Genomic DNA, 62,912 nt, shown 5'->3' with positions numbered 1-62,912 from the left:
GACCAGTGTATTTTGTTCTTGTCCTCAGTGTACAACGGACTGATTCAGTTATGAAATATACACCCACAGATTTGCATTTTTTTATTCTTTTGCCATAGAGGTTATGGAACAAGGTGGAGTAAGCTCTCTGTGGTGAACATCAAGTCCCTGGGAAGTAACAGAGATGCAAATCTTTTGTACAGGTGCAAGGAAAGAAGGAAGGAGATAGTCCTTGTGGATTATCTATAACAGCGATAGATTTCCTTGTATAAATTAGAGATAAATAATCCTGTGTAAATGTGCATAAAAGAAAGGAGGGAAGGAGAAAATCTTTATGGATGATCTAACAGAGATACAGACTTCAGTGCATATGTAGAAGGAAGGAAGGAAATAATCTATGTAGTTTTATCTATTACACATACAGATTTCTATGTACAGATTAGTTCTGACTTAAATTCTTGCCTGGTTGTTTTCTTTTTTTCTTAAATTTGATTTGTGTTTGAATCTAGTGTCTCTATAGAGATTCCCAGGTGGCTCAGTGGTGATGGTTCTGCCTACCAATACAGAAGACGTGGGTTTGATCCCTGGGTCAGGACAATCCCCTGGAGGAGGAAATGACAACCCACTCCAGTATCCGTGCCTGGAGAACCCATGAACAGAGAAGGCTGGCAGGCTATATAGTCCATGAGGTCACAAAGGGCCAGACATGACTGAGCACGCATGCAGTAAAAAAATCAATACCTCAGAGTCTCTCTTTGTGCCTTAAATTACTGCCCCTGTATCTCTTTGTTTCCTAATATTGCCTAAAAGGGACATCGATGAAGGGAAGGTTTCAATGAAGGGCACCTTGCCAGGCTGTGTCGAACCCATCCCTGTCCAGCCCTGGGAATCAGGCCTACTCTGGTTCCAGTGATCAGGTGGCATGCATGTCAGGGAGGGCGGAGAGAACACACAGACGTTACTTTTCTCCCCGCTCTGTTCTTTTATCTCATGCCGATGCCCCGCTGAAGTATAGTAAATTTTCAGATTTTGCATGTCCTCAGAGGACAACAGACTGATTCAGTTATTATATATAAATAAAGCGTATTTGTACCTTTGGTTCTTTTGCCGTAGACGTGATTGAACAAAGTGGAGTCAAGTTCTCCGTGCTGAACACCAGTTCCTGTGGAGTAACTGGTAGAGATCCAGTGTTTCTGAATCGTGGAAGGAGCAAAGGATGGTCTTTGTGGATTACGGATTAGAGACAGAGTTCTATGTATTTGTTAGTGATGAATATCTCTGTGTCTATTTGTGTGGAAGGAGGAAGGAAGGAAGGAAAGAAGGCAGGAGATAATCCTTGTGGATTCAGTTCAGTCGCTCAGTTGTGTCCAATTCTTTGCGACCCCAGGGACTGCAGCACGCCAGGCTTCCCTGCCCTTCACCAACTGCCGGAGCTTGTTCAAACTCGTGTCCATCGAGTTGGACACAGATACAGAGTTCTATGTATATATTAGGACCAACTCCTAATCCATCCGTGGCCATTCCCCCACCGTTGTTTTTTTTTTTTTAATTCTTGTTTTGTGTGACAGGGAGTTGGTGATGGACAGGGAAGACTGGCGTGCTGCAGTCCATGGGGTTGCAAAGAGTCGACATGACTGAGCGACTGAACTGAACTGAACTTTGTGTTTTAATCTAAGAGCCTCATTTTGTGGTTTTAATTACTTCCCATGCATCTGTTTAAAATAACACCTAGAAGGGACATCATCTGCTTTTTCTTCCTCTGTTGCTTAGTTCACATTTTGTATAATCCTCCAAGGTCCAATCTTTCGGGAACCAGTGTCATAATTTCATAAATTCAGTGGTGGTTTTTCTTGTCTGAGTAATAGGCTATTGTATATATGTACCACATTTCTTGAACACTTAGACCTCTTGGTGAACATTTTCTTGGGTCTGTGTTCTGGTTTTTGGAAGTAGCAGTGCAGTGAGCATTGGGGTGCATGTGTCCTTTACAGTGATGGTTTTTTGTAGCAGTAGCCCAGGTGTCAGTATTAAAAACCTAGGCTTGGGTCTCTGGAAATATTTTGTTCTGTCCAGGGGAGGCTGTTCTTTCAGGGGCTTTTGCCATTGTGCGTTCCCCCAGCACTTTCAGGGGTGTTGGATCATCTCCCAGTTCTCCCTCCCCTGTTACACTTTGCAGGAGTCTGGATGGCCATTCTGTCAGATGGAATGTGATTTCTTGTCGATTTGATGGGTATTCCTCCTGTAACATTTAGTGATGCTGAGCATCTTGTCCTGTGACTGGGGTTGTTTGTCTGATTACTTTTTTTTTCCTTAAAGGGTGTGGGGAAAATTTATCTTAACAATCGGCTTCCTGAAAGTCTGTTGTGTTTGGAATCGATTTCCGCAGTACTCACCTAGGTCTTTTTCTGAGGGCAGCTGCCATTAACAGCCCCACAGGCCTTGTGACTTGGAGGTGCCAGTAAGCACAGGCGCTAAAGTTGTAGTTACAGAAAATGTCCACAAGGCGGCAGCACTTCTTCATTCCCATCTCTGCTTCCACCTGGAACCAGAGCCTTAGGGAAAGATGGCTTCCTGGGCTGTGAATTAGTGTAGAATGTGCCTGAGCAAACACTCAAGGCCTTGTGTCTCACTACTTCTTCCCCCCGAAGCTTCACCTCTCCCCTCCAGAATCACGCGTACCTGGGACACCCCTCCCTGCTGAGGCGCCTAGGAGGCTGCACTCTCAGGAAGGAAGCTTCAGTTGGGGACCCCAGCCCCACGGATCTGGGTATTTGGTGACTTTACCCTGGTCCACGTGGCCAGACGGTCGTGTCACCGTGGATCGGGCTTCCAGAGAAAATTGGTGAAGGTTTAAAAGGGGTCTCAATACAGGGCACCTTGCCAGGCTGTTTCTACCCCTCCCCAGTCCAGCCTTGGGACTCAAACCTGCTCTGGTTCCAGGGATCAGATAGCATCCCAGGTCAGGGAGGTCAGAGGTTAATACACTAGGCATGGCATTTGTTTCCTTTTATTTCTCTTTAATCTCATGCCGATGCTATGTTGATGTATGGGCCAGTGAGTTTTGTGCTTGTCCTCAGTATACAGTGGTCTGATTCAGTCCTTTTTTTCTTTCAACACAGAGGTTATTGAACAAAGCAGAGTGACGTTCTTTATGGTGAACATCAAGTCCACAGGAAGGAGAAAATCCTTGTGAATGATCTAATACAGATACAGATTTCAGTGCATATTTAGAAGGAAGAAAGGAAATAATCTATGTGGTTTATTTATTATACATACACATTTCTATGTATAGATTAGTACCAACTTTTAATTTATAGCCTTTTTTTTTCTTAAATTTGATTTGTGTTTGAATCTCAGAGTCTCTAGTGATTCCCAGGTGGCTCAGTAGTAAAGAAACTGCCTAACAATGCAGGAGACATGGGTTAAACCCCTGGGTCAGAAAGACGACCTGGAGGAGGAAATGGCAACCCTCTCCAGTACATGCCTGGAAAATCCCACGGACAGAGGGCCCTGTCCGACTACAGTCCACGGAGTCACAAAGGGTCGGACACGACTGAGCACACATACAGTAAAAAAACCACCTCAGGGTATTTGTGTCTTAAATTACTGCCCATGTATCTCTTTGTTTTTTAATTTTTCCTAAAAGGGACATGGATGAAGGTCTCAGTGAAGGGCACCTTGCCAGGCTGTGTCGAACCCACCCCAGTCCAGCCCTGGGAATCAAGCCTTTTCAGAGTTCAGTGATCAGATGGCATCGCAGGTTAAGGTGGTTGGAGAGAATAAACTAGGCCTTATTTTTTTCCATTTCTTTTCTTTAAGCTCATGCCAATGCTACGCTGAAGTACAGTTAATTTGCAGATTTTGCTTGTCCTCAGGATACAATGGACTGGTTCAGTTAATATTTGTACATGAAGCATATTTTTACCCTTTGACTCTTTTGCTTTAGAGGTGACTGCACAGGTGGGGGGAAGTTCTCGGTGCTGAATGTCAGGTTCCTGTGGAGTAACTATTAGAGATGCTGAATTTTTGTGTTCACGGAAGGAACAAAGGCAGGAGATGGTCCTTGTGGATTACAGATTACAGCAACAGATTTCAACGTGTTTGTTAGAGGTAAATATTTCTGTGTCTATTTGCATGGAAGGAAGGAAGAGGGAAGGAAGGAGATAATCCTTGTGGATACAGAGTTCTGTGTATGCATTAGGATGGAGTTCTAATCCACTCCTGGCCCTTTGCAGCCTCTTTGTAGTTACAGAAAATGTCCACAAGGGAGAAGCACTTCTTCGTGCCATCTCTGGTTCCAACATAACCAGAGTCTTAAAGTCACCTTCCTGGGCTGTGAATTACTGTGAAACGTGCCTTATCAAACACACAAGCGCTTGTTTCTCATTCTTTCTTTCTTTCCCCTGAAACTCAATGAAATATGTTTGCACGGACGGAAGAAAGAAAGGAAGGAAGGAAAGAAGGCGGAAGATAAACCTTTCAGATTACATAAAACAGATTACAACGATTCCTAAAGATCCTTGGTCATTTCCCCTTTTTAATAAAAAAAATTCCTTGTTTGTGTTTGACTCTCAGAGTCCCTATTTTTACTTTTGATTACTTCCAGTGCATCTCTTTTTTATATATTGACTAGAAGGGACAGCATCTGCTCTTTCCTCCTTTGTTACTGATTTCACTAAGGGTGTGATCCTCCGAGGTCCAATCTTGTGGGGTTGAGTCTCATGATTTTTAATTTCAGTGGCAGTGTTTCATGCCTCAGTATGCATTTGTATATTTTTTAATGAGTTAATCTGTTAATGAATGCTCTCTTGAGACTATGTCTTGGCAACTGGAAGTAGCACTGAAGTGAGCGTTGGGTGCATGTGTCAGTTTCAGAAATAGTTTTTCATAGAATTGGCCCAGGTGTGAATCTGAAAATCTCAGGTTTACCCCTCTTGAAATTTTCTTTCAGACATATGAAGACTGCCCTTTCAAGGGGTTATGGCCAATGTCCATTCCTGCAGAATACATAGGGGCCTTGCATAGTCTCTCGGCTATCTCCCCCATTTACTGATTGCAGGCAGTCAGGATGACCGTTCTGTCAGATTGGATTTGATTTTTTCTGTTCACTTTCATTGCCATTCCTCTTATAATAATTAGGGATACTAAGCCTCTTGTCCTGTGGCCATTTGGGTGTTTCCAATGTCGTATTTCCTTTTTTTTTTCCCCTTAAAGTGTGTGAATAAGTTGACCTGTTACAGTTGGCTTCTTGAAAGACAGTTGAGTTTGAAATTTATTTTGACACCCTGCCATTTGACCTTTTCTGATGACAGCATTCATTAACAACACCTCAGGCCTTGTGAATTGCAGGTGCTAGTAAGCGCCAGTGGGCTTCCCTGAAGCTGAGTCAGTAAAGAATCCATCTGCAATGCAGGAGACCAAGGTTCAACTCCTGTGTCCAGAAGATCCTCTAGAGAAGGGATAGGCTACCCACACTAGTATTCTTGGACTTCCCTTGTGGCTCAGCTGGTAAATAATCCACTTGCAATGTGGGAGATCTGGGTTCGACTGGGTTCGATCCCTGGGTTGAGAAGATTCCGTGGAGAAGGGAAAGGCTACCCGCTCCAGTATTCTGGAGAATTTCATGGACTACAGTGCATGGGATCACAAAGAGTCAGACAGCACTGCGTGACTTTTACTTTTACTTTTCCACTTTCTGTAAGCACCAATAGTCAGGTTGTAGTTACAGGAAATGTCCACAGGGCGGCAGCACTTCAAGCACGACTCTGGTGCGAACTGCAACCAGAGCCTTAGAGACAGCCCTGGGCTGTGAATTCCAGTGGAATGTGCCTGAGCCAACATCCAAGGGTTGGATTCTCACCACTTCCTCCCCCTAAAGCATCACCACTCCCCTCCAGACTCCGGGTAACCTGGGGACTGCTCTGTGCTGAGGTTCCTTGTAGACTGCCTTCTGAGGAAGGAGGCTTCAGCTGGGGACCCTTGCAGCATGGGACCTGGGTTCTTGGTGTCTTGCCCCGGGCATTTGATGCCAGAGGGTCAGACCACCATGGTTTGTGGACACTACAGGGTCTCAGGATGGCCAGGGCACAGCAGTCAGTCCATGTTTCAGAGGGGTCTCAGTGAAGGGTACCCTGCTGGCCTGTGTCGACCCCAACCCATTCCAGCTGTGGGCCACAAGCCTACTTTGATTCCAGGGATGGGATAGCATCCCAGTGAGGGAGGTCGGAGGGAGTAAACCAGGCATTACTTTCGTTCCTTTTCTGTCTTTAATCTCTCGCTGATGCTGTGTTGAAGTGTATTTGATTTGCACTTCCGGGCTTGTCCTCCGTGCAACAGGCTGATTCAGTTATGACAATACCCAGAGCATGTCTGTGCTCTTCATTCTTTTCACGTAGAAGTTACTGAACAAGGTGGAGTCGGTTCGCTGCGCTGAACCTCACGTTCCTGTGGATTAGCTCTTAAAGATGCAGAATGTATACTTGCAAGGAGCAAAGGGAGGAGCTACTCCTTGTGGATTACCTCTTACAGGGACAGACTTCTATGTACATGTTAGAGATAAATAGTTCTGTGTATGTTTGCATGCAAGGAAGGAAGACAGGAAGGCAGGCAGGAGGTGAGTCTTGTGGATTCCATAACACAAATACATAGCTCTTGTATATATTAGGACCACCCCTAATCTATCCCTGGCCGTTTCACCCCCATCTCTCCCTCACTTTGTTTTTTTTTCCCCTAATTCTTGATTTCTACCTGAATCTCAGTCTCTGTTTTATGGTTTTAATTACTTCCCATGTATCTGTTTTTTAAATATGGCCCAGGAGGAACATCATCTGGGCTTTCTTCATCTGTGTCTCACCTCACTTCGTGTACAATCCTTCAGGGTCCCTTCTCGTGGGGCCCAGTGTCATAATTTCATCATTTCAGTGGTGGTTGTTCATGTCTGAGGAATAGCCCATTGAATATATGTACCACATTTCTCTAAGATTCAGTATGTTGAGGGGTATTTTTTTGGTTCTGTGTCATGACTAGCAGAAGCAGCACTGCCGTGAACGTTGGGATACATGTGTCATTTTGAATGATAGTGTTTCATGATATAGCCCAGGTACAAATGTGAAAGTCCTAGATTAGCTCTCTTGGAATTTCCTTTCTGGCCTGTGAAGGCACCCCTTCCTAGGGTTTGTGACCAGTGTCCATTCCTGCAGAACACATAGGGGACTTGCATAGTCTCCCGGTTGTCTCCCCCATTTACTGTTTGCAGGCAGTCAGGATGACCATTCTGTCAGATTGGATTTGATTTTCTCTGTTTGTTTTCATTGCGTTCCTCTTGTCATAATCAGGGATGCTGAGCATCTCATCCTGTGGCCGTTTGGGTGTTTCTTATATAGTTTTTTCTTTCTTTTCCCTAAAGTGTGTGAATAAAGTTGACCTGCTGCAGTTGGCTTCTTAAAAGTCTGTTGTGTTTGAAATTTATTTCGGCAAACCTCGCCACTTGATCTTTCCTGATGTCATTTGTCCCTAACAGCACCTCAGGCCTTGTGAATTGGAGGTGCTCCTAAGCACCAGCGGTCAAGTTGTAGTTATAGGTAATGTCCACAAGGAGGCGGCACTTCTTCACGCCCAGCTCTGTTCCCGACGGCAACCAGAGCCTTAGGGAAAGTCATCTTCCTGGGCTGTGAATTCCAGTGGAATGAGCAACCCCCCAAGGGCTTATGTCGCACTACCTCTTCCTCCTAAAGCTCCACCCCTCCCCTCTGGACTTCAGGGACCTGCAGCACTGCTCCATGCTGTGGTTCCTAGGAGGCTGCTCTCTCAGGAAGGAGGCTTCAGCTGGGTACCCCAGCAAGGGGGACCTAGATACCTGGTGACTTTAACCTGGTCCCCGAAGCCAGAAGGTCGGGCCACCATCATTGGGTTGCTCTAGGGATTCAGGCCCCAGCTAGAGCCCACCAGATGGTACAGGTTGAAGAGACAGCTCAGTGAAGGGCACCATCCAGGCGGTGTCCAGCCCAGCCCAGCCCAGCCCTGTCTCTCAAGCCCACTCAGTTTCCAGGGGTGGGACATAGCCCAAGTTATGGAGGTGGCGGAGCACAAACCAGCAATCCCTTTTGTCTCCTGGGATGCTGTGCTGGCGTGCTGGCAAATTCCAGTTTTGTGCCTTGCTGTCAGTGTACCCGAGCCAGTTGTGACATATACGGACAGCGTATCTGTCCTTTGCTTTCAATTCTTTGTCATAGAGGATACTACAGAAAGTCAAGTGAAGTTCACCGTGGTGATCATCAGGTCCTTGAGGAGCACCTATTAGAGATCCAGATTTTCTGCACATGTGGAAGAAGGAAGGCGATAACGTCCTCTCCATTTCTTTCGGCTCCCTCTGTATTTGAAATCTCTGAGTCTCTTTTTGTCTTGTGAATTAGTTCCTTGTATCTCCTTGTTTATTTTGCCTAGAATGGGCATCGTATGCTATTGTCTTCCTCTTCCTGGCTGACTTCACTTAGTGTTTGATCCTCCAAGGTCAATTTCAGTGGCGGTGTTTGTTGGGTGAGGCATGGTCCATTAGGACAGGTCCCACAGGTACCACTTCTTCAAGGTTTGGTCTGTTGGTGGGCATCTTGCTGGTTCTGTGTCTTGGCTGTTGTAAGTAATGCTGCAATGAAGGTTGGGGTGCATGTGCCTTTTCGAAAGATGGTTTTCTCTGGATGTCCACCCAGGTGTGGGAACATCAGATCCTAGGGCTAGCTATCTGAAGGCACTACCTCTACCCCACCCTAGTCCTTCTTTCCTTATTTACTGTTTATCTTTCTTTCCCAGGTGTGCGTATCAATCCTTACCAAATTTTAGTGGCTCTGTTTGGTATAATTTAAGTGTAGGTCAGTTATCTGATATGTGTTTTGAAAATAGTCTCTTGCAGTTTCTGGTTCATTTTTCTGATTTTTCTTAAAAGATATAGAGTAGAAGATTTTAATTTTATAAGTAATTTTATAATTTTAATTTTCTGAGAAAGGTTTTAATTTTCTGAGGAAGGTTTTAGTTGTATGAAAGTGAGTAAGTGAATGTTATTGATAGTATAAAAGTTATTTTATGAGTTATTAAATTTATGAAAGTTATTAACTTTATGGAAGTTTTAATTTCAGTGAAATTTTCCATTTTATGGCAGTTACTAATTTTATGGAATTTATGAATTTTATTGAATAAATATCTATGTGGAGATAATTATGTAGGATGTTTTTAATTCTCTGTTGTTGTTGTTCAGAGGCTAACTCATGTCCGATTCTTTGTGACCCCAAGGACTGCAACAAGCCAGGCCTCCCTGTCCTTCACTATCTCCTGGAATTTGCTCAAACTCATGTCCATTGAATCACTGATGCCATCCAACCATCTCATCCTCTCTTGCCCCCTTCTACTCCTGCTCTCAGTCTTTCCCAGCATCAGAGTCTTTTCCAGTGAGTTGGCTCTTTGTATCAGGTGGCCAAAGTGTTGGAGCTTCACCTTAGCATCAGTCCTTCCAGTGAATATTCAGGGTTGATTTCCTTTAGGATTGACTGGTTGGATCTCCTTGCTGTCCAAGGGACTCTCAAGAGTCTTCACCAGAACCACAGTTTGAAAGCATTAATTCTTTGGCTCTCAGCCTTCTTTATGCTCCACCTCTCATATCCATACATGACTACTGGAAAAACCATAGCTTTGACTCTATGGACCTTTGTTGGCAATGTGATCTCTCTGCTTTTTAATACACTGTGAAGCTTTGCCACAGCTTTTCTCCCAAGGAGGAAGCATTGCATGTCCAGCTCTAACTGTTGCTTCTTCACCTGTACACAGGTTTCTCAGGAGTCAGGTAAGGTGGTCTGGTATTCACACCTCTTTAAGAATTTTCCACTTTGTTGTGATCTACACAATCAAAGGCTTTAATTCTTTAAAAGTTTTTAATTTTATGTAACTTTCAAATTGCATGATATAAAAATATATATAAATATAAATGTATATATATAAAAATATATCCCGAGAAAGCCATCATTCAAAAAACATGTGCACCCCCACTTTCACTGCGGCACTACTTACAGTCCCAAGAAAATGTTTACCGATAGATTAAAGCTTGTAGAAAATTGGTTCATATATACAAATGCTATTGTTGTCGTTCAATCTCTCAGTCATGACCAACTGTTTGCAACCCTTTGCACTTCAGCATGTCCTATTCCCTGTCCTTCACCTTTTCCCAGACTTTGCTCAACCTTATGTCCATTGAGTTGATGATGCCATCTAACCATCTCATCCTCTGTCATCCCCTTCTTCTCCTTCCTTCATTCTTTCCATGCATCAGGGTCTTTTTCAATGAGTCTGCTCTTCACATAAGGGGGCTAAAGTGCCATTACTCAGCCATGAAAAGCCACCACTTAAAATATGAAATAATGCCATTGGTTGGTGTTAGGATGTACCTTGGAGGATCAAACACTAAATGAAGTCAGGCAGAGAGAGGAAGACAAAAGAATATTATATCCCTACAGGCAACATTTTAGAAATATACAAAGGAACTAATTTAAAGCACAAAAAGAGACTCTGAGAAATCAAACACACACAAAGAATTAAAAAGTAAAGAGCCAAGGATAAATTATGAGGTAGGGAGGATTCACATAGACACAGATATCTGTATCTGTAATAGATAGTCCATAAGGATTATATCCTTCCTTCCTTTCATATGTACACAGAAATCTGTATCTCTAACTGATACACAGAAGTCTGTATCTCTAATAGATACTCAAGATGGCCCTGCTGTTCATCACAGGATACTCTGTTTGACCTTCTGCCATAATCTCTTCAGTAAAATAATCCAAAAAAGAAATTCACTTATGTCATAAATCAGTCAGACGGCTGTACTGACAACCAGCACAGAAGTGAAAATCACTCTAGTCCAACATAGCGCCGGCATCAGGTTAGAGAGAAGGAAAGAAAATCAGTGCCTAGTCTACTCCCTCCCATCTCCCTGACTTGGGCTGCGCTCCCATTCCGAGAGCCTCCGCGGGCTTATGTCTTATGTCTGGACTGCGGTGGGCAGCCGAGTCAGGAAAACCAAAAGTTTAACAGAGATGGGCAACCCTGTGATTTCGGCTTCACTAGGTACAACAGCAAGATGTGAAAGCAAGCTAACTGTAGAAGCACAGATGAATGGATACAAGATGGGGTACATGGACATGACGGAATATTTCTCAACCATAAAGAGATAGGAAATAATGTCAAGTCTAGATCCAGAAAAGAAAGTCGTGATGATCACTTCAGGAGAAGAAAGGGAGGCAGGGAGAGACAAGTATCATAGGATATCACTTCTAGGTATAATCTAAAAAGTGAAATGAAGTGAAGTTGCTCAGTCATGTCCGACTCTTTGCGATCCCATGGACTGTAGCCTACCAGGCTCCTCTGTCCATGGAATTCTCCAGCCAAGAATACTGGAGTGAGTTGCCATTTCCTTCTCCAGGGGATCTTCCCAACCCAGGGATCGAACCCAGGTCTCCTGCATTGCAGGCAGACACTTTACCACCTGAGCTATCAGGGAAGCCCCAGGGTGTAATCTAAAGATGGATACAAATGAACTTACATACAAATGAACCCAGAGACAGATTCACAGACTTAGAAAAGAAACTTCTGGTCATCAAGGTATAAAGATGTGGGGCACGGAGAAATGAGTTGCTTCAGCATAGTTGCCATTTCCTTCTTCAGAGGATCATCCCCACCCAGGGATCGAACCAGGATCTCCCACATTGCAAGCAGATGCTTTTACCATCTGAGCCATGAGGGAGGCTCCTACAGGCACACTAAGCTCAGTTCAGTCGCTCAGTCGTGTCTGACTCTTTGCGACCCCATGAATCGCAGCATGCCAGGCCTCCCTGTCCATCACAAACTCCCGGAGTTTACTCAAACTCATGCCCATTGAGCCATCCAGCCATCTCATCCTCTGTTGTCCCCTTCTCCTCCTGCCCCCAATCCCTCCCAGCATCAGGGTCTTTTCCAATGAGTCAACTCTTTGCATGAGGTGGCCAAAGTATTGGAGTTTCAGCCTCAGCATCAGCCCTTCCAATGAACATCCAGGACTAATCTCCTTTAGGATGGACTGGTTGGATCTCCTTGCAGTCCAAGGGACTCTCAAGAGTCTTCTCCAACACCATAGTTCAAAAGCATCGATTTTTCGGCGCTCAGCTTTCTTCACAGTCCAACTCTCACATCCATACCTGACCACTGGAAAACCATAGCCTTGACTAGACATACCTTTGTTGGCAAAGTAATGTCTCTGCTTTTTAATATGCTATCTAAGTTGGTCATAACTTTCCTTCCAAGGAGTAAGCATCTTTTAATTTCATGGCTGCAGTCACCATCTGCACTGATTTTTGGAGCCCAAAAAAATAAAGTCTGACACTGTTTCCACTGTCTCCCCATCTATTTGCCATGAAGTGATGGAACCAGATGCCATGATCTTAGTTTTCTGAATGTTAAGCTTTAAGCCAACTTTTTCACTCTCCTCTTTCACTTTCATCAAGAGGCTTTTTAGTTCCTCTTCACTTTCTGCCATAAGGGTGGTGTCATCTGCATATCTGAGGTTATTGATATTTCTCCCGGCAACCTTGATTCCAGCTTGTGCTTCTTCCCGCCCAGCGTTTCTCATGATGTACTCTGCATATAAGTTAAATAATCAGGGTGACAATATACAGCCTTGATGTACTCCTTTTCCTATTTGGAACCAGTCTGTTGTTCCATGTCCAGTTCTATTACTTCCTGACCTGCATACAGGTTTCTCAAGAGGCAGGTCAGGTGGTCTGGTATTCCCATCTCTTTCAGAATTTTCCACAGTTTATTGTGATCCACACAGTCAAAGGATTTGGCATCATCAAGAAAGCAGAAATAGATGTTTTTCTGGAACTCTCTTGCTTTTTCGATGATCCAGCAGATGTTGGCAATTTGATCTCTGGTTCCTCTGCCTTTTCTAAAACCAGCTTGAACATCTGGAAGTTCTCGGTTCATGTACTGCTGAAGCCTGGCTTGGAGAATTTTGAGCATTCCTTTACTAGCATGTGAGATGAGTGCAATTGTGCGGTAGTTTGAGCATTCTTTGGGATTGCCTTTCTTAGGGATTGGAATGAAAACTGACCTTTTTCAGTCCTGTGGCCACTGCTGAGTTTTTCCAAATTTGCTGGCATATTGAGTGCAGCACTTTCACAGCATCATCTTAGGATTTGAAAAGCTCAACTGGAATTCCATCACCTCCACTAGCTTTGTTCGTAGTGATGCTTCCTAAGGCCCACTTGACTTCACATTCCAGGATGTCTGGCTCTAGGTGAGTGATCACACCATGATTATCTGGGTCATGAAGATCTTTTTGTACAGTTCTTCTGTGTATTCTTGCCACCTCTTCTTAATATCTTCTGCTTCTGTTAGGTCCATACCATTTCTGTCCTTTATTGAGCCCATTTTTGCATGAAATGTTCCCTTGGTATCTCTAATTTTCTTGAAGAGATCTCTCGTCTTTCCCATTCTGTTGTTTTCCTCTATTTCTTTGCATTGATCGCTAAGGAAGGCTTTCTTATCTCTCCTGGCTATTCTTTGGAACTCTGCATTCAAATGGGAATATCTTTCCTTTTCTCCTTGCTTTTCACTTCTCTTCATTTCACAGCTATTTGTAAGGCCTCCTCAGACAACCATTTTGCCTTTTTGCATTTCTTTTCCATGGGGATGGTCTTGATCCCTGTCTCCTGTACAATGTCACGAACCTCCATCCATGATTCATCAGGCACTCTGTCTATCAGATCTAGTCCCTTAAATCTATTTCTCACTTCCACTGTATAGTCATAAGGGATTTGATTTAGGTCATACCTGAATGGTCTAGTGGTTATCCCTACTTTCTTCATTTTAAGTCTGAATTTGGCAATAAGGAGTTCATGATCTGAGCCACAGTCAGCTCCTGGTCTTGTTTGTGCTGACTGTATAGAGCTTCTCCATCTTTGGCTGCAAAGAATATAATCAATCTGATTTCAGTGTTGACCATCTGGTGATGTCCATGTGTAGAGTCTTCTCTTGTGTTGTTGGAAGAAGGTGTTTGCTATGACCAGTGCATTCTCTTGGCAAAACTCTATTACCCTTTGCCCTGCTTCATTCCATACACCAAGGCCAAATTTGCCAGTTACTCCAGGTGTTTCTTGACTTCCTACTTTTGCATTTTGCATAGGCACACTACTATTGATAAAATAAGTGACCAGGACCCACTGTGTAACACAAGGAAACTTACTCCAAGCTCTGTATTAACCTATAAAGAAAAAAAAAAAAACCCAACAAATCATACATCTATGTAGAAGTGAAACAATTTCCTATAGAAGGGAAAGGAAAAATCAAAACATCCACAAGATTGTAATTCACCTGTACACTCCAGTTCAAATGACGGGATGAAAGAGAAAAAATGAAAAAGAAACTCCTACTCTATTCCCCTCAGGACAAGCTGACCTGGGCTGATGACATGTCCCTGGAGCCAGACCGGTGTGGTTCTCAAGGCTGGAGTGTCCTGGGGCTGCGGGAGCTGAGAGCGGAGGGCAGGCGGCGAGTCTCCGCAGTGGACCTGGAGTGCCTGTGCCCTCTGAAGAGCCTCAGTCTTCAGATACAGGCAGGAGAAATGAAGAGACTGGAATTAACACATACACATTAGCATGTGTCAAATAGATGATGAAAAGTACCTACTGAATAGCATAGGGAAGTTTATTGAACACACTGTAATCAAATAATGCGGAAAAGCAAAAAAGAATAAACACCTGTGTGTAACTGAATCTAGTTCTGTATGCTTGAAACAAAGACAACAGCAGAAATCCACTCGATTCCAACAGAAAATAACAAGGAAGTTACAGCAAAGCAAAGAAGCCTGAGGCATGAAGAAGTACCATCGCCTTGAGGCCCTTTTTCAGTAACTACACCATGAAGAGCTCTGCTGCTGCGCATTCAATATTCACAAGGCTGCAGGGGCTGTCAGAAGAAAACACGTGCTCTCGAGAAATGTCTTAGGGCTGGTCATCGAGAAAGGATCCAAAATAAGGCAGGAGTTAGAGGAGAAGCCAATTTCAGGATGCAAGTTTAACTCACACCCTTTAAAAAAAATCACATGAAAAGATGTCAACATTGCTAAACATTAGAGAAATACAAATCTAACCTATAGCAAGGTATCACACCACGCAGGTAAGAATGGCCATTGGACAGTGAAACTAGAGAGCAGCCTCTGTTTGCTGCAGATGAGAAAGCCTACACTCAGCAACCAAGCCCCAGTGCAACCAAAGACAAATGAATTTAAAAAATTATTTTAAAAATAATAAATGCTGGAGAGGGTATGGAGACAAGGAAACCCTCCTGCACTGTTGGTTGCAATCCACATATGAACATCCAGTAGGGAGAACAGTATGGAGGTTCATTTAAAAAATACCATAGTAATACTTTAGGACTCAGTAATCTCACACCTGGGCATAAACCTGGAGAAAATTAAAAATTTAAAAGACACAGGAACCCAAGCAATCTCAGCCCCATAAGGTACAATAGACAAGTCTGGGAAGCAAGCTAACTGTGGAAATCACAGCTGAATGGATACATGATAGGATACATGTACACAATGCAGTGTTTCTCAACCATAGAGAAATAGGAAATAATGTCAAGTCCAGCTTCAGAAGCTCGAGATGATCATTCCAAGTGAAGTAAGGGAGACAGGGACAGACAAGTGTCATATGATATCACTTCTAGGTGTGATTGAAAAATGCATACAAATGAACCTCCTTACAAAGGAGAAACAGCTTCACAGACTTAGAAAAAGAAACTTAGAGTTACCAAAAAAGAAATGTGGAGGGTGTGCAGGGAGTAAATAGCTGCTTCAGAACAATAATACACCTTGTATACACCTTATATACACCTTATACACCTTATATACACCTTATACACCTTAAAACAGGTGCAGTTGTTGTTGTTTAGTTGCTCAGTCCTGTCTGACTGTGTGCAACCCCATCGACTGTAGCCCGCCAGGCTTCTCTGTCCATGAGATTTCCCAGGCAAGCCTATTGGAGTGAGTTACCGTTTCCTACTCCAGGGGATCCTCCCAACCCAGGGGTTGAACCCATGTCTCCTGCAAGTCTCCTGCATTGCAGGCAGATTCTTTACCATTGAGCCAGCAGGGAAGCCATTAAACAGATGCTGAAGTGCTCCTAATGGTCACAAGTCCAACAGGGCTTTAAATGACACCTGCCCTCAAGAAATGTCCTGGGATAAATCATCGGAAAAGAATTCCAAACAGGGCCAAGTTTCAGGAAGCCAGTTTCAAGAGGCAAACTGTACTCACAAGGTATAAAATAATGAAAGCACATGGAAAGCTACCCCACATCAGTAATTATTAAATCAGTGCCAATCAAAACTACAACTGGTATCACCTCACACTGGTCACAATGGCCATCATCAAAAAGATCTACAGAGAATAAATACCGCAGAGGATGTACAGAAAGTGGAATCCTCCTACAATCTTGGTGGGAATGCAAATGGTGAAGCCACTGTGGAAAACAGCATGGAGGTTTCTTGAAACACTAACCATAGAGGTAACATATGATCCAGCAATCCCGTTCCTCTGCTTAGGTCCAGAGAAAAATCACCTTTCAAAATGACACATGTATCTTGATTTTCAGGACAGCACTATTTACAATCGTCAAGACACAGAACCCACCAAATGTCCACTGACAGAAAAATGAAGACCCCGGGGCACATCTACATGCTAGAATACTACGCAGCCATAGAACAGAACTGAACAGTCACACTGGCAGCAGCTCGGATGAACCAGGAAATTACCATTCTATGCGAGGTAAGGCAGAGAGAGACAGACAAATACCCTAAGATATCACGCACAGGTGGAATCTATAAATTCATACCAATGAACTAATGTACAAAACAGAAACAGACTCACAGCCTGATAAAGCCAAATTATGATTACATTATCAAAAGAGAGTTTGAAGGGAGGGATGAATTAAGAGTTTGGGATGAAAATATACATACTAATATATATCAAGTCGATAATGGAAAAGGGTCTACTGGATAGAACAGGGAACTCTCTTGAACAAACTGTAATAACCTACATGAGGAAAAAACAGAAGAATAGATATATGTCTATGTATAACTGAGTCAAATACATGCACACCTAAAACTAAACATCAGAAATCAAACTTTACTCCAATATAAAATAACAATTCAATTATAAATTAAATTACCTGGGCTTGGTCTAGGGGAAGCCAGACTGTGGTGACCCCTATGAATTGGATCTGTGATGTGCTGTGATATTAATATGGCCCATGAGAAGCTGCCTGACCTCATGTGAATGCGACAAGATGAAGAGAAGAAAAAGGACCACAGGTTAATCAGGGCAACACCCTCAATTCAGAGGCTGGGAATCTCAGAGCGGACGAGACACACAGCAGGTAAAGAGCAGACAGGGGGTCTCCGGGTACAGGTTCCTGACCCACGTGCATGGGTGAGACCCACACAATCCCCAGGACTGAACCGGGGACACACGTCCACTGTCTCCAAGGTGACACCACCTCCCCAGGCCCTGCACCTGGGGCCCCGCGACCCTTGGTTAGGACACCAGGTCTCTGCTGGTTGGACCCCTAAGGCGGAAATGAGGGGGTTCTTGTACCCTCCTGGGATGGTAGAAAGAAGTGCAGGGTCGGTCTCCTCTCCCCACATTGTCCCAGAGAGTCCTCCTCTTTCCCTTTGATTCTGAGTGATATTAACTGTTTCTATAGCTGTCATGATCATGTTGAACGCACTACCTTGGTTCTGGCAGGCTTGGCCCTTTCTTGTCCCGCTGAGGAGCTGAGAAAACATGCCAGACGCAGGGCTGGAAGACGAGGGGCAGGTTTGGTCTCTGCTGAGTAGGGGTGGTCAGCTGGAAGGAGATAGCAGCAGCAACCTCACCTGATCCCATTGGCTTTTTCCTGATCCACGTGCCCTGCAGTCAATCCACCGGGTGCCTGCCCCCCTTCTCCCCACGCTCATGCTGGAATAATTACCAGGTAGTCCATAGAAGCTGTCCCCAGGTGCCCCAGGGAGGGGGAACCTCTCAGGGGTAAAGAGGCAAACAGGTAACAGGCCTGTGTAAAGTGAATATCGTAAAGTAATAAATCCTAAACACAAGTGAAGCTCTCGTATGTTCTTCCCCCTTTCTTATCTTCGTGTGTGGGGTCTCCCTGCACACAATCCTGACCATGCAGAGGGTGTGAGACTCACACCGTCCCCAGACCCCCACCTGAGGTCACACATCCCCTCGGTCAGGACACCATGGCTGTGGTCAGCGGGCCCCCAGTGTGTAAGCCAGCCAGTCCCCTGGGGCCTCCCGGGCCCCTAGAAAGAAGTGAAGGGTCCTCTCCTCTCCCACAGTGGTCCCTGAGAAGTCAGGCCCCTCCTGTTTTCACTTTGGTTCTGTGTGATTTTTTGCTGGTTTGAAAGCTTGTGCTGGAGGTGAACACACTACCTTGGTTCTGGCAGGCTCTGTCTGTCTTGTCCCGCTGAGATTATGAGAAAACAGGAGAGCTGGGCTGGAAGTCAAGCGGCAGCTCTGTCCGCTTCTGAGGAGAGTCGACCAGAAGGAGATCACAGCGGCAACCTCACCTGCTGCCCGCTGACTTCTTGCCCGATCCCTGGAATCAGTTCACCAGGTGAACCTGCCTCCCTACTCAACCTGAATGCGCTGGAAAATTGGAATGATTACCAGGTAGCCCACCTGAGGGGTCTCCACGCCCCAGGGAAGGTGAACCTGGCAGGGGAGAGACTCAGAGCCTGCCGCAGCACTGCCCCTGGGAGGGCCATGGAACCCCCTCAGAGAAGAGCATGTTACCCAGAGAAGCCCACCTCAGCTCCAGGCCCCCGACGTCTGAGCTCTGACATTCAGCTTCAGCATCAGTCCTTCCAATGAACACCCAGGGCTGATCTCCTTTAGGATGGACTGGTTGGATCTCCTTGCAGTCCAAGGGACTCTCAAGAGTCTTCTCCAACACCATAACTCAAAAGCATCAATTTTTTGGTGCTCAGCTTTCTTCACAGTCCAACTCTTACATCCATACATGACCACTGGAAAAACCATAGCCTTGACTGGATGGAACTTTGTTGGCAAAGTAATGTCTCTGCTTTTTAATATGCTAACTAGGTTGGTCATAACTTTCCTTCCAAGGAGTAAGCATCTTTTAATTTCATGGCTGCAGTCACCATCTGCAGTGATTTTGGACCCCCAAAAATAAAGTCTGACACTGTTTCCACTGTCTCCCCATCTATTTGCCATGAAGTGATGGGACCGGATGCCATGATCTTAGTTTTCTGAATGTTAAGCTTTAAGCCAACTTTTTCACTCTCGTCTTTCACTTTCATCAAGAGGCTTTTTAGTTCCTCTTCACTTTCTGCCATAAGGGTGGTATTATCTGCATATCTGAGGTTATTGGTATTTCTCCCAGCAATCTTGATTCCAGCTTGTGCTTCTTCCAGCCCAGCATTTCTCATGATGTACGCTGCATATAAGTTAAATAAGCAGGGTGACAATATACAGCCTTGACGTACTCCTTTTCCTATTTGGAACCAATCTGTTGTTCCATGTCCTGTTCTAACTGTTGCTTCCTGACCTGCATACAGGTTTCTCAAGAGGCAGGTCAAGTGGTCTGATATTCCCATCTCTTTCAGAATTTTCCACAGTTTATTGTGATCCACAGTCAAAGGCTTTGGCGTAGTCAATAAAGCAGAAATAGATACTTTTCTGGAACTCTCTTGCATTTTTGATGATCCAGCAGATGTTGGCAATTTGATCTCTGGTTCCTCTGCCTTTTCTAAAACCAGCTTGAACATCTGGAAGTTCATGGTTCACATATTGCTGAAGCCTGGCTTGGAGAATTTTGAGCATTACTTTACTAGCGTGTGAGATGAGACCCCCTCATCCAAGGTAAGGAGCAGCGGCTGGGCTTTGCTGGAGCGCCCATAAAGAAATACCCCACATCCAAGGTAAGAGAAACCCAAGTAAGATGGTAGGTGTTGCAAGAGGGCATCAGAGGGCAGACACACTAAAACCAAAATCACAGAAAACTAGCCAATCTGATCACATGGACCATAACCTTGTCTAACTCAGTGAAACTAAGCCATGCTGTGTGGGGCCACCCAAGACGGACGGGTCATGGTGGAGAGGTCTGACAGAATGTGGTCCACTGGAGAAGGGAATGGCAAATCACTTCAGTATCCTTGCCTTGAGAACCCCATGAACAGTACGAAAAGGCAAAATGATAGGATACTGAAAGAGGAACTGCCCTGGTTGGTAGGTGCCCAATATGCTACTGAAGATCAGTGGAGAAATAATTCCAGCAAGAATGAAGGGTTGGAGCCAAAGCAAAAACAATACCCAGCTGTGGATGTGACTGGTGATAGAAGAAAGGTCCAATGCTATAAAGAGCAATATTGCATAGGAACCTGGAATGTTAGGTCCATGAATCAAGGCAAATTGGAAGTGGTCAAACGGGAGATGGCAAGAGTGAATGTCGACATTCTAGGAATCAGCGAACTAAAATGGACTGGAATGGGTGAATTTAACTCAGATGACCATTATATCTATCGCCATAGAGAAGTCCAAAAGACCACTCTCAAAAAAATCTAGAGACAAAAAATGCTACAGTAGGATGAAGAAAAAAGACTCTTACGTAGTGCTGGTGAAATTTTATTGGTAATTGTTGCTGGGGGGGGGGCATATCTAGCTGTGCATTTTAATGGCTGAAACAGATGAACCATAGGATCTGGCAGTCCAACTTCTGGAGCGAATGTGGAGAAAATCAGATTTTGGAAAACTCATGCACACAATTATGCACAGCAATTCACAAAATAGCCCAGTATGGAAGTAAGCAAATGTACATGGACAGGTGAACGGATAAAGAAAAAGTAATACATTCATACAACGAAATATAATTCTGACTTTAAACAAATGAAATAATGTCAACTGCAGGGACACAGATAAATCAAGAGGTAAAGTTAGATGGAGAGATAAAATTATTATACGATTTTTTCCATATGTATTTTCAGGTATATGTATTTTTCAGGTACAGGTGGGAAAGAGTACTCATTATGTGTTTGTGTCCTAAGTCGCTTCAGTACTATGGACTGGAGCCTGCCAGGCTTCTCTGTTCATGGGATTCTCCAGGCAAGAATACTGGAATGGGTTGCCAAGCCCTTCTCCAGGGGATCTTCCTGACCCAGGGAATTGAGCCTGAGTCTCCTGCATCTCTTCCATTGGCAGGCGGGTTCTTTACCACCAGCACCACCTGGGAAGCCCTATGCAGAGTACATCATGTGAAATGCCTGGCTGGATGAATCACAAACTGGAATCAAGATTGCCAGGAGAAATATCAATAACCTCAGATATGCAGATGACATCACCGTTATGGCAGAAAGTGAAGAGGAACTAAGCCTCTTGATGAAGGAGAAAGAGGAGAGAGGAAAAGCTGGCTTAAAAGTCAACATTCATAAAACTAAGATCATGGCATCTGGTCCCATCAATTCATAGCAAATAGATGGGGAAACAATGACAGATTTTATTTTCTTGGGCTCCAAAATCATTGCAGATGGTGACTGCTACCATGAAATTAAAAGACGCTTGCTCCTTGGAAGAAAAGCCATGACAAACCTAGACAGCATATTAAAAAACAGAGACATTACTTTGCTGACAAAGGTCCATCTAGTCAAAGCTATGGTTTCTCCAGTACTCATGTATGGATGTGAGAGCTGGACCATAAAGAAGACTGAGCACTGAAGAATTGATGCTTTTGAACTGTGGTGTTGAAGAAGGCTCTTGAGAGTCCCTTGGACTGAAAGGAGATCAAACTAGTCAATCCTAAAGGAAATCAGTCCTGAATATTCATTGGAAGGACTAATGCTGAAGCTGAAGCTTCAATACTTTGGTCACCTGACATGAAAAGCCAACTCATTAGAAAAGACCTTGATGCTGGGCAAGATTGAAGACAGGAGGAGAAGGGGATGACAGAGGATGAGATGGTTGGATGGCATCACCAACTCAATGGACATGAGTTTGAGCAAGTTCTGGGAGATGGTGAAGGACAGGGAAACCTGGGGTGCTGCAGTCTATGGGGGGGTCACAAAGAATTAGATAGGACTGTTGTTCAGTTGCTGAACAACAATTCAGGACTGAACAATACCCTTGAAGAGGCAACAGAAAGGATCCCTTCTCTGTGAGGTTCCCCTTAACCACTACAAACTACTGTGTAATAATTTGCAGCCCTCATGCATATAATAATTTGCATTTCACCATATCCCATACTGAATGGCATCATTAAATTTTCAGTTGGGACCCAAGAACTCATCTCCCCAGTTATCTGCAAGGTTTTTGAGGACCCTTCACCACTTCTATTCCTCCACACCACCTATCACAGAAGACTGAACAAAGATAATCAAATGACTTGATTGCTCGGGGTGAAGCTACTGACGAATAACCCAAACCACAAAAATGGTTTTGTTATATAGTATTATGAAATTTTAGGAATACATCTATCTCTGTATTAATGTTTTATGCCTTGTATTCTGCAATTCCTGAGCTCAAGTTTGGTTAGCTAAGTATTGGGGATGAGAGAGGGGCACTGTGGAATGTGGGGTGAATGTTAAAGTGTATCAGGCCATCGAAAAAATGCCCATTGAGATTAAAACAAACTGGATTACTGAGCTTGCCTAAACGGTAGAAGGTGTTAGCAGAGTTCATTTAAACACTGCAGCTCGCACTGAGTCTCGGAGGGGCATTACCTGCAAGAGTGCTTGCAGGTCCGCACCGCTAGGAATGAGGCACCTGTTTGGCGAGCTAGTGCTCTGCAAGATCTCAGCGCCCAGACCTGTTCGCGCTGTGTAGTCACGGCGCCTCCTCACCACCAGGCGGCGCCATGCAGCGCCGAGCAGAGCCCGGGAGCGGATCGCACGGCGCTCTCCCCGCACGCCGCGCTCCGACTGACGTCGACCCGGAAGTAGTCGCCGGCGCCCGGCCGGCCGGCAGCCTTAACAACAGCTTAGGTGCTCGGCGCTCCCAGCAAGGCGAGGGCCCCTCCGAGGCGGCGAAGGAGACGCCACCGCGTTCACTGGCGGTGGGGCTCAGCCAGACGGTGCGCGAGTCGGTTGCGGGCACCTTGATGGTGGACTCACTATATATTCGGTGGGTCCACGGCCCTGCCCGGTCTCCGAGGCCGCAGGTCGCCGACCCCGCACCATGAAGGTCGCAGGGTCTTCCTCGAGGTCAGCGTCCCGGCCGGACGGGGCTGCGGCGAGGCCGAGCCTCCGAGCCACTCCTGTCGCCCGGCCTTGCCTGTAGGACGTCAGGGCCCGCGACCCGGCTCAGGCCTGACCGGCGTCCGCGCCACATTCGGCGCCCCCATCCCTGGCTTTGACGTGAGGGAGGGGGGCTCTGGTCCGGGGAGCCCCCGCTCGCCCGCCAGCCATGAAGACAGAGACGGAGATCCTGGCGCCGGAGCCCCCGGCCGGGCCAGGTGTCAGTCACCTGCTGAGTAGCCGGAAGCTGCTGGCCCTGGGGGCCGTGCTCGGCTGGCTCCTGGTCATCCACCTCCTGGTCAACGTGTGGCTTCTCTGCCTTCTGTCTGCGTTGCTGCTGGTGCTGGGAGGATGGCTGGGCTCTGACGCCATCGTGGGGGCTTCAGGGCGGCTGCACCTGGAGCGCTTCATCCCAATGGCCGTCTGCCCCCCAAACCCCGAGGCAGAGAGGCAGCTGGAGCAGGAGATCGACCGCACCATCCGGATGATCATGCGGGACTTCGTGTCGTCCTGGTACCGCACGGTGAGCCAGGAGCCAGCCTTCGAGGAGGAGATGGAGGCAGCCATGCGAGGGCTGGTCCAGGAACTCCGGAGGAGGATGGCCAGGGTGGACAGCCATGCTCTTGCCCAGAGGGTTCTGACTCTCTGCGGTTGTCACCTGCAGAGCTATATTCAGGCGAAGGAGGCCGCAGGGAAACAGAGTAGCCCAGGGGAGCCCTCCGAGCTCTGGGAGGCTTACTGCCGGGCCAGCGCTCCACACCCTGCAGTGCAGAGCCCTAGCGCTGAGGTCACCTACACACGGGGCATCGTGAACGTGTTGCTTCAAGGACTAGTGCCGAAGCCGCACTTGGAGACCCGGACCGGCAGGCACATAGTGGTGGAACTGATTACTTGCAATGTCATCTTACCGCTGATCAGCAAGCTCTCCGATCCGGACTGGATCCACCTTGTACTCGTGGGCATCTTCTCCAAGGCCAGGACTAAGCCAGCAGGAGTGGCTAATCCACGCTGCCCACCCAGTGCCCTGGAACAGCCCTCAGTGCCCGCATCTCTGCCGTTGATTGTCGAGGTCCAGGGTCTCGCAGAAGCCCCTTCTCCAGCAGCAGCCCCGATGCTCCTAAGCTGTAGTGAGCCAGATGGGCCTTCACACCCCTCCCCAGAAGTTGAAGAAGGCCATGAAGCGCTGGAGGGAGATCTGGGGGGAGTGCTCGAGGAGAGAAAAGTCGGAAACAGCTCTTCTCATTTCCTGCAGCCTCTGTTCTTGTCTGAAGATGCAGAGCTGGAGTCCCCGTTGTCTGAACTGGGCAAAGAAACCATCATGCTCATGACCCCAGGCCCCTTCCTCTCTGCCAGGATTCAGGATGCCCTGTGTGCCCTTGGGGGCTCCCAGCCTCTGGAGCCTAAGGATGGCAAGGGACCCGAAGGAATAGAAGGAGCGGAAGCTGAGGAGGGTCCAGGAACAGAAACGGAGCCGGGCCTGCTTGCCTCCATGCTGAATTCCTGCCCAGAGATCCAGATTGACACAGCGGACAAGGAGGGAGAGCAGGGAAATGGCGCCTCTCTCACAACTTTGCTGCCCAGTCCGGAGAGGATATGTCCCCCACGCCCCTCATGTTTAGAGAAGGATCTCACCAATGGTGGGAGCTCCCTGGACTCCAGTCTGCCACAGGTCCTGCTCTCCTCCTCTCCACCTGGACCCCTCAGCTCAGCCACCTTCAACTTCGAGTCCCTGGGCAGTCCAGACGGCCCCGTGGTCATCCAGAACCTTCGCATCACTGGCACCGTTACTGCTCGAGAGCACAGTGGCACCGGTTTCCACCTGTACACGCTCTACATGGTGAAGGTAACAGACTTAGTGTGCGGCCACCTGTCTGGTCTGGGAATGGATTTGGAAAGCAGTCAGTGAAGCCAGTGTTTTGAGGGAGGAAGTCTGCTCTTAGTTTGCTCTGATTAATTCAACCAGTATCACTGTGGAGTGTCTGAAGCTCATGAGTGAAGCAGAGTAGGCTTCCATGACACTCTCACAGACCGTCCTAGAATCTCAGGGCTCTCACTGTGTTGGGAATCATATTTTTCCAATGGATACAGCCCAGAAATCCTTTCCAGACTCCTTCCTTGCTAATTTCTTTTTAAAATACTAATATTCTTTATACTTTGTTTTAGAAAGGAAGATTGTTTACCTGTATATATCACAAAAGGTGGCAAGTCCCTCTCCCTGGAGATGTTTAAGTGTGGTAGTAGGAACTGCTTGGCAGAAGTGATCTGAAGGAGGTGCCTGTATCAGGTGGCTGGTTTGATTCAAGCAGCATCTCCCTAAAGCTGATTTTGATAGAGTGAAAGTCGCTCAGTTGTGTCTGACTCTTTGTGACCCCATGCACTATACAGTCCATGGAATTCTCCAGGCCAGAATACTGGAGTGAGTAGCCTTTCCCTTCTCCAGGGGATCTTCCCAACCCAGGGATGGAACCCAGGTCTCCCACATTGCAGGCGGATTCTTTACCAGCTGAGCCACAAAGGAAGCCCAAGAATACTGGAGTGGGTAGCCTATCCCTTTCCAACAGATCTTTCCGACCCAGGATCGAACTGGGGTCTCTTGCATTGCAGGCGGATTCTTTACCAGCTGAGCTATCAGGTTTTGATATAGGCTGCCTCCAAGTTTCCCAGAGAGTTGTATTTTTAAAAAATAAGGAATCCTGGGACCCATTCTTCCTTGGGAAATTCTCATTAAAAATCCATTAGCACCTGTCAGAATCCATATTCTGACAGCAGGTTCTGCAGCCCAAGAGATTCTGAGGCCTAGCCAAGTTTGGTGACGTACTTGTATCATATAGTGTCCTTCACGGAGTAGAATAGCCACAGAGAGCATCATAGCTCCCAGGGGCTCTGGATGTGAGAGCCCTCACCTGAATTCCACAGGCATCTCTCATCTAGGCCTTTCCTTCTCAGTACTGGCCTGAGAGACTGCTTCGCTCATTCCAACTCATAATGAACACCTCTGTCTGCCTCTAGACAAGCTTTCAACACCAGCCTCAGTCTCACCACTCTTCCACTGCTTGCCCACAGAATACCTTAACCAAACAGGAACACTAACCTACTCCTGATGAGAACAAGCGCATGTATCCTTCTCCCACAGCATTCATTGTATCTTACACAGTCTCCCCCCGTAGGTATGAAGTTGCAGCTTTCATGCTGTTCGAGGCATTCTCTCTGGGGGGACATTGAGCACTGCTGTCTTTTCCCACATGCCAGCCCTCCTCACATATGAAGACAGCCAACTGTGACCCCATAAAACATCTCCAGTCTTCACATGTCTTCTCATCATACAGACAGGTGATCTGTACTTGGGAAGAAAGATTTAATGTCACTCCAAGAATAGTAATTAATCAGCCCCAAGCAGAACAAAAACACATGTTCCTTTAGTGTAGTCCAGGCAAACAAATGGTTGTTGTTTCTCAGCTGTTTTGGATTATTTGTTCTTCCCTCAAGTAATATAGATAATCACTGGTTTGAGGATAATAACAAGATGGTTATCTCCCCATAACATCCAGCCTCATAATTTAGGGGTGAGAGAGCCGGTATCATTATGAGTGTCATACCTTCTGTTTTATCCTCCGTCTTTGGGATTTGAAAGTGGCTGTAAGTAAACAGTGTTTGCAGGGAGGACTTTGAGATGGAAGGAGGAGTGAAAGGCAGTAGAATTTAATTTCCCACTTCCTGGGCCACCTCTGTTGGGAAAGGCATCTCATTGCGTACTGCAGCCCCCCTGGGATTTGAGCTGTTGGTTGGAGCTTAGAGAGGCAGTCAGACCTGAGCAGCTCGGGGACAGAACAGGAAGCGCATGCTCCCTTGACCCTGCCCTGCTCTTATTGTGTGCCGGTGAGCTGGTGCAGCCAACAGACGTTCTCTCGACAGTACGAGACGGCCCTCGACGCTGAGAACAGCGGCGGCCTGCAGCAGGTGGCCTACCACACCGTGAACCGCCGCTACCGCGAGTTCCTGAACCTGCAGACCCGTCTGGAGGAGAGATCGGATCTCCGAAAGTTCATCAAAAGTCAGGAGTACCCCCAGCCCCAGAATGCCTGCTTGTTTTTCACATCCAGCCACCCTGATCTGAGAGGCTGGAGGCCTGTTGTCTGTGAAGAGGGTGGGAAGGGAGAACGTGGCCTTGAGGGTCCCGCGCTCCTTCCATTTGCTTTTAGGTGTTTGGGGTTTTAGTGCTGGGCAGCACTCGTGACATGCTGTCCAGGGTACTGTTTTGCCTCTGAATGCCTTGTTCTGGGGCCCCATCCAGTTTCAGTTTAAGAAAGAAACTTTCATATTTCCACCTGTGCCTGTGAGGGGTTAAACAGGTTCATAGACTGGTTGCTGTTAAATATTAAACTGTTTTCCAGAAATCCTTGCCGCCTTTCCTTTAATGACAGGCTTCTTGGTGTGCCGTTTGGTTCTCATAAGGCACAGGAACAATAAGAAAACATAAAATTTAATTCAAACCATAAAAGCTGGTGAGCAGCTACTCTGTTTTTTAAGAAAATGCCAAGTGAAACTGAAAGTCGCTCAGTCGTGTCTGACCCTGACTATATAGTCCATGGAATTCTCCAGGCCAGAATAGTGGACTGGGTAGCCATTCCCTTCTCCAGGGGATCTTCCCAACCCAGGGATCAAACCCAGGTCTCCCGCATTGCAGGTGGATTATTTACCAGCTGAGCAGCCAGGGAAGCCCATGATCACTCAAACATTTTTAATAAGTTGTGGCATAAATCATGGATTTCAGTTATAGGTTTTCTTTCTTAATAGCAATAGTTATACTGAAAATATATGCCTGGTTCTCTACTAAGCACGTTATACATATTAGCTCATTTAGTTCTAATAACAGTCTACAAGATGGATACTATCATTATCCTCATTCTACAGAAAAAAGCAAAGATTAAGCAGGTTGCCTAAGGCCATTATTACAGCAGAGATTGGAGCCAAAATTTAAACTTGGGCAGTTAGGCTTCAGGGCTGTTATGCATCACTACTCTAGTGAACTCTTATACCTTAATATCATCATGAGTAATGAAAGTAAGCTGTCTGTATTATGTCCTTGGGTTATATCTCTAACTCCTGAAATAAAAAAAATCCCGTGGAGGGGAGGCCTCAGGGGAGGGACTCTGAAGGGATGAGGCCCAGGCCTTGGTACCCAGCTCCCACCCCAACCTCAGGTCACTTCTCAGCTCAGTTCACAGATGAGGGGAAAAATCCCCAGGAAATACATTTGGCATTTCTGTGTCTTATATATGTGATGGGTAATAAATGGACTAGTTCTTAGTAAATGTTAATTAACTTTTTTTTTTTTTTTTAAAGATGTGAAGGGCCCCAAAAAGCTCTTTCCAGATCTTCCATTTGGAAACATGGACAGTGACAGGGTGGAAGCCCGCAAGAGCCTCTTGGAATCATTTCTAAAGGTCGGCGTCCTGTGCTGTCACTGTAGCCCCAGACACCCAAGCCAAGGTGGGGAGAGCCGGGGCCTGGAGTTTCTCTCTGAAGCCCTTCTCGTGTCTTTGCAGCAACTCTGTGCCATTCCCGAGGTCGCTAACAGTGAGGAGATGCAGGAGTTCCTTGCTCTCAACACAGATGCTCGTACTGCCTTTGTCAAGAAGCCGTTCGTGGTCTCCAGAATAGACAAGGTATGAGCGGGACTGCGTGCCCAGCCTTAGTTTCTCACAGGGAGCGGGGGAGGCATGTTTGAAAGGTAAGGGAACCGGGGGAAGGGGGAGCAGCACAGAGGAATAAGTGGCACATGGACTGGGGTTCTCAAGACCTGTTACAGTCCTGGTGAGGTCAGCATTGCTGAGTGACCATGAGCAACCATGAGTGTCAGTACTCCCAACACTGTAGGTGTGCACAGGTCTCCTGGGGTGTCATGACGCTGTGATTCCAGGGGACGGGTGCAAGCGTCAGTCCACATCTCCATGGACAGGCAGGGGCAGGAAGGCCTCTTCTGGCGATGAAGGTCATTCCCAGCGTTGGTCACTCAGGATGGTGCCCTTAGGCAGGACACCGAGCTGGATTTAGATTTGTGTAGTGATTCTCTGCTGGAGAACAAGGTTCCAGATGGTATCTCGGAACCTTTGGAGACGATAGTAGAGCATTTGAGCACCATACTGGAGCCTGTGAGCAGTGATTGCTCACTGAGTCTCGCGTCTCCAGGACAGAAGTCTGAGGTTTGTGCTGATCAAAAATGCATGTGTTGTAAGAGGTTAGAAAGCGCTGACTCTTTGGCAGAAGAGAGGGGTTTCTCCTCTTCCAATCTAGACTTTAGGAGATAAAATGATAAAGTGGGACGCCAAGTGAGGGATGTTCAGAGACATTCACTGCTATGAGAAGACTGCAAACTAGGAAGGGATAAACAAGGTGAAACCTCGGAGTTCCTTGCACGTTTGCTAACCCATGCTGATGTGTTCCTTCACTGATTTTTTTTTTTTTTTTTTACCTTCACTGATTTTTATTTTCACACCTGCTCCCTGGGCGCCCGCTCAGAGCCACTCACTGTACTCATTGCTAATGATACAAGAGTGAGCAGGTACGGCTGTCGCGGCAGACTACCATTCTGTGAACCTGGAGAGCGAACTGTATTTTCTCAGCTACATTCTCCACATCCATGCAGTTCGCTGTGTTCTTTCCCTGAGGTGCTGTCCCCTGGTCTCTACTGCAGTCCCCCTTGACCATTTCAGTCTTGCCTTGGCTGTGCCGGCTGTGCTCCCCAAGGAGGACTAACAGGATAAGACAAAGCAAGCATTGTGCTGCTCTGAGTCAGCAATGTTGATTAATAGCGAGAGTTACTAAAGGAAAAGTCAATGTTTCCTTCCATCTCGTTGATATTTTAAGGTTTCATTTGTTCTTTCTTTTTAGCAAAAATCCGTATGTCGTTTTCCCATTCTGAGAAATAGAGATAGCTCTTACTCTTCAGCAAAGATTGTTTTATTTGATCCGTATAAATAGAGAAGTTTGTATGAATTCCAGATCCTTAACTTTAACCTGAGTGATTTTTGCCACTCTTTCTGTAGTTAAAGAAGAGGAATTGTTTGAACTAACTGGAAAACCAGTTTTTGTTGTTGTTTTTTATCATAAAAGTTTTTAGACTATTCCCTATTTTGATAATCTTTTTCACTCTTCCTTTTCTTTATATATTCTTACCTGTATCACTTCCCCTTTGTCACATCTTGGTGAAAGTATTATCAATTTGAAAACTAAAAATCATTCTTCTGTATGAAAAGAAAGAAATTGAAAGTGAAAAGCATTTCACCAGCCTGCAGAACTCCCAGATTTTTATTTGTCATGTTGTTTTGGCTTCTTTTCCCATGGAATCCATCGTCTGTCTTAACTCTGTGAGGAAGAAGGTTTTCATGGCTGTGGAGGAAAGGGGAGAGAGTTGCCACTGAGACATTAGCTGGTATCTCACCGTGCGTGTGGAGAAGGCTCTGCTGCACAGGGCAGCTGGCTGCTCGTCCAGGGTGCAGAAAGCACCTTGAGACAGCTGCTGCTGCTCGGCGGTGCCTGTCTAACCCCACATCTCTGACCCCTGCAGATGGTGGTGAGTGCTATCGTGGACACGTTGAAGACAGCGTTCCCTCGCTCTGAGCCCCAGAGCCCCACAGAGGAGCTGAGTGAGGCCGAGACAGACAATAAGCCCCAGACAGAAGGCAAGAAGGCTGCCAAGTGAGACACCCTTCCCAGTTCTCAGGGGATCTCCAGTTTTCAGTCAAAGCCCATCGCTGGTCTTAGGTCCTAGAATGGGGGGGGGGGGGGCGGTGGTCATCTGTGCCTGTTTTTATGCAAAGTCAGACTGTGGCCCAAGCCCAAGGTCCTGCAGAGGTAGCCTGGCTTCATGTTGGTCTTGCCCTGGGAACCCAGGGCCCAAACTGACCGGGTAATTTTGACTAGAAGGAAAACTCTAGAATATGGATGTTCTGTTTTTCTTTTTCCCTTGGGAAATTGAAGCGTTTCTTTTCGTTTGAGAATGAAGGCTTACCACTGATCTCCGTTTGTCACGGTTTCTGGCTCAGGAGTCGGGTACACTAGCAGTGCAGAGGAGCGGGCTAGGAGGGACCCTTGAGGGGTCACTGGTCACTGCCGCTGCTCCAGCCTGCACTGGCAGCTCACAGCCAGCAGGCGGAGAGGAGGGCCACCCCGCTTCCCTTCCCGGACACTTCCAGTGTGTATCTGGGTCGTTACAGAGACAGTGCTGGTGGGAGGCAGGGGGCTGGAGGATGTTTATGTGTCTGTCTCACTGTCTTTTTCTCTGTGTTCATGTCTTATGGGCTGGCAATAACCCGCACAATTCTTAGCCTTTTCTCCCCCCTCACTGGGCCCGTATTTTGAAGGGTAACCATGTTGCCTGTGCTTATAAGAACCCTATTTCTGGAAACATTGAGGTTAGCCCTCGTGATTCCTTCTCTGGTTTTATCTGGAACACAAGGGGAATAGTGGACGTGCAAAAAGGTGTGAAAAGCAAGGACAACCTTGGTCTGTGGCACTTGTCTATTTAACCTTCAACAAATTTTTAACAAGTGCATAGTATGTGGTAGCCACTCTTCTAAGCCTGTGGGATACAACTGTGATGGACAAGTCCTTATTTTAGCAAAAGCTCGTTCACAGGCGCATTGTAAGCATGTGTGTGTGTGTGTAGTCGCTCAGTCGTGTCCAACTCTTTGTGACCCCATGGAGTGTAGCCTACCAGGCTCCTCTGTCTATGGGGTTCTCCAGGCAAGAATACTGGAGTGGGTTGTCATTTCCTTCTCCAGGGGCTCTTCCCAACCCAAGGATCAAACCCCAGTTTCCCGCATTGCAGGCAGACGCTTTACCCTCTGAACCACCAGGGAAGCCCTATTGTAAGCATAGCTCAGTGCAAGAGTTGGACTGTGTGTAAGAATATTTATTGTTTGGGGGATTTCAGAGCAAGGCATCTCTTGGCAACTCTGACCACCGTAAGCTTCCAAGAATAAGTGTGGACATGCCTGTTTTGAGGTATTAATACTTGTCAGCCCTTCGTATGGGGATCAAGACCATGAATTACACACTGTTTATGCTCTTCGTTTCTGTACCAGATCCAGATTGAGGTTCTCATCCAGTAAAATTGCTCCAGCACTGAATATAACTGAGGCACACGAGAAGGTTCTCTACTGTCTCCAGGACAGCGGTGTGGTGAGAATCCCTAGAGAATTCTTGGGATCATCAGTTGGGAGGTCAGTCCTGCCGTTATAGGCAGTTGGGATGTTCTACAGAATCAGAAAGGACTTTGGTGCCTTCCTAAAGGACTCAACCTACATCTGGGTCTGTGGTTTTTATTCTAGGAGTATTTTCTCAGACTGGTTTGAAATTCCTGTGGGTTCTGGGCTGGCCGGTTGGCTTCTCAAGGGGGGTGGGCTTCTCAAGGGTAGTAGGCTTGGGATAATAGAATGAGAAAGCCAGCTCCTGGAAGGAAACACGATTTTCGTAGCAAACGAAACTATGGAGGCATTGTTCTCCTTGCAGTTTAGGTTAAAACAAGCACCTTTTCCTTAGGTGGTCACAGGGTCAGTGGGGTCCTCTGCTCGAGACACGTGCAGGGAAGCTATGGGAGCCACAGTGAGGAGGTGCCCCCCACTCCCTGCACCCTGCCTATGACACTGCCCTTGCTCTCTCCTCAGGAGTCAGAGACCCTCTCCGTGTCTGGGATGGAATCCTTTATTGAAAAACAGGCAAAGTTACTAGAAGTGCAGCCAGCACACGCTCCCGGAAGAGATTCTGAACAGACCGCTGAGGGGTGTGTGGGCGATTGCGTGTCAGATGCTGCCGCTCCAGCCCAAGGCCTCAGCAGCAGTGATCCAGGTGGGTGACAGCGGGGAGCCCAGCGTGTCTGCTGGCTTGTGACTGTTGGGCGGCTCTGTCGGGTGCCAGGGCACAGAACGGCACAGTCCCAGGGCTGAGTGGATCAGAAGAACTTGGGCGTAAGCAGGGCGTCCAGTCCAGCGAGATAAGGCTCATGCTTCTGTTAACAGTAGTGTCATTATTTAAGTTGTTCCTAATGGACTTCAAGGAGATCCAACCAGTCCATCCTAAAGCAGATCAGTCCTGGGTGTTCATTGGAAGGACTAATGTTGAAGCTGAAACTCCAGTATTTTGGCCACCTGATGTGAAGAGCTGACTCATTTGAAAAGACCCTGATGCTGGGAAAGATTGAGGGTAGGAGGAGAAGGGGACAGAGGATAAGATGGCTGGATGGCACCACCGACTCAATGGACATGGGTTTGGGTGGACTCTGGGAGTTGGTGATGGACAGGGAGGCCTGGCGTGCTGCGGTTCATGGGGTTGCAAAGAGTCAGACACGACTGAGTGACTGAACTGAATGTACATTGGCGTTATCTGTGGATTGCTCCCTTCATTTAGAAACTGTCTTCTCGGGCGTCTGTGGTACCACTTTCTGGTCTTCCTGTCTCTCCTGTCATCCCTTCTCTGTTCCTTCTGTCGGCTCCGCAGCCTTCCAGAGCTTCATTCTGTCCCTACTCTGCACACTTGTCCTGTGAGCTCCTCTGTTGATCAGCGTCAGCCCTGACATGTGTGCTGGTGATGCCTCAGTCCTGGAGGTGTGTTTCCAAGGTGTACTGTGTGCTCAGTCTGTCAGTCGTGTCTGACTCTGCAACACCGTGGACTGTGGCCTGCCAGGCTCCTCTCTCCGTGGGATTTCCCAGGCAGGAATACTGGAGTGGGCTTGCCATTCCCTACTCCAGGGGAATCCTTCTGACCCAGGGATTGAACCCGCATCTCATGTGTCTCCTGCATTGGCAGTTGTATTCTTTACCACTAGTACTTCCTGGGAAGCCCAGGTGTACTGCAGGGCAGCTGAAATACAGCTTGCACAAAATGGAATTTCTCTTTTCCTCTGGATCTGTTCCTTCTGCTGTGTTCACTGCCGTGGCGAACGATACCGCCTGCTCACCCAGGGTAGAGCAGAGGGAGGTGAGGTGAGGACACCGCTCTGTCCTCAGGAGCATTTGAGGCAGGGCAGGTGTGCTTCCCGGATGTCAGCGTTCTCTGCAGAGGGAGAGTTAGGAAGCCTGGATACTGGTAGATTTGCTGTGCTAGAACTTATGAGAACAAAGTCTTTCAAATCCCGCAAGACAAAGGCTTCCCTTGCAAACAAAAGATCACAAAATCCTGGGCTCAGAAGAGGAAAAAAGGCTGACTTCACCATTGTTTCTCAGGCGCCCATGGTCAGTCCGCACTGTGGACCTCAGCTCAACTCTGTGAAAGATGGAGTTTACAACCCCAGTTCTTCACACACGTCTCACTGGTTAAGTAAACCAAGTGTTAATGAGAACAAAAGCATCAAGAGAACTATGAGAAATTATAGATAAGATCGGATGGGTAAGATAATGTAATTCTAGCCAAAATCAAGTCTTTAAATGTTGTGCATTCTCTCTCTAAAGGGGTCATTTATTCCTGTGCCGTTCTTTTAGCTCTGAGAGGCTCCTTGTGCTCTCATGATAGATAATTTACCACTTTCACCAAGAGGACCTGGGACCTGTTGCTTTCACTTATTGTTACTGCTGTGACTACTTGTCACCACATGGTGGCAGCTCTGCATGTGTTCATGCTAATAAGTCTCTTCAGTGGTGTCTCTGCAGCTGCATGGACTGCAGCCTGCCAGGCTCCTCTGGCCATGGGATTCTCCAGGCAAGAATCCTGGAGTGCAGCTCTAGGTAAATGCTAAACTTGCAAAGAGAAGAGAATTGAAGAGGGACATTGAGGAATGCTATTTTTCCAAGGAGCTGAGTATCACATTTTGAGCAAATAACCAGAAAGCAGACACATCAGCTCCTATGCCCCCTTGAAGTACAGAAAAAGAGAATATATACTGGATGGGATTAAGAAGAAAGTAAGATTCAGTTCCAGCACATTTACCCGAGTTTGACGTCATTCACATTCTATAAGAACCCTTAAGTGAGCAGTGCTTGGGCACACTTGCACAGAGAAAACCCACTGGCCCTAGACTAATACAGTTACTGTTGTGATTAATTATAACTTTAATCACAGCTGTAGTACCAGATAGAAGAGGATTTTTTCAGAAACACTCTGTAGTTCTGGGGCAGTCTGCAGAAAGGCAAGTCAGAGGTGACAGGGGGACCCTATGAACAGGGTTAGAGAACAGACGCTTCCATCCATAAAATACATCTGTTTGAAAAAGTTCTGCTTAGCGTGGGTATGAGCGTGTTTGTGGCCCTTGCCATCTTTGAAACAGGAAAGAAATGAGTAATCATCATGGCCTTTTACCAAAAGTGCAGTGTTCTTCCCAGAACCACATGTTATCTCAAAATCAGACTGAGGTCTCCTGGATCCTAACCCTCAGCTCTGTGTAATGGAGTTGCTTTCAAAGCCACTTGCTTATGGAAAACAAGTCCCACATCTGCTGCCCCACACATTTCCCTGCTGCCCTGCGGAGGCGAGTGGATGGAAGGGAAAGGGACCGGGCCTTGCCAACTCCAGTTTGTCACCAGTTGTGAGCTCTTACTTGGAACAAAATGTGTTCAGCTGACTGGGGGAAATACAGAAGAAATAGCAGGAAAGTAGGCAAAATAGTTATATATAAAATCTCTTTAAAGGTTTTTATAGATAAAAAATTACTCAGTGACTTAGGAACATAAATTGTAAGGAAAGATAGGACCTACCACTGAACTTTGTAGAGATGCAGTAAACGTCTCTTGACTTGGCTACAGATAGATTACACAAATGTGAGATGATTGACATAAAGGTGGAGCAGACGCAGGGCCCTGAAATGTGTCCTCGAGCGCGGGTCTCTTCCGAGTTCCTCCAGATGCCTTTCCATCCCCAGGAACAGAGACCGAGTTGGCCGACACAGCCCTGGACCTGCTTGTCTTGCTGCTCATGGAACAGTGGCGATGGCTGTGTACAGAGAGTGCGCAGAGAGTCCTTCATCTTGTCTTCGGGACCCTGATCCAGAGGTAGGCCTGCTGGGTGCCCCTGCAGGTTAGAGCCTCAGGTTGGACAGAGGTGGGAGGTGGTTCCTGATTTCTGCCCTAGAGAGGGAAAGTGTAGAGTCCAGGAGACCTGCAGCCAAGAGAGAAAAGAAAACCTCTATCCCGGGCTGCGGGGTGACGCGTGCTGCAGAGCATCACGTGGTCGTCTGAGGTGTGGATGGGCCTGCTCCTGCAGGAGCCCCGGCATCATCCCCTGAATTCAGGCGCTGCCTCAGCTGAGCTCCTCCTGCGCCAGGGTCAGTTTTCCCCAGGTTACCCCCAAGCCCTGTGCCGCTCACCTTGTTACAGTGGGCATGTCTCTTCACCAACAATCACTATGTGTACAATCAATGTGACTGCCAACAACGAGGAAGAAAAGAAAACCATCGCGTGCTCCCTAGTAAAGATTAGTTTCTCCAGAAGGGGTGGACATAGTCACAGCTGGAGAAGCACTGACGCATGGTGATGAGAATAGGACACTGAGATTTAAAATTTGGATTGTATGATCCCAGCACCAGTTGAATTTCCTGAAGAGCTTGTATGCAGATGGAGTTTCTAGTGCTGGCTTCCTAACCATGAAACTGATGCAAGCTTTGCTCAGCTGAAGGAGTCCAGGGACACTGTCTCTGAACCAGACACACACACACACTGCTCGAGCTGTAGCCGCTCATGCTTCGGCCTCTCCCGTGTGAGACATCCTGGCAGATCCCAAAGCTGGGAGCCGAGTCCTGAGCCCTTCTGTTAGCGTGTGACTCGTGCTAACAGGTCACTCTGAAACTAACAGTTTTATTAAAAAAAAGAATTACGTATCTATTCTACAATAAGTAGGAAATCCATTAACATTAACTTTCCTACTGGGCAACTGTCTTGGTCATTTTCCTTTATTCATTGAGAAAATATTAAGGTCTGGTCAGTAATGAACAAAACAGACATGGGTCCCTCCTTTCACGTGTTTTACGGTTTAATGAGGGTGAGAACTGAGGGCCTTATCCATGTTCAAGTGAGTACTTGGTGGAGGTGCGAATCTCCCCGGGCGTTCCACAGCCCACATTCTTATCCACTGCAACATAGTACTACTCTGCCGTGTGTCGTCTCTCTGAGCTTTGGAATCGTCATGGTGTCTGTCTGCAGGTGTCTGGGTGCATAGAAAGTGTTCCAGTACGTGTTAGGTCTTCGTACTTGCGACTCAGAAAAATGGAAGGATAAGGAGTGTATTCTGTGTCTGATGCCTCCAGCTCGTGGCCCCAAGTTCCCTCCCGTTCAGGGTGCCCCACCCGGGTCGGTCTCCAGCTGCAGCTTCCACTGCTCCTGTTGCTCTGTGCTCTCTGAACCGCACAGAACCCGTTCTCTCAGCAGTACGGCCTTGTGAGGCCTTCCCCGGGTAACTCTGCCCGTGACCAGAGCGTCTGCAGGTCTGACAGCAGGAGGCGGCTCCCAGGCCCCCTGCAGCACAGGTTCTGTCCCGGGGCGGCAGTGTTCTCCGGGCACTCCTGCTTCCCCGCGTGCAGAGCTGCTGGAGTCAGGGCTGCCCTTCCTCACGAGAAGAGCCTGGAGTCGGGCTCAGTTCGTCCCCTCTCCACCCCCATACCCTGACAGTCCCACGGGAACCACACCTCGGGTTAGCTGGGTGGGTGGCTGTCTGATGAATGTAGCTCATGCCCTAAACAGCATCAGAGAGGGTGCTTATGGCTGAATCCCCCTTGACCTGCTTCTCTTTTCACTTAAAAAAAAAATGGATGACACCTTTTTCTGTTGTGAAAGGGAAAAAATTTTGAATGTTTTAGTGAATTTGAATGAAGGTAAAGTGAGGATTGCAGAACAGAGTTTTGGGTCTAGGTACTTCTGGACAGTTCTCCATGACTGTGGTCTGTTAACCTTTGTTCACCCTAGATGTTTTCAGGTGATGACATTTTGTACTTGTTGATTTGCTTCAAATCTCTTCCTGTCAGAACTTTATTCTTAAGACTGCTTAGTTTTGTATGAGCTGCAGCAGAAACAGGAACCCAGCTGTTGACACCTTCCTTGCCCTGGGCCTCTACAAATTAGAGTTAAATGAAGTGTCTCATCTTCTTCTTTTCACTGCCTTTCATCTTCTCTATAAAGCATTATTCCCAGCTTTTTAATGATACACTTGACCTTCTTCTCAAGTATTTTGTGCTGGGTTACATTGTTCTTGAAGCTTCCTTAAGACAGCAGTCAGGAGGTCATGGAGAAGGAATCTCTCCCAGCGCCCCCTCCAGCGGCTCAGAGGACCTGATGCCTGTGGCCCATGGTCTGTACCAGCAAGTTCTGAGTGCCGGCTCCCCAAGGAAGAGACAGGGCTTATTTCAGGTCAGAGTGTAGACGCTGATGGTCTTACTAGCTTCAGGATCCACCATCCAGCCAACATCTGTGGAGAGCTGATTCTGTGCAGACGCTGCGCCAACATCATTTAATCCCCTCAGAAGCCCTGTGAAAGAGGCCTTATAATCCCTACTTTAAAGGTGAGGCAGCTAAGGCTTGCAAAGAATCATGATTGTTAGGTCAAGATCACAGAGCTAATAAGTACGTACAGGCAATTCGACCCCAGGTTTGTCTGATGTTCGGCTGCAGGATCAGATGTTTGCCCTATGACTTGAAAAGATAAAAGCCAGCCCCCAAATCTTTGACTCAGAGAAGCCCACATTCCCCAGGAGGAGACTGCCAGTCAGTTTGTAAAATGAAAACTGCATTTGAATGTGCATCCACTCACATACGACACAGAGTCCTCTGCGGCACCCTAAAGCCAGTCTGTGTCACTTGTCCCCTGGACAGCTTGCATTTTTATTTTTAAAAAGGCCGGCACAGTGCTGAATTCCTGGGCTCTCTTTGCTTCGGTAAGCACATACTCTGGAATGTGATACCTCCCCAAAGCTGCAGCACCCCTTCCACCTGTCCTTACTACCCCCAGAGAGGTGTGGTTGGTCCCTGCCGGGTCAGGGTGGACCTCTCCCAGGCTGTCCCCAGGACTGAGGCCCAGGAGGCAGCATGGCTGCTCTCTCTCTGAAACCGCATGCTGCTAAGCTGCATCCATTTGCAGAGCACCTGGATTCTCTTAAGTTCTAAAGAGAAGGAGAGTCGATGTGGATGCCATGAGTACCTGCTGCCACTTTTCTGGTTGGCCTGGACATACCGCCATCCTGGACGGCATCTAGAGTTAAGACGCTTCTCCTTTTAAAAATGTCATCATTGTCCAACCTCCAGCATTATCATCTCCAAGAAGACAAGTTCATTTCTTCTGCTTCCAGCTTTCTGTATTCTCCTTGATCTCTCTAAAGACCCATATACATAACTGCCGAGGACGCCAGGGACTGCTCCCGGCTCCGAAGCATGCGTGCTGTCACTTTTTTCCCTCTCTTGCACATATTTAGTCTCCACACCACCCTCCCCCCACGCCCCCACCCAATCCCTCTGTCCCTGGCCTGCCAGGGAAAAGAGAGTAAATTCAACCTCATGACCCCTCCTTCCAAGCCAAGGTTGGAAGAGTTTGAGCCAACTGCGTAAATCTCCCTTGATTGTTGATACTGTGGAGAGAGTGGGGGAAGGGAGCTGGGGAGAAGTTAGATGCCCAAAAAAGGCATTGTTAAGTCAAAGGCAAGTCTGCACGCATGCGCGCCTGACCTCGTATGTCAGCTTCTGTGCTGGGAACATCCAATTATGTAAGAGGGAGTGCTCCTTGTTTGGAGTTAGAGTCAAAAGGAGGGGAGAGGGGTGGGGGGAGCAGTCTAAGCCAAGGCGTGAATCCAGCTTATGCAGACCACTCATTCAGAAAGCAGGAGAAGCTGACAGTGTCCCTGAGTGTGTCAGAATCAGGTTTAGGGACTGGAACACTCAGACACTGGCTGGGTAGGAGGGAGGGAGAGAAAGGAGAGAAAACTGTGCCCCATTGATGGGAGAAGGTATGGGGCAGGAGCATCCAGCCACGGTCAAGAGTGAGATTATTCTGGAGTCCTGATGTAGAGCGAAGGAATGAGAAGAAGCTGGCCCAGATCCCCGCCTGGGTGCCCAGAGCAAAGCCATGATAAAAATACGAGCCAGGCTAGCAGGAGAGTACACGAGTGCCACCTCCCGTGGCCCTGCCCTCCCCGTGGCCCCAGAGATGGCAGCAGACACATTCCTGGTGTCTGTGTCTGCGTCAGGGTTTCTTAAAGAGTATGAGTGAGTGAGTGAGTGAGCGAATGAGCATGTGTGTGTGTATTGAGGGCACGTGGGAACAGAGCTGTGTGGCAGATGGGTGGGAAAAAAAGAGAAGGTTGTGTGACCTGTGGACGTAGGCGAGTAGAAAAGTACACGAAGTCAGGAAGTAGATAGAGAAGAAGAAGAAAAAGAATATGTCAGGTTATGTTGTTGAGCAGGCTGTGGGTCCAGGAGAAAATTCAGTGGTAAGCTCTGAACGCTGCGCCAGGCCATGGGATCGTCTTCCGAGGGGATAGGTCTCTACGAGCCATCTCCCAGGCAAGGTCAGCAGACGGCGTATGGGTGGTGTGTGTGCCCATTGCAGAGGGCCATGCTGGCAGCGGGCAGTTACAAGTGATGACCAAGAATTCTTGTCATCCATTCTCTGGTCACTCCACAACCTTAGGTGTTCTCTGAGTGGAATCCGCTCAGGGGCCTATTTCTCAGTTGGCATGTCTAAATAGCAGATAGATAAATGGTCTTCCTGGTGTTGATGATGCTTACGGGCGGCTCCAGGCCCACCACTGAAAGGGCATGAGCAGCTGCACCCGAAAAAGAACTGACATTGACTAAATACTACATCAGGTAAGCAGCCGTGGACTTTATACACTAAGGTGCAATTCAATTCTCTGAGATAGACATGTATTTTTTAAGTGAGCAAAGTGCTATTCAGATTAACTAATCTTCCCAGAGTCATAGGAAGGGCCACACCCAGGATTCCACCCAAGTCACCCTGGCCTTTAAGCCCATCTCCTTCCCACCACCGCCTGCGGCCTCCCCACTGAGCAGGCTTCCCCGTGAGGAGTGGCCACAGGATTGGCCTCACCTGCAAGTGCCATGTCCTACTTCTGTCCAGGAGACACACATGTTTGATGGTAGCATATAAATTCATTTCCATCCCTGTTTTATTCTTAAACACTCCTGGATCAGAAATTATGTAATCTCCCTTTAGTATCTCTGTCCTATGTCCTAGTCCCAATCAGAAAAAGGTTATCACTGTTCTGATTCAGTTTCTCAAGACACATAGATGATGGTTTTTTCCTTGGCTCCATAAATTTCTCTTTCAGTTCCGCTCTGGTGCCTAGTGTTATCTTACACCTGATCTCTTTCTCTGCACAGCTTCTATAGAAAAATGCGTACGTTTGCAAGAGCTACAAAATGATCTCAAACCCAGTCTAGTTTTCCTGTCTGATTACATCCTTGCCCTCTAGTTCCAGCCCTGGCCTGGTTTTCAGGGGCTGAAGTCTATGTCCTGCGGCGGTGGCTTTGCTCAGGTTGTATCGTGCTTCCTTAGGAAGAGGAACACTACTTGTCCCCCACCTTTTCCACCAGACCTTGGAAAAGGGGAGCTCTGACTAAGTAGACTGGGTCAGGATGGGCTTCAGTGGTCTCCGGTTATATGAGTGCCCCCACCCCCCGCCATATTTCTTAGGCGTCTCTTATCCGACCCATCACGGGATCAAAGCCCCCAGCGTTTCCTGCATGTGCTAACAGTTCCTGCCTGACCCATCTTTACGGCTGTAACAGCTCGATGTGCGTTTGTACTTCCGTGTGTGGTGTGTGCTCTTACACTCTCGTACACTCACAGGCGCAGGATTGGCAGCAGTTAAGACAAGACCAGAGCATCATGACGTAGTTAAAGGTCAAAACCTTTTTTCCAAGTCAAATTATTGGTATCTCTTGCCAATCTGTAACTACAAAGAGGGGCCTGAAGCAGGTTTTAGGACAGGTTCAAACTGTAAGCATCTGGCGGGCAGGCACTGTGTCTTACTCACCATCCTGTTGTAGGCACTTAGCTGTGTACATGGAAGGCACTTTGTAAGTTTTTGTTGAGTGAACGTCATGCGCCCTTCTGGTCGAATCGGTCCCTCTTCTCATCACTAGTGAGAATCTCGGGAGTTCCCTGGCACTGCTGGGATGGGAAACACAGATGTAAATGGAAACCCCCTTGCCTGCCTCCCCCCGAGCTCTTTAGTTGGGCAGCTGCCCCCCGTCCCCCAGAGTCATGGCTGGGTCTTGGGCTGTCTCCCACCCCAGCAGCCTTCTCTTTCTTCTCCAGAGGAACAAAGTGCCCTCTTCCATCCTGGGCCTCCCACCTAAGCTTGGACCTTCTGGAAGCTTCTCCTGCTGCTTTGCCTTCTCACCCTCTGTCCTTCCACGTGTGAAAGTAAGGATATGGGCTTTGAAGTCACACAGATCTGAATTCACATCTTCCGTTGAGGCTTGCTGTCTGTGACTCATCTTTGCTTCAGTTACTCTGAGTGGTAGTAACCGTGCCTTGCTCGTGAACTGATGAAGACTTTCGTTGCATGCCTGTCATCCAGTGGCATCAGTAAATGTGAGTTCTTGTCCATCTCTACAAGCCCCACATCATGTTTCCTTGGGGACTCTTGTTCCCTAGGGCAGTCACACGTCTGCTGTAGGATAGAGAATCTGTTTACATTGCGATGGTTTTTTTGGTGAGGTCTTTGGGGTGAGCTTGCTTTGTGATATTTTAGGAGGAAAGACCCTGTGAGACACATGGCCTTTTCTGCATCCTTCAAATTAGGGTGTCTTCCCCCATTTTAGCTGTCTGTGAACTCCGTCCTGTCCTCCTCACATTCCTACCTAACATCTCTACAAGTCGTATCCAGCGTTTCAGAACCAGGGAACTACCTTTTAAGCCAGGTACTCCCAACACTCTATTTTCTAGGAAACTAACTTTATTTAGTTCTTGTTATGGTGACCTCTTTATAAATAATTTTTGAAAAGTCTTTGTGAGGTTGATACTGTGTCAACTTGCTGACTGCTAGCTCTTCAGGCCTTTTCTCCATCAAGGTCCTTTCAGCCTAAGAAAATAAATAACCCATAAGAATCCATTAGAAATACTGAACAGTGTAAGGTCAAAGGACACAGTATAGACCATAAACACAGTTTAAAAAAGTCATAAGGATTCTTGAGGGTAAATGTTAGGTAGGCTTTAGAGAGGAAAGTGTTTAAAGTTAGATCTTGCAAGACGAATCCCTTAGAATGGTTTAGGATAAAGAATGCTCCAGACACTGAAACATTTTTAAAGAGGGAAAGGGACATTATTTCTACTTTTAATAGTTGCCTTTAAACATGTTTTGCATATTTTCAGCCAGCTCCTTTCTGAGAGAGAGAGAGAGAGTGTGTGTGTGTGTGTGTGTGCATGCGCGCGCGTGCGTGCAGAGAGTATGGAAGGCCTGCTGGACTCCTACTGCTTGGGGCAGTGAATTCTCCATCTGGTCTCCAGGTGGCACCACAGGATAAACAGTACCTCTTTACAAGTCTTTGAGGGAGCTGCAGTTGTAGTCCTCACCCTGGTGGTGGTAGTGATGCAACGTTTGCTGTCTTGCCCCACAATCCAGAGGTGGCTTGTGCACCCTCTCCTTTGTGCCCCTGACTCTGTCAGCCGGCTTCTTTCCTCCTCCACCCCGGCCCCTTCAGATGGTTCACTGTTCTGACACATCCCTGAGCCCTCCAGGAGAGTAAGTCTTACAGAAGGGGAAACTAAAGCATGAAATGCAGAGTTCGCTCCTTAGCCCCTTCGTTTAGTTCCCTAGACCTGGTAGAGCTTTGTAAGAGGATACAGAGAAGCCTTTCTCTGACACACGCACACACACACAAGTACTCTCACAAACACTTTCACTTTTTCTCCTTTGATCTGGTAACTTTGTGCAGAAGGCAGGGCAAGAGTCAGTCCACTGAGAAGGAACTCAGAGCTCAGTTCTTTCAGCGTCTCTGTGGCCAAGCCAGCCGCCAGCCTGCATGTGGCTCCCCAGTGTCGGCACTTGTCACAGCACGCTGTGAGACGCCTCTGCGGCTCTCTGGCCACTGAGCTTTGTTCCCCAGAAGGGTGTGGGTCACTTCTATGTGTGGCATTGGGGTGAAAAGGCTGATGGCCTCTTCCAGACAGGAGACTCTGGACTAGGAGAGATTCCAAGAATCATGGAGGGAGTAACTGATTGTGCGGAACATGTCCTGCTGTTGCTCTTACTGGGGCCACACAAAAAACAGGCAGATATCAAAAATGTGTGGCTGATTTTTCCCAGCTTTGAGGCCTATTAGCCCTGATCTCAGAGCTGGTTTATGGTGCATTGATGACAGCCTAGTGTGAGACTGAGAACAGTTGTCCTGAAGGCCTTCAGAGGGACATAGGTTTGTGTGATCACCTTTGAAACTGGAATCCTGAGTGTCATGATGCTCAGTCTAGAACAGATTTCTAAAGATCTCCATATGCGATCAGACTCTCTTATCCCATGAGTGCTGAGCCCCCAAGCGATTCCTTGTTCCGTATTTGTTAGAAAGGTAGCCAGACCTTTGCTGTTGGCCATTTTTTACCCAAATATCCTGCTACATTATTCTCACTAGCTTCAAGTGATGGGTTGGATTCAGCTCAATGCTGTTCCATCCATCGGGGGCACTTCCCAAAATACACACATGACTCACAGTCCTCAAAACCCTCTTGCTTCTGTTTGATTTTTAGCCTCTTCTACCCTCTGGGCCTATTTGTCAGGAAAACTGACAAAAACCTAGACTGTTGGCAGCTGTCTGTCCTTTCTCGGATTTATGGAGCATGGCTGACCCCCTTCTTTGCCCTCCACCTCTTTTCTCCCAGCGAGTGCAGAACCAGGTGTGATTGTGTGGGTTATTCATGGTGAATTCTCAGTTCTAGCAGAGCTGACTTACTACCCAGTATTCTTCATTTAATATCCACCCTGCAGCTGCTGTATTGGCACACAGCTTAATTTTAATATTAGCCTGAATAGAAAGTTCTTAGGACAATAAATCTGCCAAACGTTTATGTAGATGCATATAAAATGCCAAATAGAAAGGATTTCTAAATCGTCTACCTTTATTATTGTCCTCCACCAGCACAAATACCTAAGAGCTCGACGTTGTTTTGCTGCTTTAAGTACTGGGACGTTTGCCTTCTTCTCAGCTTGGCGTGAGCTGTGTGCCTTGCTTTAGGCCAGTGTTTGTCCCACTTACAGCAGTGATTCACTTAGTAACTAATACTTACTGATCTCCTACTGTGTGCCAGATGCTGAGTTAAATGATCAAAATTTAAAAAAGACCCCAAGTTCCTACCCGAAGAAGTTTAGTATCCAGTTAGAGATGCAATCTTATAAGGAGTTACAGTATAAAGTTATGACTTTAAAAACAGCTCTGTTCATGATTAAGAGAAGGGACTAAGTAAATTATGAGAAATCCAGGGAGGGTTTATTGAGATGACCTCTGAGATAGGATTTAAAGGATGAAGGGAAATTGAGAGCTGGTGTTGGAGAACAGAGCATTGAAGGTAGAGCAGTGAAGCAGGACAGTGTATGTGTGGTACTCAGAGAAGTCTGGGATGGTTGGGATGTGTGACGTGTAGCCAGGGTGGCCAGAGATTCCACTGCAGAATTCAGTAGGCATTGACCATACAGAGCCCTGTCGCTATTCAGAGAACATAGGATTCATCTCTATTCATTAGCAAAACATGTACAGAATTAAACAAATGATGACATGATCAACTTAGTAACTTAGAAAAATCATTTTCATAGTGCTGTCAAGGATTAATTGAAGGAAGCAATATTCGAACCAGGGAGACAAATTGGGCAAGGGGTGATGAGTACCTAAGCAAAGATTGGTGCTGCAGAGATCATAAAGGGTGATGAATTTATGGGGTCCTGAGTACTGAGGAGGTCGGTTCGACCGGATTTAGTAACTGTTTCAGTAATTAGGTGATGTTGCAGGGGGCACGTGGGCTAGGGTTGGAGAAGAGGTGAAATCAAGAATGACTCTGGTTATCCCTTGTGGATTGAGAAGCAATGCTAGCAGATGGCATAGTAGCCTTCCAAATAATATATCTGACTTGTGATGCTGAAAGTTCCTTGTTGCTTATTAAGTCAATGGATTATTACTTACTTTTGTGTGACGATAGATGATGACACATGAGGAAGCATGGATCATATCTCTAATAAGTTTTAGATTTCGATTAGAAAACTTAAGGACCTGGAGGCCTAGATTTCTATCCTTTCTTCTACCTGTAAGCTTTGTCTTTGGAAGAAAGAGGAAGGTGTGGATTGAACAGTTTACTGTGTAGCTGGAACAGAGGGAAGGTTTGTAAACTTTCTTACTCTGGCACATGATGCCCACGTGGTGGACTCCTAACTGCAACTGCAGTGAGAACGTAACTCGAGGACCACAGGAAGGGCTTCCTTGGCAGGACACCCATCGACTCAGCGAAGAAGCAGCAGCTGCAAGGAAAACTGAGGTAAAACTAAAACTGAATAGAATGGGAAACAGCTGACAGAAAGGAAAGTAGATGAAAGTGAACTAGAATTCACAGAAGAACATAACAGAGAATCTGTCTTATACACCTCAATAACAAGTGGACTTAAAGTTTATCACGGAGCGTTTTGGAATAAGGTTGATTCATTCAGTATATGTGTGATGCCTTATTATGTGAATTGCACTATTCTAGTAAATGCTGAGGAAGACACCAAAGTGACCTGAGATCCCTGCCATCAAAACTTCAGAATCTTGTTTTTTTGTAACTTTTAAGAAGCTCAGCCGATATGTATTGAGTAAATGGAATAAACAAATTAACACATGACTCCAACGAGGAAGGAGAAGAATCAGCATCAGATGAAACCAGAGTGGTTAACTGAGATCAGATTATAGATGAACGTACATTAAAAAAAAACAGAGAAAAGAGACATGCACTGAGTAAGGCAAACAGCGGAAATTAGAACTGGTAAGAGTGGTGTCCACTAAACTTGAACTCAGAAGGAACTGACATAGTGGATAAATGTTAAGAGGAAAGGTTTTTTAGGGAAATGTTAGGGAAAAAAATGTTAGGGAAAAAGTTTCAAACAGGAACAACAAAGGTCAATTGTTTGGAACAGATCTTGTAGTATTAACTGGCTACCTTGAGAAATCATTTATTTATTCATTTATTCTACAGCAAATTGGTATACTCTTTGCCTGGGGTATTTAATTTCTGGGTTTTTTTTTGTTTTTTTTTTTTACATAAAGGAAAGGGTCTAATAGGAAGAAGTGAGCAAGCATGATTGAACTAGAATTGAAGACCAAAATAGGAATGGAAATAATAAGAGAGCATTCACCTGCTTTAAAACTCAGGTACCTGACCAGTTGAATTCTGTTCCATGGAACTGAAAGAATTTGCATTTATCATTGAAGACCTAAGATCATGAAGAAAATTTCCATATAGAGATGTGTTGCTTGAAGATGGACAAGTGTCTAGCCTTTTAAAAAATGGATACAGGCTCCAGTCCCTGACTTTTACCTCTGGAAATTTCTGAAGTGGATTATTAAATAGATGTCTTGTGAACTCTCAGGAAGAGAAACACAGGCCCCAGAACCCAGCGTGCATTCAGTGGGAATGCTAACCTTGTTAGCAAGGTTTTTTTTTTTTCTGTCTTAGCAGGATTGGTAGACCATTAAATGACAGGAATGCATAGGCTGTTGTATTGTTTGTGGATTTCAACAAGATTGTGCCATATTTCCCTAATATTCATATGGACATACGCGGTCTGGACTGTGGGACTTTTAAGTGGTCCATGGCTATCTGAGGATCTTTAGCCCAGGTAGCTAATAACTTGATAGCCTAGAGGGCACTTCCTAGTGAAAGCATAGAACTTATCCTGTTTGTCAGTGAATTTGCAAGTAACTCTGATCTTAGAGATATAATTAATACTCTGGATGACAGAAGTCAAGATTCAAAAGACTTTAGAAGAGTTGGTTCAGTTCAGTCACTCAGTCATGTCCGATTCTTTGCAACCCCGTGGACTGCAGCGCGCCAGACTTCCCTGTCCATCACCAACTCCTGGAGCTTGCTCAAACTCATGTCCATCAAGTCAGTGATGCCATCCAACCATCTCATCCCCTGTTGTTCTCTTCTCCTCCTGCCTTCAGTCTTACCCAGCATCAGGGTCTTTTCCATTGAGTCAGTTCTTCGCATCAGATGGCCAAAGTATTGGCGTTTCAGCTTCACCATCAGTCCTTCCAGTGAATATTCAGGACTGATTTCCTTTAGAATTGACTGGTTTGATGATCTTGCAGAAGAGAATGGTCTAAAGCAAACAAGATGGGATTTAACAGAAATAAATATTATAAAGCAGAATTTAGATTTTTTTTTTCTTAATTACACTAGTACAAAAGGACAAGCCTAGACTTAGCAGGAGTCTGTGATTTCTGGTTAAAGTACATACGTGGGCTCGGGGTTCTGGTTGGCTGCATACAGTGATGAGTCAGCGCTTTAGTGTGTGTGTCCCCAAAGCCAGCACAGTCTTTGACTGTATAAATACAAGTATGGTATCTGCCTTGAGGGAGGTGCCATTCTCTGCATCCTTTGCTGGTCAGGGCACATTGCGAGGTTGTGTCTGGTTCTGCCCTTCTCCAGGGGATCTTCCTGACTCGGGACAAGCCTGCATCTCTTGTGTCTCCTGCATTGGCAGGCAGATCCTTCACCACATGCACCACCTGGGAAGCCATGCCCAAACCGCACCCCCGCCCCATGAAGCCATACTTATCCAGGGCCTCCCTGTCTCAGCCATGGCGGCAGTCCTAGAAAAGACGTGAGAGGAATTTGGTTCATTGGCTTAGATGTGGTCCCTTAAAGCTTTCTCCCCTTACTCTTGAGACTTGATTCTGCTCTTTTGATGGAAAATGACCTTCTGCTAACCTTGAAGTGCCATCTTAAGCCCTAGTATTAAACTGTCTCGTTTTTAGCCACCGCTTCCTTTCTCTGTGTGTAGCTATTTCAGACCAGGTTCCTTTGAGCGTGGGCTGGCCATGGACTCCCAGTGTCATGGGTTCCCTGGTCTCTGCATCCTCTGTCCGTCCATGTCTGGCACCGGAGGCTCTTACATGTCTCAGTGTCCATCTGCTGTTGTTTTTTCTCCTTTTATTGCCGGTTCTGGGCCCCTAGAATGTCTTCTCTGTGCTCTGAGTCCTTCAGAGATGGCCTGACAGAACAGACGTGGTCTGCCTTTTTTTCTTCTTTTCTTTGGGGAGAAGCTAGAAGGTAGAAGAAGATATCTAAATCAAATATCAGAACTGGAATAGTAGTAGAAAATAAAACCAGTGCTATTTGAGGCTCTTCTCCTCCATATTTATTTTAGCGTATTTACCTCATGCATCTTGTGTTACATCAACAATAACATTTGTATTTAGTAAATGATTTCTTATAAATAATTTGTAAATAGTAAATAGTCCAAGGGATGTGTGGGTGTATCTCCACCTTGAAACTGGAGCTCCTAACTTAACAGTGGTAGCAGCAGATTCCAGAACCTGATGCTGGAGGAGCTATTATGGCACACTGGACCGCAGACACAGATTCCATTCCTTGTGCTTCAAGACACAGATTTCTCTTTAACCTCCCCACCCCCAGGTTAAGAACAGAAGGATGACATGTGTAGTGGAGAGATGCGGGGAGCTAATGAGGCTTTCCAGGTGACTCAGTAAAGAATCCTGCCAATGCAGGAGATGTCGGTTTGATCCCTGGGTGGGGAAGATCCCCTGGAGAAGGAATTGCAACCCACTCCAGTATTCTTGCCTGGAGGATTCCATGGACAAAGGAACCTGGCAGGCTACAGTCCATGGGGTTGCAAAGAGCTGGACACGACTTAGTGACTAAACAGCAGCAACAAGGGAGCTAAGGATGGGGGTCAGGGTGTCGGTCTCTTAACACTCACGCCAGAGCCTCATCTGCTGGCTTCCTGTGCCTCAGCCCAGGTTCAGGACCGAGGGAGTTCAGTGTTAGATAAAGGAGGTGGTGTGCATGGAGCTTCGCTCTGGAATAGAGGAAGGGGAAATGGGTTGAAGGAGAGAAGCGATGGTTGGATGAAGAAATCCCTGTGGTCTTCCTTGTTGACCAAGTACTGCTGTGCAGCGTGTTGGGCAGACTATACAGATCCCTGGAGCAGGCCGCTGATGACGTGTAGGGGGTATCGTGTGTAGTGATAAAGCCTGCTTTCTAGAGGGGTCTCTGGCGCACAGGTGGTTTGTACTGTCTGTGGGTGGGGCAGCAGTGGTGGTGGTGATTCTCTGGATTTGGACTTGATCGCTTTCCCCTCCAGACAGGGATGCTCGTCACTTGTGTCAAGAGGCCACACCTCAGACGTTCTGTGAACAAAAGTTTGCTGCCTGCTTCTTCTCCACAGGCTGCCTTCTCCCCCGGCTGGGAAACGAAAGCAGGCTCATCCCAGTGCCCCAGAGGCAGCCTCTTGTTTCATTCAAGGAGGAGGAGGAGGACCCTGAAAAGGGAGGGAAGCGTCTGTGTGGTGTGGGTGCGGCTTGTCTGCTGCCTGTGGGGCATGGGGAAGAACAGGAGCACTGAACCTCGCAGCACCCCCCTTCTGCAGTGCACCCCTCTCTTTAGACCCAAAGTTGGTTTCATTTCAGCTGGTTTACACAAGTCCTGCCTCTCCCATTCCCAGGACAGACGCTTCTAGGCCCTTCTGTTTATTAGTCTGTGCCTCAGGGCTTAGGGCGCTTACCGGCACCTTTGTTTTGTTCAGCAGCTGATGTTTTGCTTGGTGACCTCAAATGTCTTTGTCAATTAGTTCTGCTAAGCTCTGACAATTTTATTTGACTCACTGACTCATCCTCCTCATCAGGGGCTTATTCCTGCTTTTTCATACTGTGATTTTTCTTCCCAACATCCACATTGAAAGTTTGATGGGTTACAGTCCAGTAGGTTTGTATAATTTGTATCTTGCCACATGTTAACATTTGTTCTGCATCCAGCATGTGTTCATGAGATGCTTGGTCACCACGGGAGGGAGCAGAGGGGACCTCCTTGCCCAAATGCAATTCGAGGTCCTGTTCCCATTGAGTGAATGACCATTAAAGTAAAGCAGACCCACAAGGGGGCCGGGTGCCCAGGGCTGCTGTTGTCATGCTCAGTCAAGGAAGGGTTGAGTGGATGCTGAGGTCCCTGCGAAGAGTCGCCAGTGCTAGTGGCTCCAGAGGACAAACTGAAGGTCAAACAGAAGGGCAAGCCAGCCTGTTGTTTGCATCTGTGAACGAGAGGCTGAGCTGGAGCTATTGCTGGCTGAAAGGGAAAGTGTTAGTCGCTCAGTCGTGTCCAACTCTTTGTGACCCCGTGGACTGTAGCCTGCCAGGCTCCTCTGTCCATGGGATTCTCCAGGCAAGAATGCTGGAGTGGTGGCCATTCCCTTCTCCAGGGGATCTTCCCAACCCAGGGATTGAACCCTGTGTTTCCTGCACTGGCAGGCGGATTCTTTACCACTGAACCACCTGGGAGCCCAGATGGTGGCTGCTATTCCGGGCCAGCTTTGTGCCGCTCTTGATCTCCATCAATGTCTGCCGTTGTTGCCCTGCCGTTACCTTTCAGACTTCCTATTCTTAGAATCATCTGTGAGCCCTGGGCCTGGGGGAGTGCAGCCCCCAAAGCTGGAATGCCTAGCGTGAGCGGAATGCAGACTGTCTGGCAGAGTGGAGGTTAAATAAAGTTTGCCTTGGCAGCCCCCTGCACTCTTGGATGGGCGACAGGCAGCTCAGGTCTGGAGTGATGGCACAGGCTGTGTGGTGCGGCACCAAATAAAGTCTTTGCGTGAGTGACGTTGCCAGCAGTCCATTCATCCCCGTCGCGGCCATGCCATTCTCAGCACGGGCCCCACGAAGGAGGCCTCTGCAGTGTCTGACCTCAGCAAGTGACCACACCGCTCTGGAAACCTGCAGAGACAGGGAAAGAGCTTAGGTGGAGATGCCTCGCAGGCCCTGCGGTTGCAGTACCTGCCCTCTCAGTTATTGACTCACTTGTGAAAGCAAGACGGAGGGGTACATTTTCACTGTAGTAAGAGCAGTTGCCAGTCAGTCAACAGACATTTCACTGTGGGAAGATTTTGTGGCGGGGAACTCTTGCAGTGCTTACAGTGTAGTTGGGAGAGGCGAGCTGTCAATATATGAGGCAGTAATTAATATTCCAAACTGGAATACCAGTGCTTAGTCTGTGTTGTAGAAGGAGCACCGCAGGAGGCCTAAGGAGTGAGCATTTCTGGGTGGAATGCTCAGGAAGGACTTTGTGGAGGACGTGGGGTTTGACCAGGTTTTGCCAGAAGGACAGAGTTCTGCTGCTGGCAAGGAGAAGGCCTGGTCTGTCAGGAGCGACGGGTGATGTCGGGAGTCCTCAGGACAGGTTGTGGGGGCGTGGATGGGTGGCTACAGGGAGGGGTTTGTGTGAAGTCTGCAGACCCTGCACTGTGTACCCGGCACCGAGGCGTCCTGGTGCTCCTCACTGGAGGACGGTGGGAAAGGTGCCACCTCCGCGGAGCCAGCAGCCCTCAGACGCTCTGTTCTCAGCCCCTGACACGTGGGCGCTCATACTCAGCGCATGACTGTAACCCTGTCGTCACTCATCTTCAAGTTGGAGCCCACGCCATTGACCGGCCTGTGGGAACTGGCGCTGACTCGGCGTTGTTCTGTCCTCCTTGCCTGGACGTCTTGCCCTGGCTCTGGGTCCTCCACACTGCCCTGACCCTTCTCTCTCCCCCCGCAGGTGGCTGGAGGTGCAGGTGGCTCATCTGACATGTCCACAGCGCTGGGTGCAATACCTCCGGCTCCTCCAGGAGTCCATCTGGCCGGACGGGGCTTTGCCCAAGTGTCCTCGGCCGGTGAGGACCCCGGAGCAGAAGGCAGCGGCTGAGAAACAGGCTCTGCAGAGCCTGATGGGTGTCCTACCAGGTGACTGCAGAGAGGCTGATGGTGCCATAGCCTTCCTCCCCACCCCACTTTCCTGCCATTACCCCACGCCCTTCCGCACTGTTTTCAAAGGGCCTTATCTGCGGCAGGACTCAGAAAATGCATTGACCTGCCACTTCTGAGGCCAACAGGAAAGTGATCGGGACTTCTGGGGATGCTGAGGGAACGGGAAGCGTCCTTGGGGCAGGTGAGGACTCCAGCCCTGTGGACCAGGGAGGAGCATAATGCACCTGCAGAAGCCCAGCTTGGGGACCAGGGGCCGACAAGTAAAGTGCACGGTCCTCAGCTAGAAGCAAGCTCCGAAGAGGGCTTCCTCCCTCTCTTTGTATGATCTTTTCGGAGGACGAGGGAGGCAGTTTGCTGCCTTGTGGTCATGCTGGGGGAAGGATGGTACAGGGTGGACTCTTCCCCAGACCGTGTTCCTTACCCTTGTTAACCTCTGTTCTCCAGTCTACACCGTTGTGTCAGAAGCAGCGACAGGTTACAGAATTGTCTGCTGGGGCCTGTTCTTATTTAGATATCTAACTTAAGAAACATTTTTGTTGGCTTTTCCCTGTCTGCTGAGGATTTAGTTTGTCTGTGGTTCAGAGATGGACCAGAAGTACCCAGTGTGAATAAAGACAGCAGACATCCTGAGGAGATGGTCACCGCAGAGGCTAAGGCTTCACGGTGAACTAAAACCATGTCCACCTTTCCTCTTCAGATGTCATCGTAGAAATCCTCGGGGAGAACAAATGCCGGCTGAGCTGGAGTCTGGTCTTGGAGTCACTGCATCAGCCCCTCATCAACAGGTGGGCACGGCTGAAGCCGTCTCTGGTCTCAGAGGGTCCCGGGTTTCTGGGTGAACGGCTGTACTGAGAAGACTGGGATCGCAGTGTCTCCTGCCCTGGGCCCCGGATGCAGGTGCAATGACTGTCTCCCTGGCTTCTGAGCAGGGCTCAGTTGGTCGGGAGCTGGCGGGACCAGCCACCATTTGTGTTGGGAAGAACTCGATGCAAGCCCCCGTGGGAGCTCCTGAGAAGGCCCTGACAGTCCTCAGCACAGAGAGGTCATGGTCCCCTGGCCAGTGCCCGGGGGTGGAGAATTCCACTGGTGTTGAGAGCGCGTTGCCTCCCCTCTCAGCCCTGCCCTGAGCACGTTGTGTCCATGAATTCTTACTCCTCACGTCCTGTCTCTGCCTCATCACAGGTGACCTGAAGGTTCCTAGTAAGTTGTTACTACAGGGATTCCCCTTGCTCAGAGCTCTTCAGAGCAGTGCCAACGTGCTAGATGTAAAGAAATAGGGAATTCCCTTAAATCCCGTCTCAAGTACCATTTCCACCTTTGTTGCAATCCTAGCCTTCCTTAGTTCAGCACAGCTGAGACATTGCAGTCCACTGAGGATACCAGTAAAGGGCAATGGGGAGGTGAGATAAATGTCATCAACAGGATCTGGTGTCCTGAGACCCGGCCAGACCTTCCCCCAAGTTGTTCTGTTCATTTGTTTCAGGCATTTGATTTACTGCCTCTGGGACATCATCCTGGAATTGTTGGAGCTCAGTGCCTCTGCCGAAGAATCTGCCGTAACCAACTCCGCTGCAGACACCCCAGGAAGACGGGCATCTCCCCTTAACCAGAGGCCATTGTCCCATTTCTTCGAGGGTTAGGAAGGGTGGATCACTCTGCCACCCAGAGACCAAGCAGAAGACCATACCCTCTGGAACAGGGCTTCACTCAGAAGGCCTGGGGTCTCAGTAGCACCGTCCCCCGTCCCCCGCCGCCACACACGCACACTTGGTCTGTAGCAGGTGATGGGCGTATATGCACCATTGCACGCACGTCCATTTCCGTGCCGCCTTGTGGTGTGTGGACTGTCGCTGGTGGGTGGATCCCGGTTCCTCTGGAAAAGGCAGCCATGGGGGAGGGAACGAGTGCCCCTTGCCCGCCTCCCTGACTCTGTTTGCTGGTAGCCTGGCCTGTGTACACGTGCGCCTGACACCCCCCACCCTCCCCACCCCCACCCCATGCAGGCTCCAGGGAGACCGGGAAAAGCCCCACAGCTGAGTTCTCTTGGAGGAGAAGACAGTCTTCTGAGTTCTCTCTTCCCACCAGGAAACAGTCCATCCAGGAGCACTCTTGAAAGCCAGAGCGCTGGTCTCTCGAGCGTCCCCACAGCCCACGGAGGGAGACACTTCTCAGGGCTCTCTGCTCACCGGTGTTGCCCAGCATCCCAGCCTGCAGAGGACGTGACTTCGGCTGCTGCCCTAGGAAGCTTTCTCTGAAGGGCAGACTGCCGAAGCTCCAGGGGGCCCACCCCAGCCCTCCACCCTTTCCTGAGGGCTGCACTGCAGACTGTACCAGCCCCTCCCCAAGAGCAAGTGCATGCTGGCCTCTGTGGCCTTCCCTGGCTTCCTTCACCCACCCAGCACGGCAGGTTCATTTCAGCCGTGACGAGTGAAGAACTGGACCTGCACTAGCCTGGAACATTCCTGCTTCTGTCACTCTCCCTGCCCCTGCCTGTTCATTCCCAGCTTCCACTCTCCTTCGCTCATGGCACCCGACAGCAGATGTTAGGTCCTGGGCAGAGTAAAAACGTGTGTCAACGTGGTCTCTGGCTCTATGGGTTAGCATGCTTTAGGCTGAAATTACTAAGAACATTTATTGTTTTCCATCAAACCAGTCCCTGAGTAGGTGAGGCCCCGGGTTGGCAGATGCAGCACCTCGGACCTCATCAAGGGTCCAGATTCTTCCCATCTTTTTGTTTTGCCTTGTAAACACATTAGCTCGTCTTCAGACCACCAGCCTTCACAGTTGGCTGCAGTTCAGGGCATCACATCCATGTATGATAATATCCTTGAAGGAATGGGGGCGTCTCTGCCATGTTTTCTTTTAAAAAATGAGGGAACAGTTTCCCAGAAGCCCTTCAAGAGTCCTTAGGACTCATTGGCCTGAACCACCTGCCCTGAGCCAATCCATGACATTGAGGATGCTTGAACACAATTGGCTTCTAGTAGTGTTTCCACCTGGGGAGGTCACTCACCAGGAAGGTTAGATACCTGAGAAAACAGATGTTAGCAAGGAAGAAGCAGAGGTCGGGTGTTGACCAACAGTGTCTGTTGCAGGGGTCATTCTGCCAAAATACCACCAACGCCCCCCTGTGCTCAACTAAGTGACGTTTGCTAAACGTGCCACCTGAAGCTCTTCACATGCGTCACCTTCCCTCACCCACACGTCAGCCCCGGGAGGTGGTTCTGCTGTGTCCCCACTTCACGGGCACACGAGACACAGAGAGGTGGGGATGGCCACGGGTGCTTGAAGAAATGGCAGAGTCCACACGTAGAACCACTGTTCCAGCCCACACAAGAGGGCGGGTCCTCACCTGTGAGGAGCCTGTGGTCCGGCAGACTCCAGGTCAGGGCTGTGTGGCCACGTGGTGGTCTCTGCCGCAGCCACTCAGCTCTCCCACAGGGGCCTGGGCAGCCGCAGCGCGTGCTCCTGCGATGGGCTGTGTCCCCCAGAGCTCTGGTCACACGCCACGGCAGCTGCTGGGTTTAGCCCGGGAGTAGGCTGCAGACCCCATCCTAGTGAGTCAGAGCAGTGCTTGCTGAAGTCAAGTGTGCACCAGAGTTACCTGGAGCCGGGGTAGAGGCCTGGGGAGCTGCCTGTTCACAAGCTCCCAGGGGTAGCCAGCGAGAACGCAGGCCTTTAGCCACACCTGGAGTGTTGGGTTAGAACCCAGACAGCTCCGGTTGGGTGCAGTTAATGCACCACTGAATATTAAAGGCACTTAATTGAGATTGTAATTCTATCTGAACTGACTCCTGAAGGATTTAATAAGAGTTAGCCTGTGGAAGCATGGGGAGTTCAGATGGAACAGAGCCATGGCTGAAGACATGGAGAGTGGCTCCCCCGAAAGACACCCTGTTTTACCCACTTCCCTGAGCTGCCCGGAGTGGTCGGGCTCAGGACAGGAGAAGGCGGTCGTGGGGCAGAGCTTCAGCTGCTTGGGAGGAAGAGCTCTGGGGACCTGTTTTCACATATATGTAGTCTGTGTAGCACTGCTGAGCTGTACACAACAATGGTTGTGATGCTGAATTTTATGTATATTTTGCTGCAGTGGAGAAATTTAAAAAATAAGCTACGTGGCACTGGGCAGGCCCAGCGTGTGGGGAGGGCATAGTGAGAGCTGAGGCTGGAGCCGCCTGGGCTGGGAGGGTGTGGTATGCCTGGAACCTGGGGTCCATTCCATCCGCATGGTGCGGGTCATGAAAGAATCCTGGGAGCGTTCATCAGCAGTCCTGGGCCTTGATCACACACCCGAACAGCCCTGCTTGGTCCTGCCCCTGGAGACTTGACTCCCACCTGCATCATTCTGACCCCTTGAGTGCTCCCATCCCATCCTCGCTGCTGCTGCTGCTGACATATGCAGAGGCTTCAGGGTCTGTGGAGTGTAGTGAACTTCAGGTGATAAAACCCCAATCGGAATCCTCGCTCTGCCTCTTGGCAGAGGATGCAGATATGTTGGGAAGGTCACCTTCGCAGAGACAGATTTCTCTCAGTAAAGGGAACAGAAAGGTTACCGCCCTTTTGAGCACAGAAAAAGCTCGGGTGTAACAGCAGGCCCTGTGAATCACGTGGCCCTGCTGTGCTGTGTCAGCGGCGTGGCTTCCCCGCTCCCCTCTGCTGGGGGAGCGGAGATGCCAGGCTTGGGGAGCCCCCTCGGAACCTGCTTCTCGTCTTCCTGTGCTCTGGAGCAGGGTGTGTTTCCTTAGGATGAGGGAGGAAGCTGAGCCAGCCCTGCTAGATACAGATGAGAATGGGAGCCTGGGAGGAAGGGAAACCGTGATACTGTGGGCATGGGAGCCCAGCTGGGCAGGCTCTGCCAAAACTTAGCACCTCTGTTTCCACCGGGAGAGCCAGAAATCACAGGGCAGTGCCCGCTGACACTGCCTTTGTGGACCAGAGAACAAAACCACTGCAGGGTGAATTCCAGACAGCAAACGTGCCTTAAGGGTGAGGGTGTGCTTCACACAAAACAATATCTCTCAGGAGACAGGGGGTGAGGGGAGGCACCCGAAACATGTCTAGACCCTCAGACTTGTCTGATACTCAGAATGCAAAGGCGGCAGTGTCTGGTTTAAAGGTGGGGGCAGAAAAACAAATCCAGAAGAATGTGTCCAGCCAGAAACATATGTGGATCATCACACCTTTTTCCTGCTGTGACCCAGCGGCAGGGTTGGAAGCAGGGCAAGCTCAATGCGGTGGAGGAAGTGTGGGCACCAACAGTCACCCAGACCGACGCTCTGCACTTGTCTCAGTCTCACTGAGCCCTCCTGCCACGTCCCTCTTGCCTCTCACCTGTCTCTGTGCTGAAAGTACTTTTGAACTCGGCTTTTTTGGAAACGAGAACAAACATGTGACAGGATGCAGAGAACTACTCGGCTCTGATGTCTTCACCAACACGACAAAATCTGATTTCTCTGCACATCTCGATCCTTCAAACCTTACCTATAAGCGCTTCTGAATGAGTCACTAGCACACCGTTTCCAGGATGTAGAGGGTTGGGAGGGAAAAAATGAAAGAAAACAATAGAATCAAGACTCAGAAAACCATAAGCGACCTTATCTACTTATTCTAATCCCAAATAGGACTGTCACTGGTCAGTGTTTGTTTAGCAGATGCAGACTAATTTTAACATTAAAGTGTCATAAGGATTAAGAAGGTAAATCTGCAGCTTTTACATAAGAAGTCCACACTTTGACATTTTTTAAATTGAAGTATAGTTGGTTAACAATATTACTAGTTGCAGGTGTACGGCAAAATGATCTGGTTATATGAATACATCCATTTTTTAGGTTTTGATTCTTTTCATTATAGTTTATTACAAGATAATACAGTTCCCTGTGCTATACAGTAAGGGCTTCTCTGGTGGCCCAGATGGTAAAGAATCTGCCTACAATTCAGGAGATCAGGTTCGATCCCTGAGTTGGGAAGATACCCTGGAGGAGGAAATGGCAACCCAGTCCAGTATTTTTACCTGAACAATTCCATGAACAGAAGAGCCTGGTGGGCTACAATCCTCCTTGTTTATTTTTTATATGACCATGTGCATGCTTTTGACTTTTCCTTTCTTCCCTGTGTGTTCCATGTTACTGTTGCACTATGTTATTATGAGCAAGAGAGAGTGGCAATCCAAGCGGGCCAGATACTTGGATTAATCCATGAGGGTGAAGACCAAGATAGACAAACACAAAAGTCTGAGATTGCAGATAAAGGCACTCACATGGACACAGAAGCTGTGATATCTCTGTGCCTGGTAGCATTGCGTGGTGATCCGTCAGCCCAGGGCATCAGCCCTTTTGCCTATGCCCCTTCATAAAGAATCATTCTGCTGCTTGTTGCTATCAAAAAGATGACCCTTGATTCAGCAAAATGTCTGCATTTCATCTCAAATCGTGCCATTAGGGAGGACAGAACTTATTGAGAAAAAAAGCAACCCTTTTTTGGAGTTTTTGTCCTTTACGAAGACATGGAGTCCCAAGTCAACCCAGGGGTGGCAAGCCAGGTTCTTTCAAGAACAGTGAGGGTCCCTTTCATCAGGGTTCAGGGTGTCTCTGGGAGAACTGTGTAGCCTGGGTGGGTGGTAGGTCTCTTTCTCGGGGACGGAATGTGGTGTGGAGATGGTCTCTCAGAAGTCTGGGGGCCTGTGCCCTGCTCTTGCCTACTTCTGTCCTCCGGCACATGCTCTTTGCTCAGGTGTGTCCCCTTTCTTGCTCCAGCTCTGCACAGGTGGGCACCTTCCATCGTGAGAGCCGATTCACTTGCCACCTCTTCTTTGAAGCTTTATCTGATTGGGTAACTCAGAGTTAGCTACACTGCCTCTCAGATCAATGTGCATAGATATGGGGTCTTCAGAGAGAGGTTACAATTCTTTGAGGTCAAGGAGCATCACTCCTGTTCTGCTCCTGTTACACGCTGGTGCCTCCTCAACCCTCCTGTCTACCTGCTGCACGATTGTCACTGACGCTCATTCAATTAAGGACATTGTACTCATCAACTTTTAGGAGGCAGAATATATGAATAATGAAAGAAGGATTTGCTGGGGACAAAATAGAAAGGAATGGGGGGGAAGCAAATTTTCACTTTTAGGACCTTACATCTTTATTCTAAAGCAAGTATCACATGAAAGAAGTTCATTTTCCTCTTTCCTGTTCCAAAACCCACACAGTTTTATAACAGTACTGTTTGCGGTCTAAGTGTGTAGGCCGTCGTAAGGTTCTAAAGCGATATGCTTCTTCAAGAAAATTGGTCCTGATTTGAAAATGGTTTTTAAAATTAGCCAGCCACAAAAACACCCAGCATACCCTGTCTACTTTCCAAGTCCTCCATCTTCACCTGCTCTTTACCTTACTGGGATTGGAAGACAAAACAAAAATCTGCCTGCAAGAAATAGCCTCAACTGCTTCCTGCTCCAGATGCAAATTTGTAAGGAGTGCAATTATGGTGAGGACAAACACAGCTCTCTCTTCCATTTGCTTTCTGGAAATCCTTTGGTCCCAGATCTAAAATTTTTTATTTCATACCTTCTCTGATAGTTTAAGTCACGTCTTAAGATGCTGCAAGGGAGACCCTTCAAAGAGGCAATAATAACCGCAGGAGAAGGAGGACTACGGAAATGCCGCGTCACTCTCACAGGTGTTTGCTGTCTTCCCCGCCACATTCACTGCTGTAACTGTGAGCCCAAGCACAAATCAAAACTGGGCAGCTGCCATCAGAATGAAAACTCAGGAATCTAAGACGTCCGGAGTAGCTCCAGGTCAGCGTGTTGGCCCTGGGGGATAAAGTCCCCTGCTGTTTCTGGGCCCCAGTAGGAGCCTCTAGGCCATGACTTGAAAGAGGGCAACAGCAGGTGAAGGAGGAAGTTCAGTCTGAGGATTAAACAATGACGCATTTCAGGGAAAGGAGGAAACCCTAGACAACCTAGTGCTTGGGTCACGTGCTATCTCAGAGCAGGCCCGTGGAAGGGGGCCCCCGTCTGCTGTGGAACCAAGTCTGCCCCTGGGCCAAGGCACATGTGCATGACACGTGGTGTGAGACAGTCTCAGGAGCCAGTCTGGTGTGTATCCACCCCGGGGCGGGTTGGGCAGCCTGCAGTGTAAACCTCCTCGGGATTAACCACTTACTCAGGGTAGAACCCTGGGTAATTAATACCAGATCTGTTCCCCACACTTCCTACATCCTGCATAAGGGTGAGGACCCGAGTGTTTCCTTTCCAGCGTTCTGTTTGGACGACATAGAAGAAGCTGTTTTCCTAATGTTGGAGACATAAGTCATCCCCTCGCGCAGAGCCCTGCGCAGATGTGGGCTTGTGAGCGGCACGTGGCATTTACTGGCCAGGCGAGAACTTGTCTGGAGAGATAAGGGGGCAGTAAGTGTGTGTGTATAGAGACGGCAGTAGTGTCCGGGGCCTGGAGGCTTGAAGCGCTGGGCTGTGTACTTCCCTGCAGCAGTCTGGAGAGGAGCAAGGCCAGAGCTTGTGTCTCAGCAGGCCTGCACTCTGGAGGAACGCCCACTGCTGGGGTGGACAGACCTGAGAGCTTTACAAGATTAGGGTTTCTATAGCGGTTTCCCAAGTGACAGAAATTTTCCTCATCTAGTCTTGCTCATAGCAGGCAGCCTGAACCAGTTGTTTGCCTCACCCAATTCCTTCCCTGTGTTTATTTCTGAAGCCCTTTCCTTAAAAACAAAACCAACTAAACAATAACAGGGAAAAAAAGGTTTAAAAATACTTCATATCTCTGGCATTTTTCCTTTCTTATGCAACTCAAAAGTTGCTTTCTCTTTAGCCGCTAAATTTTTCTCCTGTATCAGCTTACCAGTCTTTGTGGACCGATTGGCTGTCCCTAGTCTAATTGTCTCTTTGATCAATCAAAGTGGACATCAACTTAAGATTATATGTAAACCTTAAATAGGTGATATTTCTTATCCTTGACTCCACGTTTGGTATTGTATGAGGAAGATTGGGGTGGGCTCCCCGAGTAGGGAACCACCATCCCTTCCCCTTGGTTGCAAGTTCAAGCAGTCTGAGAGCTTGCCCAGACGGTGTGTTCAGCACCACAGGGCCTGACACGGGGAGAAGTTTGGGGGAGTTGCCCCGGGGGAGGGGAGAGCACTCTCCGCATGCTCACACCAGGCCGGCAGCCACAAAGGCCGGCCACAGAGCCTCAGAGCCTGATATGTGCCTCCGTCCCAGCGGACGGCGTGTGCTCGAAAACCACAGACAGAACCACAGCTCGGGAGCCAGACACGACCTTGTTCTTCAGTGAAAAACAAGTGAACGTCACCTGCCCCAGGGTCACTTGGCAGCGGAGCCCCGCGGCAGAAGGGGCCCCGCTGAAAGGGCAGCACAAATCCGGGGCATTAAAATAACCCGAATGGTGTCGTTTTCTGATCAAGTGCCTTTCCCTCCCGGGTTTGTGAGTTTCGAGCCTGAGAATGTCTCCCCGCAGCTCAGGTTTCTCTGCTGCCACCCTGGTCTCAGCCCGGAATGTGCGCCCCGGCCATCCAGGTCTGATGGAACTATGTCACAGTCCCGAAATGGAGAGGCTTCATCTCACAGACGGTGGCGCTGGCAGGCCCGGCTCAGGCGGCCGGGCCCGGGCCCCGGGCAGCATGACATGTCCCAGCTCTTGGTGGACAGATAGCCTG

General features: G+C 47.9%; 1 protein-coding gene across 3 annotated transcripts; it reads left to right on the top strand.

Moving 5' to 3' along the window:
- The first annotated feature begins 23,004 nt into the window (after nucleotides 1-23,004).
- On the top strand, nucleotides 23,005-55,812 carry SNX19 (sorting nexin 19). 3 transcript variants are annotated; one of them, XM_043451782.1, is made up of 11 exons: nucleotides 23,005-25,144; nucleotides 27,214-27,352; nucleotides 28,645-28,745; nucleotides 28,851-28,967; nucleotides 30,869-30,999; nucleotides 32,388-32,484; nucleotides 32,970-33,150; nucleotides 36,152-36,281; nucleotides 53,023-53,207; nucleotides 53,929-54,016; nucleotides 54,715-55,812. In XM_043451782.1, exons 1-11 carry the CDS (start codon nucleotides 23,471-23,473, stop codon nucleotides 54,869-54,871), a joined length of 3,000 nt encoding a protein of 999 aa, XP_043307717.1. In that variant the 5' UTR covers nucleotides 23,005-23,470; the 3' UTR covers nucleotides 54,872-55,812. The 3 variants fall into 3 exon arrangements, with proteins under 3 accessions (XP_043307717.1, XP_043307716.1, XP_043307718.1); XM_043451781.1 differs by having other exon boundaries at nucleotides 28,848-28,967; XM_043451783.1 differs by lacking the exons at nucleotides 36,152-36,281; nucleotides 53,023-53,207; nucleotides 53,929-54,016; nucleotides 54,715-55,812 and adding an exon at nucleotides 34,524-36,128 and having other exon boundaries at nucleotides 28,848-28,967.
- The last annotated feature ends 7,100 nt before the right edge of the window (nucleotides 55,813-62,912 follow it).

Source organism: Cervus canadensis, chromosome 29 (assembly GCF_019320065.1).
Source record: "Cervus canadensis isolate Bull #8, Minnesota chromosome 29, ASM1932006v1, whole genome shotgun sequence".
In the NCBI taxonomy this organism is placed as follows: Eukaryota; Metazoa; Chordata; class Mammalia; order Artiodactyla; family Cervidae; genus Cervus; species Cervus canadensis.
The sequence above is the reverse complement of the archived record's forward strand: the minus strand, read 5'-3'. Positions and strand labels throughout refer to the sequence as shown.

What these genes read in the sequence shown, in the direction of transcription:
- SNX19 (XM_043451781.1), top strand. Translation starts at nt 23,471, where the DNA reads ATGAAGACAGAGACGGAGATCCTGGCGCCGGAGCCCCCGGCCGGGCCA. An exon ending in CCTCAGCAGCAGTGATCCAG is followed by an intron (nt 33,151 to 36,151) that starts GTGGGTGACAGC and finishes TTCCATCCCCAG; the next exon opens with GAACAGAGACCGAGTTGGCC. An exon ending in CATCAGCCCCTCATCAACAG is followed by an intron (nt 54,017 to 54,714) that starts GTGGGCACGGCT and finishes CATTTGTTTCAG; the next exon opens with GCATTTGATTTACTGCCTCT.